Consider the following 72,089-nt stretch of genomic DNA (forward strand, 5'->3'; position numbering starts at 1 on the left):
TCGAACATGCACCCGAAACACAGTTCACGAGACAGTCGTTTGATTATCTTGGTGACTTGAATACAGTAGCATAAAGTCAACAGGTTTTCCACGAGTTTCATCTTCTCCGCCATAGCGACCTCGTCCGCGGACAGTGCCCAGCGAGATTTCTTGATGATGACTCGCTTCGTGACGTTGAATTCGTCTTCAAACTTGCGCTTGGCATCCTTCACGCATTCGTCTCGACTTGGAAACCATTCGTGAGATTGACGAATGACTGCCTCGTTTAGGGTGTGCGGCATTTTCACGACCTGCTTCCAGCAATAGAAAGTAGATTTGTCTTTTCTTCCCACTCTGTTTAAAGATAGAATGACTGAATTTAGAATTTCTGCGACAGCTCTTTGATATTTATTTATTTTATTCTTTAAAAACCAAAAAGTGACAAATACCAGCATTAACAAATTAAAAGGCAATATCTATGTCGAGTGAATACTAAAACTATGATTAACAACTTAAAAGAAATTAGCTATGTTAATTGTAAATCAAAATGGAGTGAACACTAACCTTGTTTCCATGATACAGTAACCGTGTTTTTTCTGACACAACTCGAGTCTCTGAAGGTACAGGATGAAATGCGTGTGATTTAAGCGCAATGACGAGCATGACACTATTCTATTATTTCAAATTCATTGGTTGGTTGGTTAGTTTGTTGATCACGTGTTCATGAAAACCTTTGATGATTGGATCTACATGAAAAAAAACATTTCATTGGTTGTTGAGTGGGTGTTTATGTAGTATATTTATGGGTTGAATACTATTCAAACTCTCTCTGATAACCTTTCTGTTATCTCTTGTTCATAATACATCCGACAAAGAAAGACAAACACGCATGAAAAGAACACATTATTCTTTTATTCTAACTTTTATTCACACTGAGTAACAGACATATTATTTATTTACATTATATCAAATCAATTCACTGACTATGCATTGTTTCATCAATTTATGATACGTAAATGAATACTTTCATGATCTCATCATATGATCGCAATCAATTTGGCCTCCAATCGTTCCTTCCTACTGGAAGTTAAAAAATGTCTGTTCAAGTCATCAACATTCTCATAAGGCAGGTTTTGAATGTCCAGGAAGTCAACTCCAGTAGAATTCTTTTGTGTCCTCGCCTCTTCAAGGATGTTGCCATGGGACACAGCTTCTAAAGCATCGTCAAAGTACATCAATGCACGTTCATCCGGCTCCATCATCAAACACTGATGATTGCGTTGCGATGGGTGATTTATCTCACACCCATAACAATTACTATTGCACAATTCATTCACTTTGACACATAGGCGGTCCAAGTAAAGCTTTTCAAGGACCATTTCAAATTGTTCTCTGTTTGATCGAAGATTATGATTTGGTTCGGGAATACTCACTTCCCGGACGCTAATAGTGAAAGGTCCTGTTAATATATCCGCTGATGTGCTATTCCGTTGACGATGAGTTCTCAGGGTTCTCTCCAAAGATCGACATCCAGCAAGATAAGCAGCAAGGAGAGATCGTCTCGATTGTGCCCCATCTCGGATAAGTTCTCCTCTTCCCCCTCTCACCCTGTAGTGGTAGGAAGTTGCTCGTCCACTCATCCTGTTTATAGAAAAAAACATTTTTTAAATTTTTTTTTAAACTTTATATCCTGGACATTTTTTTTTTCTGTATGAGTTTTGATTTTTTTTATCAAACATATTTTGTTACTCTCAAACATATTTCTAGTGTTTTATTTTATTTGTTTGTTTTTTGTTTGTTTTTTCTTTTGATAAAATCTATTTTCAGTTTTATGTCAAACCAATTTTTTTATGTGTTGATGTCAAACCTATTTTGTTTCTGCCATTTTTTTTCTAGCTTTCATTACTAACTGTTTTTAAATTTTTTATTTCACAACATATTTTTCCGAAAGTATTTTTAAAAACAACAAAAATGAAATGTGTTTACTACCTTTCACGTGTCGAGGAACACTCCAGAGGTTTCATCATTTCGTGGATGTGGTCATTGTTTGCTAGACGATCTCATTTTTCTCATATTTTCTTGGAATGGTGAATGTTAGTTACAAAGTTCTAAGTAGGGTTGAATCCATAGGGTCGAGATTCGATGCCATCTGCCAGCAAGTATCGCTTATCATCTTGAGGAGTTAAACCCAATTTGGTCACTTTGACTGTCAAGAGTGTGTTATGAATGGATCGAATTTGATGAAATGTTGCCATGTTTTGTTGGTGTTTAAAAAGACAATCTTTAAACATCCGGTGACGCAGATGGTTTCGGACAAAAGCTTTCTGCACACCTTTAGCAGTGCGTTTCTCTACCCTTTCACCGGGAGTTTTGTCAAAAATAAAACTATAGTTTTTGGGACGAAGTCCGACAAACTCTCTGATGGTTTTGCCATCCACTTCATCTTTCATCAAACCGATGACTTTGTGTCTTTCCATGGAATGAAGTGGGTGGTCTACAGGATAGTTTGAGGTGTCAAAGAGGTGGGTGTTAGCTGACATAAAGTCTTGAGGATCGCGGACAGGAGTACCCACGGGGGACCAGATTTGATAAAACAAGCTATCCGTGTCTGTCATGAGGACCCTGACATTGTCACTATCGTATTCCTTCAACATGACATTGTAGTGAAAGTCATAAAGAAGTCTTTTTGCGTGTTCCAAAATGGTGAAGCCAACGGCGACGGTTTGGTTCAAAGTCACAGACACCTTTTCCATGCTCACCACGACCAAATTTTCCGAAAAGATGTTTACACTTTTGAAATTGGGTTTTGATGAAAACCGTCGCAGTCTTTCCTCGGTCGCAATTAATTCAATTTGTTTGTAATTTCTTACATTTTGCAACTGTTTCCCATACACGGCATTTGAGAGCAGTTTAAACAAATCTTTCGAAAAGTCATCCGTGGCTTCTTTTCGTTTCTGAGTGTTAAAGTCAATGTAGGGCTTCATCCATTTGGACTGAGTAAATTTCAAAACTTTGTGTACTTTTTTCAGTTTCAAACCCAATTGTAAATATTGCTGCAAAGTAGCAAAGTAAATTATATAATTTTCTTTGTCTTTCAATGTGCCAAAAAGTTTGGTTCCCGTGGCTTTCACCCCTTTGATACCAAGCTCTGCGAGCAATTCTCTATGATAGGGGGACATATCTTCAAAGGGAATGCTTTCTTTGGTGGGAGCGAGGGGCAGAGACTGATGGACAGAATGAAGGTGACGTTGATATTCCAAATCACACTCTACAATGTAACCCACGCTACCTTCGGGGTCGAGTTGCAACCAATCAATAGACTCTATTTCCGTTTCGTCTACCCAGTCAAAATGACCTTGAGGTAAAGGACAACTCATGGCTGCACCATACAAATTGTTAATGTCAAAGTACATCAGGTGAGATTCGGGTTTGGACGGGTCGAAATCGGACATGTGTTTGTTATTGGCTTGAGCGTGGCGATGATTGATACTCGCCACGCCTCCTCTCACTGCGTTTGAGACAAAGTTATACATATCTGGATCAGTCATAAGATCTAAGCTCACCCCTGTCATCAAAAGACAAGCATCCATGGCCATCCCCGGGAGAGTAAAGTACTGACACGGGTCCAATCTGTAGTAGCTCAGACACATGTCACGGGATGCTTCGAACACATCGGTCAAAATCAAAGTGTCTACGGCAACGTACAATTCCATGAACTGTCTCACCGATGTAATTTTGAAAGTCTCCCAAATGTGACGGGCGAAGGCATAGTCTCGTTCAGAAATGGTGTCTTCCGATAAGGAAGAATAAAAGTCGTCACGACTCGGAAATTCTGTTCGATCTAATTTTTCAAAACTATCCACATACTCATAAAAGTAGGGTAACTTTCGAGTCAGCAATGCCACATGTTCGGGAAAGTTCTTTGCCAAATAGACAAATTCTTCTTCTCCTTTGCTTCTCAAATTGTTGGCCAAATTTTGTAAGCTGGTGTTTAAAAATTTGAAACTGTCCAAGAAACGAAGTTGGTCTATTTGAAACATGATGAAGTGTTCCGAATTTTGACCTATGCACGTCAACTTTCGATCGGCAAACAGTTCTGCTGCTTGAAGAATCAAATGATTGTCATACCTCGAAGCATTGTGACAAATGACATTGACAAATTTGGCTTCGTTGTAGTTGACGTTGCAGTAATTGTGACAAAGACCCCTGACTCGACCCGTCAAATGATCATGATCGATGTGTCGCTCATTCTTCTGTACTTTCTCCCCGCAAAGATAGCAATGGGTTTTCGAAACAAAAGCTAACTTTTCCTCATCTGTTAATGTCATGGGCACGGGATGATTTAAGATGTCCATGATTTGATCTTAATCCTCCAAAAGATGCGTCATGAAATGCTCTGAAGCCCATTCCCCGCTATAGGTTCTCAATGGAAACGAGTACATGTCGGGTTCCCGACATACAATTTGATAACTGTAACCGCAGGGAATGTGCTCATGGACGTGGTGGTGACTTCCTCTCCTCCCCGGTGTCTCATTATGTTCTAAAGGTGACAACACGGATTCAAAATCGCAGTAGATCACAAAGGGGACTTTGACTGTTTTGGCATAGTGGCCCAACCCAAATGTTCGAAAAGCTTTGTTTGGTTCAGGCATTTTAATTCGCTGTGCTTTGTGATAACAGTAGGGGGTATGCCTTTGTAGTCTGTCTTCAGTGGTGAAAGACCACAAACATTTTCGACAAATGAATTTGCTGTGACAGTCTCCGGTTTTTCTGATCAAAGCTGGCAAACTTGAGATCAGAACATAATGAGACAGTGGGGGTTCGTCTTCCTCCTCTACTTCTTGAGTTAACAGGAGGAGATCGATGTGACGCTCTTTGGGTACTTCGGACGTTATTGAACTGATTCGTAATGGAAAGATGACATGCTGTTGGTTCTCATCTTCGTCAAAACCATAGACATTGATACTTACATTGTTTGTTTTTTCAAATTTTGAAATATGACTGAGACTCATAGGAAATTCACACCCTTTCAAATCCAACTCGTGTAGTTTGTCCTTGTAGTGACTCACTTGTTCTCTGACTAGTTGAGACTGAACGGGGAACAGATGAGCCAAAACGCAATAGGCAAAACAGAGGTTGCCGTCCACATTTTTAATGTCTAACAGGCAGTGTTTTTTCTCTAACGAAGGGGGGAGGGGAAGATATGAACTTCCGCGAAAGGGTTGAAATTTGACCACGGATAATTTCACGCTCAACACAGTTTCAAAGTTTAAGTTTGAACTATCTCCTTCGTAATTGTCCATTAGTTTCATGATTGTATTTATGACTTCAGTGTACAACGCATCCAAATCATCAGCTTGGGTGGCTGGAGACATTTTGGTTCTAAAGTAAGGCTCACTAAATGTAGTCAGACCATCAGAGTTTGTTTTGCTGAATCTAAATTGGGTACAAAGTCCCCATTTAATACTATGTTTTGTTTCAATTTCTGTTTTCAAGTGATGAATCATGTCAGGTTGAATTTTCACAAAATAATAGTAGGGATCATTTCCCTCTTGGCCCTGAGGAATAAAATCAAATCCCCTGACATTTTCATTTATTGCTTGTCTGGAACATGACTGTTGATTATCTACATTTGTTTTCCTACGTTTAGCTGCCGCCCCTCCACCACTTAGTTGATTTGAATGGGTTTGTCTCCTGTGTTTAGTGAGATCTTTCACAGATGGGAAAGTGGTCGAACATGTATGACAAGTAAAAGTAAAGGTAGAAGTAGAAGTAGATGGTTGTGGATCTTTGTGTTGACTTTTTATGTGTCTGTGTAAGCTATCACTACGGTTGAATGATTTGGAACATATTTGACAATCAAAATGTTTGGAAGCTGGGCCACAATTTCTCTGATGTCTAACAATGTTCTGTTTGTTGCTGTAGGATTTTTGACAAAACTCACATGTATACACAGGTGTTGTAAATGGGGTAGACATTATTTTGTTTTTACATAAAGTCTAGCAAACAATGTTCTTGGAATACTTTTTATCTTTCTGAAATAAATAATTAAAAATAAATAAAAATAGATTGGTATGTCTGTGTAGACTAATGAAGCCAACATGATGATTTCACAATTATAATACATCCTCAGATAATGGGTTTTTTAAAAATTGAAACTATGATATGAAATACCTGTAATAACATAAAACGTATAATTAAAATACATTTTTTAAAAAGATATGGTCTATTAATAAAAAAAAATTAAACTCTTACCTTCACACAGAAAATATATCTCTCCCAAATTGAGACCAAAAAGTTCTGTGGTATAGAGAATAAGCACAATGTTCATTCATGAACCAAGAGAGACCAAATGCAGTATTTTAGGTCACAACACTGTTATTTATAGGGTAAAAAAACCAGGTGTATTCAAATTACAGTAGGGCTGGAGTAATGGTAACTAGAGACGGTCTCAGAAACGCCCTTGTTTTTCAAGTATTTCCTTTCACAACAGTTGTGTTTACACAAGTGTTTCCTTTCAACTGTGCTGGGGAGGGAATCAGTCGTCCATCTCAACAGCAGAGGAAAAAAATATTGAACTTGTTCTGTGTGTCTAAAACGTTCTGCTTTAATGCAATTAAAACCACTGGCTTGTTTATCTATATAACACATGCGGGTTAAGGGTGACTCTTTTAGATTTGATTTTTGGGTTAGGAAGTATGTGAACTGAGCAATGCGGTCCACATGTTGGAATTGGTTTGGTTTAGACTCAAATTCACGATGTTATCACTACGATATAAATGATATAAATGATAACGATTTGAGAAAAAAAGACAGCTTCTGTTTTGGGTATTCTTTTTCCAAAGAGCTTCCATGAGTCGGTTGAGGTGGAACGAGTCATGGATGTGTGTACTGCTGACTCCTCCATGGTAAATGAAAAAAACTATCACCAACTCCTGCATTTATTCATATATTTTTTTTTCATATACATGTGACCTTTCTCAAACACTAACTGGAGACGGCCTTGTTGATATGAGTAGTTCCCTTTTCAAAACAGCCTCGTGTTTACAAGAGTGTTTTTCCTTTCAACTGTCCGGGAACGCCTTGTTGATACAACTGATAAAAAATAATCTGTAGCTTCATTCGAATAACAGTAAATGGTGACGTTTCTAACACGCCCTCGTTGATTTAAGTATTTCCTTTCAAAACAGCCTCGTGTTTACACGAGTGTTTTTCCTTTCAATTGTCCGGGAATGCCTTGTTGATACAACTGATAAAATCTAATCTGTACCTTCACTCACTCGACTAACAGTAACTGGAGACGTTTCAAATACGCGCTTTTTGATTTCAGTGTTTCCTTTCAAAACAATCTCGTGTTTACACAAGTGTTTTTCCATTCAACTGTCCGGAAATGCCTTGTTGATACAACTGATAAAAAATAATCTGAGTAACTGGAGACGTTTCAAATACGCGCTCGTTGATTTAAGTGTTTCCTTTCAAAACAATCTCGTGTTTACACAAGTGTTTTTCCTTTCAACTGTCCGGAAATGGTTTGTTGATACAACTGTTAAACGAGGTTATTGGTCAAGGTTATACGAGGTCATTGATCGCATGACAACAACATCAACACCCCCCACCCCCCCAAGGTCAAGGTTATGTGACGTCATCAGTCACGTGAGGTTACTAGGTGCACTTGTGACGTCATCAAATGTGGATGTGTGGATGGATACTTATCACTTATCTACTACTAGCCCAACCTTCTGTTCTTTTAATTGAAAATTTCTATACTATGAACGCATATAGTGGTAATATACTGTCAATTTTTGGGTACCGATTTTAACGTTACTTATAAATTGGGATAAAATCTGAAAGAACTTGGTTTCAACAGGCCAAATGACACTTTCGGGATTGTTATAGGTCATTCTTCTTTATTATCACCAAATCTGAAAAATGTCGTCAGGACATTTTGGATGACAATCATTCAATGTCCCAGAAAAGGAACCGGTGTGGTTATCAAAATTGATAGCTGTGTTGGAACTTTTTAGATACACATAAACAAAATTATACTAGAATGTATTGTCCTGAGCCACAGCAGATCTCACCACGGACATAACGGGTTCTGGGGGCACGGGTGGCCCAGTCGTCTAAGGCGCCGCGATTCGCTGTGCAGAGTTGCGTCCTTTGGACACGCCAGAAACCTATGATTGTGGGTTCGAATCCCGGTTCGCCCCAATTATGTTTCTAGGTTTGTCAGCACCATACCCGTGCTCGTGGGTTTCACCGAAGTGGTAAACGTCTGAGACCTGCATCACTTCAGGCTTTCCTCCCACATAAAGCTGACACGCCGCGATATAACTGGAATACTGTTAAAATCGGCGTTAAACCCAACTCACTCACTCACTTACTGATGACGTGTTCTGAGTTACAATGGACAATGTTACAGGTAAACATTGCGGAGTTATGCCCCCTTTTGGTATGTGTACGTGTAGCCCCCTCACTCGTGTTTTCACTTGTTAACTTTATTTTCGCCACATAAAAAGAGTACGTTTTCTTAAACATAATCGTGCAATTCTAACATATCTGTCATGATGTTCGGATATAAGAGGGGCGGTCTGGTAGCCTGGTGGTTTAAGTGTTCGCTCGTCACGCCGAAGACCCGGGTTCGATTCCCGACATGGGTACAATGTGTGAAGCGCATTTCTGGTACCCCCCGCCGTGATATTGCTGGAATATTGCTAAACGCGGCGTAAAACCATACTCACTCACTCACTCGGATATAAGACATATAAGATATATATTTTGTTCGCTCACAGTTAACATAAAGCTGTCAAATAAAACATTTCGTCGCACTGTACTTTATCTATGAACGATCAAATGTAGCAGAATGTAAATGTTGTGTATTTCAACCTACGTTTCTTTCAATTTAGGTAAATAATTGAGTTAAGTATGGTAATAGCTCCTTAAACTAGCCAGAGCACTCTCTACTACTTCTTTTCCCCCTCTTGGTGATAAAGCTACAGGTAGTTCCTCTATCCTGGTGAAGCAGGGCATAATCAACAGCTCTGTTCCACTCAACAATACGCAGACGGGACGTACCCGAGATCGACCACGCCCAGGGCAACAACGTGTGACAACAGCCAGGGAAGATTGTGCGATTGTGCGTCGGCGACTTTGCGCTGCTAGTCTACTTGCCCGTCGTCCTCACGGTTCCCGACTCCTGTAAGTTTGATGTGGAGTTACCAGTAACCAAAGTGATTTCCGATGCAATTCCCCAATTTGACTTATACCAAATTATAACATTTGGATCTGGGAAAGGAACTCCCCTGCAAACCACGTATCGTTAAGGTATGACAAAGATCATGCACTGAGCTAATACAATTTATTTTCACTAAAACTATTCAAGGCAAACATAAACAAACAACGACAATACATCCAGTGGTACCCATTATATCAAGAAAATATCATTGTATTTCGGGTATAACATGCATTTCAAACGTATCTCTAATAAGCATTGGTCACTATTGAATAAAGGATACCATTTAAAGTTGTTGTATTTTTTCATTTTGGTAAATGTAAAAAAGTTTGTCATTGTCACCTTTGTGACAAACACATCTAGCTGGCGTCTCTACAGCAACACAACCATAACAGTAGGCCGTGTATGTAATTAAGTAAATTAACTAAACAATGTTTATAGCTTTTGTATATGAAGTGTTGCATACCGCGAGGACATTATCCTAGAAGCACGAGCATTAAATATTAACAACAATCATTATACACTAAACTACATTACCAATACTCAAGATAGCAGTCACACGGCTTATATACGCTGTTGATCTTGATCCCCACACTGTCACTTGTATCAGTGCCATTAGATCGGGAAACGACGGTGGTCAGACGCAAAGAAGTGGTCAGGTGAAATAGGGTTTAACGTCGCGTCCAAGATTATTGCTCTTATATAGCGACGTGCATGCACGTACATGTGTGTGGCTGCTTGTACTAGTCCAAACTGATGTCGATTTATAGTGCTAGCCCATTGAGTGACCATGCCGCAGTTAAACATGAACACCCCACTAAGACACAGTATACTGTATCCTAGCCGACCAGTCCTTGTTTTAGCCCCTTAATGCCGTGCGCCAGGCAGCTAAACAACAATTAGAACCTTTAAACGTCTTTGGGTTTGGCGATTGTATGACGCGGCTGGCGACGCTCTATCACGAGACCACGGAGGCGGTCTCAGCAGCAAAGACTCTGCAATAGGTTAACAGCCATGTCTCAACAAAGTAACGATCATTTTTTATATCAACCCAGGTTAGAAAAATGTAAATCCAATGTGCTCTGAATCGTTTGATAGTGTAAAGTGGTGAGCTCCGTGTGAAAAGTCAGTTTGATCTTCAACTTTTAAGAACAATTTTATTATAATAGGTGTTTCATAGCGTGATTTCTATTTTTTTGTGACTGAACAAATTTACAAGTGAAAAAACAAACAAGCTATATTCCAGCACATGACACAAAATATGTTTATATGATGACAATGAAACAAATATTCAATAAAGGGAGGAATTCGGACTAAATCGTTATATATCTGTTAGTTGACAACTAGTTATAATGATCAGTTCGTCTCACACCCCATGCCAGATCACGCATGTAATATACTTCACTGGACAGTTTGTCTCCGTTATACTTAAACGAAATTAGGGGCGAACTGTTTTTCTGTAAAAATAATGACTGAAATAGCATTCGCTTATTCTAATGTTTTGAGTAGTTTGGCTGGAAGGAGTAAGCGGTAATAGCATATCAAGAGAAAATATGTAAATAGCATAGCATGTTAAAATATAAGAATTTAATAGAACAATAAATGAACCGTGTTAGGTTCAGTTCTACGACGCCAATCTCAAGACATCACATTTTCCTGCCGTTCTATAATAACGTCATATGTACAGAAGCACCCTATTAGTGCTCAGTTGTGTCCATAATTTTTGGAATACACACTAATGGTGGAATTATTTTCGCTTGGTCCAAAACATGCTCTAATATATGCGAAGAAACACAACTTACAAATACTATGTTTACAGAATGGTAGACAGTTCTGTAATATTTTTCAAACTATTTGACGATTTACATATTCGAACATTTAAATATACTTCAGGACTTTTACACTAAGCACCCATCGCGTATGTAAGGATATGTGTAGCACTGAGCTTTTAATTCACAACTAGCTTTTTGTTTTACGAGACTGAAAAACTCAATAGTGTTATTTATATATTCATTATTTAATCAATTTTTAAGACATCTTGAGGACAACTTTTGAGTCTCATTGCGAAGAACACTGATGTGTAATGTACTGAGGATGATTGTGCCTACATATTTATAGACGAGCCCGGTTTTACATTCGCAGGGCATGTATGTATATGTCACAGCGAAAAAAAATGTCACGGCAGTGGAGATAAAGACTTGTACGGCCCAGCCGACTGCTCCGTCTCCATACATGTTCTACTGACGTCTGAAATCATCGTCCCTTCTTGGTCAGCTGCAGAGGTGATGATTCTGTCAAGAGCTTCCAGGTGAAGCAGCTTCGTGTTGGTGTGTGTTTGTGTTTCCCCTGCATAATTCCTCACGTAACTGATGGAGCATGGTTGAATGCCAGTTTGTTCTGACATCATCTTCACAGCTTCCTGTACTCGAGGTGAACTGTACAGGTTGGGGATGTTATCTGTGTCCTTGAACTCCCGGTCATACTCATCCAGGTATGTCAGGACCAGGTGGTAGGACGGGGCTGAAACACGATACATTTAATCAGCACAGGCGGAATTTCACAACCCTCTATAGAATGCTTTAATGACCTACAGAAAACATCCTAGCTCATCCGACTGATCATGTGTGGATACATATTTTCAAAGGAGTGACCTTGACCGCTTACATTCGCCAATCTGAAGTCTCCTTTCTACACCATACATGGAATACGTCATTTCAGAATTATATAACCTGAACAGATAAATGATCAATTGTTTGATAGGTATTTCTTAAAAGTTAATTTGGAAGTAATTTATTGATCTATTATTTAACAAAATTAATTAAACCAAATATACAACATGTTTGAGACATGTGCAAGTGCTCAATTAACCTCCGCGTTAATCTGGATCTCTCTCAATCACATTGCCCTTCCATATCATTTGTTAGAAACATTTAATTAGGAGGCATCATAGGTATGTTGTTTGGTTTTCAGCAGGCGCAGCATGCTGTACAACGAGAAAAAAAGTCAGCTAACTTGAGATAGGTAACACAGTTACAGGAAAATAGGGAAACCCTGTACTGCGACGTACGAATTCACATGGGACCTTTTCATAGGTTTAAACTTACCGCCATCTCCCCCTAATCGTATGACAGCATCTATCTGACGTTTCAGTTCTTCATCCACAGTGATGCCATGATGGAGAACCAGCACAGCACATGACACGTCCTTCCATTCCTCTTGTTGAGATAGGCCGCCTTTCACATCCATAATTTTAGTTATCTTGAAACAAACAAATGTATATATGCTCTTAAAAAATCCTATACATCAAGATTGCAACAAAAACGGGTTGAAAGACGTCCGGGGTAGGTGGAAAGTCAGTAACGATTATGGCCTCCTCGAGCTGCTATCACCTCCAAGTCCGAATAACAGTCCAGGGGATGTTCTGCCATTCCTCCTCCAGCGCCACCATAGTTCCTGAAATGTATGTAGCGGTGGTTGACGTCGACGGACACGAAGATCCAGCACGTCCAACAGATGTTCAAGAGGGGACATGTCTTGCGAGTGGGTAGTTGCAGGATCTCGTCTCGGTAGCGTAGACCATTCAGAGCACCATCCGCTCTCACAAGTGCTGTCCGGTGACTCATCTGTAAACAGAACACGTCTCCATCTTGCTTGAGGCCATGTGACTCTCTGACGCCACCACTGCAGACGTTCAAGGACGTGATGCGCCTAAGGATGTCACGCCGTACAGGTCTCCAGGCTGGAATACCGGCTGCTCTCAGACGATTTCGAACATTCTGATCCGATATTTGACGCAGTCCCGGTACTTGTGAGGCTGTTGACGTCGCCTTGGTGAAACGGTCCCGCAGGTGTCGTGTCCGGCTGTAGCGATCTTGGCCAGGCGTTGTAACGCGAGGTCGTCTTGACCCTGGCCTGTCTCGAACGTTGCCGGTGGTGTTGTAACGTCTCCACAAGTTAGAGATGGTCAATTTGGTCACACCCATCACCTGCGCCACATGCTGTTGTGTTTCACCCGCTTGCAGTCGGCCGTTGCGTTGATGCGTTGTGCTTCTGATAGATGTGGCCTTTTTCTGATTTGTGTCAGCAGCCATTGTCCTTGCCTTGCTGACAGAGGAATTGTCACGACAGTTCAGAAAATTGCATGCTGCACGTTTATGGCATTGCAGCTGCGTTTGGGTGACTTGCTTAGTCGCGACGTCACAACATGACTTTTCGGGCAATATGCATGTTTACTCGATAATTTATTAAAATTTAATGATGACTTCAAAAATTAAATTAAATTTCTACCATACAAAATTGATCGGGACCGGTGTCATCAAATTTATGCATGTACAGTTTCATTTTTTGAAGAGTATATGAATCTCAGAAGATTTTGAAGAATGATTATATTAAAGTGTTTACATGTCTATTCGTCTATGAATGCACAATGTCGTGCTTACCCGGGCATCAAAGCGTACCTTGCCTGATGCAATAGCTTCAATATTCTCCGTTCTGAAATCACTGGATTCAAATATTCCTGGCATGTCAATAATCCAGTGATTTCCGTATTGTGAAGATTGGAGCTGTAAAATAAAGGTTTAAACATGATTATAGTGGAGTCCACTGATCCCTTTCACACATGCAATGTAAATTTCTTATGAAAACTTCGAGCGTGCAACACTCCGTTATGAAATGAACCAGATTATGATATCTTTACAATCAATTGAAAAAACAAAAATATTTATGTTACAGTAACACTTTTGGCATGTTGGCAAGATAAACATCATGAATGTTTATGGATTCGAATTCAATGAATTCGTTTCAGAAACGTAAAATGCAGGTATATGTCATTATTGTTGTAAATACTTTCTAGTGATGTAACAGGTTATTATACTGTTAATAAATACCTAAAAGTTATGTGAAAAAATAACACAATATATATTTCATTGTATGAATATATGTTAATGAAATTAACATGTGGAGATTTAACAGTCAGAAGAATTTGGGATTGTTGAAGATTTGTTCCAGGGAAAGTACATACAGTGCTAGTAAATGAACTGTCGAAATTTCGAACTGAGAAGTAGTTGGAAAGTTCGTCAGGATCCTTCAGTGCTGATCTCAGGCCATTACAAAAGGAGGACTTTCCAGCACGGCCAGGGCCAAATATCAAGATCTTCGCACGTATCAGCTTCCCTTTCTTGTCATACCTGTGTTTAAGCAATTTCTTGCAGAGTCGTTTAACCTCCTGCATAGTGTGTAACTGAAAGGAAAATAAGATGCAAATGTTGAACATATATTAGTTACACAGACAGCTCTTCAGCCATATGCAAGAGTTTGATTACTATATATTCTATTCTGTTATGTTTCGAACAATGATTTGTCTACTGATACCTGCGATGTCCGCCTTCTTTGTTCTGTCCTCTTTGGTCGCCATGAAACGTACTGAAAATGTAGACCCAAGATTTATACGTAGGTTGGCTGGGTTGTCAAGTCAGTAGATGTTAACTAGTGTGTAATCATACATTTTATTCCCTTGTCTCTCGAATACCTTTACCTTCTAAAACCATATGAACTAAAGAGCAGAAAAAAATGTGTGAGAGTGTACCTAACATGTTCAAAATATAAAGGAGTATCTACCTTAGAGGCTCACCATTAACAGGAGTATCTATCTTAGAGGTTCACCATTAACAGGAGTATCTACCTTAGAGGCTCACCATTAACAGGCGTATCTACCTTAGAGGCTCACCATTAACAGGAGTATCTACCTTAGAGGTTCACCATTAAAAGGAGTATCTACCTTAGAGGTTCACCATTAACAGGCGTATCTACCTTAGAGGCTCACCATTAACAGGAGTATCTACCTTAGAGGCTCACCATTAACAGGCGTATCTACCTTAGAGGCTCACCATTAACCGGAGAGTTTCCCCGATAGGTTCGCTATACACAGGAGAGTTTACCTGACAGGTTCACTATATACAGGAAAGTTTACCTGACATGTTCACTATATACAGGAGAGTGTACCGGCCATGTTCACTATATACAAGGGGTGTCTACCTCATAGATTCACGGTGTACAGGAGAGTTTACCAGACAGGTTCACTATATACACAACAATTACATGGACAGCCCTACAACAACCCAGTCCTACATATGTAGCTGTGTTTAATGCTGTGACCTACTACACGCATGTACACGCTATATCTGCATGTAAACTCTCCTCACTATTGGGCAATTGATTTCTGACACATGCTTACATGTAAATATACCAGTGTGCAGCATTACTGGCATGGCCGAGAAATAATTGTTACGATTTGGCTTAGTATTTCGCTGCAATGAAGATGCAACAGCACAGATACATTTGTACAAAAGAAAACAATATAGGTATAATATATCATCAATATAAACATAACTACACTTCACGAAGGTGTGCTTTTTTCTGACAAAGAGATGCAGTTTGTTCCCTCAAAAACGTGTTCAGATGCACATTACAAGATCAACACGACTGAATCCGGATACAACAACATTTGCAAAAGTATTAGTGCTTAATGTTAATATCATCATTATTTAATAGTGTGGTAGTGTTTCATATTCTAGTGTTTTAAACTTTATGCATCTGAGTAACAAGTTATTTAATGATGTTAATGCATGGATTCCCTACACATCAATAATCATGACGTCTTGAACAAAAAATGTAAATTTGAGAATTATAAGCAATGATTCAATACAAGAATACGATCGGAGCGCCAGCAGTGGCTATTACGAGTTATGTCCCTCCTACTGATAAATCAGATTCCGCCTCTCATATCACTTGCATTTTCATTTGCTTCAAACAAAATGGCGGCGCCCAGTCAAAACGATCTCGTCTCTAACCAAGATTTATATCGTAGTATGACATGTCTTACCTTGCAACCTTGTGGGGGCCCGGGGTAGAATGTAACCCCAGCATCCCATTGCTGGTCGTGAAAGGTCGGGGAACCAGTTTGCCGTGGGCTGCTTTCCTGTGTCGGCAGCGAACGGGAGTCTGGTGGTTGAGGGCACTGGCTCAAAGAGTAGCATCCTGTAACTGTATTTGTGATGAGTTGGGTTAGTTCTCAAACAATAATCAGAAAAGTAAGGGAGTTCTTACTTTACTTAGAAAGAGCAAAGTCGAGGTTATCATGAGGCGTACTGAGAAGTACAGCACCATTCGTCTTCAAATTACAGTTTTCCACTCAGATCACAGTTGAAATCCCCTGTTACCTTGACATGTTCACGCCGCTCGGAAAGACCCTGACGTTTTTTGCATGAAATCAGAAAGTGAATGGGACAACCGTCTCCGTGACACTTTTGGATGAACGTACGCACAAGCAATAAAGAATTTGGCAGCAAGAAAGGAAATGTATTCTGTACTGCGAGATGACGTTACATCACGTAGCTGGACAATGCTTTTTTAAACACATACACGGTGATACCATGTGCAGATTCTCCTGCATTGAATTGATATCCTTGGAGGTCTCTTTCAATTTAATCGTTGATGTTGGTTTCTCTGAAACACAAAACCTGAACCACACCAACAAATTTATCTTTCTTCATATCTTCAAAATGAGTATTGAGTGAGTGAGTTAGCGAGTTGGGTTTAACGCCGCTTATAACAGTATTCCAGTTATATCGCGGCGTGTCAAGTTAATGTGGGAGGAAAGCCCGAAGTGATGCAGGTCTCAGACGTTTACCACTTCGATGAAACCCATGAGAATGGGTATGGTGCTGACAAATCTTGAAACATAATCGGGGCGAACCGGAATTCGAACCCACAATCATAGGTTTCTGGCGTGCCCAAGGGAAGCAACTCTGCACAGCGAATCGCGGCGCCTTAAGGCGATGGACCACCCGTGCCCCCAAGTATTGAGTGATCATCTCTTGACAGATAATTGGACATAGCAATCAAACTGGGCGTAACGTTGACTCACGAATCTTCAATGGGAGCTCATAATGTTTTGAGACGCTTGTAGATTTATTTGATCAGATGTGGACATGAGAGAATGTTCCTCCTTCCAAGTTCGCTTGGGTTGAACCCTGTCTGACCATTATAATCAGGATCTAGGTGTTCCACAAGGCAAATGCGCCCTTGAACAATTTGAATACTTCACTTCACTTCAGATAACAGGGAAAGGATGAAAACACCCAAACACTTTCACGCTTAGGTAAGCGTTTTATGTGTGTGTCCGACCTGAACAGATTAAGCAACACTTGTAACAAATGTGTAGCTTGTGAGAGACTGTCACTGTTTTAACACAGAGTCTGCCTGTCCACCTCGTGGGGGGTGGGGGTGGGGGGGTGGGGGGGGGAGTGAGTGTCGTAAGTGTCATGGTGTACGTAGATTAAGAGAGTTATACAATATATACTAGCCACATAAAGAAACTGTGCACGGAGAAAATATAGATATAAGGGCACACCGTCCACATATGAAATATAGGTTTGAACACAGCAATTATTGGAGACATTCAAGCGCTCATGCACGTGCCATGCGATATGACGTCATTGATGGGGGCCTATGGACGTGCAATGTGTTACTGCATGTGCATCCTGTGCAGCTGTACACAGCATGTGCAACTCAAAATTCGCTGTCACTTTGGAAAGCATGATCTGTGGTCATTCAAAAGTTCAAAACTTCTCAGGCGCAGACACAAGCATATCACAAGCAAATCATGCCAAGATTGACAGCTGCACAACGTCATGAAGCCATTGGAATGATCCGAGCGGGAATGAGGCAACAACAGGTGGCAACACATTTCCAATGCCATCGTAACACGATATCAGCATTGGTGAGGTGTTATCAGAACACAAATGACGTTGCCGACCACCCACGTTCAGGACGTCCCCGAGTAACGACGCCAAGACAGGACAGATGGATTCGACTTACACATCTCCGACACAGGTTCCAAACGGCAGTAACGACGTCCCAGACAATTCCTGGACTGCGCCGTATCCATCCCAACACTGTCAGGAATCGTTTACGTCAGTACGGGATTCGACCACGACGCCCTGCCTGACGCACCGTCATCGCGTCAACCGTCTAAGATGGTGTCGAAATCATGTTCGCCAACCTCGAATATGGTGGAGAAATGTTGTCTTTACAGATGAATCGAGGCTCAACATTTCCCATAGTGACGGGCGCCAACGTGACTACCGGCGTTTGGGATAACGTTATGCACGCAACTGTATTGTGGAGAGGAATCGTTTTGGAGGTGGCTCTGTGATGATTTGGGGTGGGATAACAGCACGGCACCGAACCCCTTTGGTTGTTGTTCAGGGCAATCTCACCGGTGTTGGCTACACAGATCAGATTCTGAGGCCTGTGGTCATTCCTTTCCTGCAACGTCATGGCCCGGGATTGACATTTCAACAGGACAACGCTCGTCCTCACACGGCTAGGGTCCCAATAGATTTCCTTCACCATAACAATACCATGTTACTGCTATGGCCTGCAAATTCTCCAGATCTCTCCCCAATAGAGCATGTGTGGGATGAAATGGAGCGCCGTCTGCGTCGTCTTCCACATCCTCCAGATAACGTCCGTGACTTGGGACAGGATTTGAGGAGGATATGGCAAGCCATTCCCCAGGCCTTCCATGCCCATTTGGTGGACTCCATGCGTCGCCGATGCACTGCTGTGATTCACGCACAGGGTGGTCATACCCGTTATTGACTTTGTGACTTTGTCGTTTGACCCCCTACTCCATTTTGATCTTCTGACGTCATCGTAACAAATGTTGTTCAGGTCCCGTTCACATTTTCTAATGGTCCGATCATGCAGCTGCTACAGCGTCTGCATCATTTTGTTCTTGCTGTGTTGTATTTCAATCCAGAATATATTTTCTCCGTGCACAGTTTCTTTATGTGGCTAGTATAGTTGTAAGTTTTGTCATTTTTTCCGCAATATTTATATAATAGTTAACTGTGGTAATAGTCTTCATTGTGTTATATTAAGTTAAATGTAAGGTGCTGTATTCAATCAGTCTCACATGTGAAGCTCGCAGCTATCTATAAAATTACATTACATCCTCAGAGCATAGTCAGTATTATCTATCTGTACGTGTCTCAGCCTCTATCGCAATGACCGCTTGTCAAACGTTTGCTGATACGTCCAACTCATATCAATATTTTCGGACTACTTCATCAATTATTATTATTATTCTCGGCGCACGAACTCAAATTTTCTTATCAAGCTGATAATTGAACATGCATTAAATTCGTGACAAGTCAAGGTATCTATACTATATATACTGGCTAGCCCCGGGGGTACCTCACTGTCGAGAAATCCCCAATAAAGGAGCTGGCCATAGACACTTTGTTTGGTTTCTTTGAAGGTAAGTCATGTTCACTTTACTATTTCTCAAAATTCATAAGGTAAATTGTTTTATAATTCGTATCGTATGTTGAGCAATATTATCAGCTGTAAAGGTGTTTAAACTTATGTTATTGACCGTGTATAACTGCAAATATGTTAAGTGGGTTGTATCTATTTGACGGACTTATCTGTCAAATGTACAGCATATATTGAATATCAAACATGTTCTGAGTAATCATTTAGTTAATCTGTTAGCGATGTGCAAATAACATAGGTTACTCTCTTGTACTTACATAGGTCTGAGCATAATGCATTTGTAACACAGCTTCAGCAAACATGTCTACATTACGAGCAATGCCTAAAATGTACATATATCCATACATTATACCATTCAGTGATGTGAATGGACATTTGTTAATGGGCCCGTTAACTCAGTGTATGTGGATGCTATCAGATACAGTTTGTTTGCTGCGGTAGTTTAGATAAACTATAGATATGGCCTTCAAGTATAACATATACCAGCATAAAACAATAAATGATATATGTTCAGAAGTTACAGCCAACGCATGTTTTTATTTATATTTAAATCTGCGTACATTCGATACCGATATTGGGTTTAACTAGGTTTATATGTAAATAAGACATACTTTATGGCAGTCCCATTTAGCAAGGCGTAATCATAATTAGGAGTGGCTGAAAATAAGTGTCACATAAGATTATGTAAGCTTTGTTCACAGGTATCTTTGTAGACTGACTTTAATATTGTTTTTTGCAATTGATTGTTTTATCACTTAGCCCATGATACATCGGTATATCATGACATTTACACTCTTATGTATAATCATTGTTCAATATCACGCACTATTGTGGTAACTGCGTATGCTTCTTTCATAGAAACTGTAAATGTTCTATATGACTTTGTACTTTATATGTAAAAATAGTTCTTATTTTAAATGTGAATGGACTGTCGAGAAGTACCCAATAAAGGAGCTGGCCATAGACACTGTTTGGTTTCTCTGAAGGTGATGCCCGATCCCGAGCTAATTCTAGATATTGTGACGGTTTGAATACGAAAGTGTCAAACCATCATACAAAGCTGAAGAGAAAGAGATTCGATTTGATTCTGAAGTGAAACGAGCTAAACGTCGATACAACAGTGACAGGATAGCAGAACTTGTGTGAAGGAAATAAGAACGAATTCTGGAAGCAGATCGGGAAAGTTGGTCTGGGACAGAAGAGACTACAGAATATTGCTATGGAGGTGAGGTTACCAGACGGGGCACTGGGATCTGACTTCGGAGCTGCCACATGTCAAGTATGATTCAGCTCCGAGGTCTGACTTGAAGGTTCGATTCTGTCGAAGTTTATTATCTCACTTTATGTTTCTTCTTCTATATGGAGCTCTCTCCCTGTTCATATAAGGAAAATTAGGTGGGATATATATTAATCAAAATACCAAAGTCGTTTTTCTCCGACCTCATCAAAGACAGATAACCAGCTATGACGTCAACAAAAATTGTGTCAATGTTTAGGTAATTCATTACATTTAATGATAAGGCTGTTCTTCATTAGTGATGGTGCAACATTAGCCAAGTTACAGTTACACAATCAGGTGAGTACCATTTCAAAATATCTTATGTTTTGTTTCATACATTCACTTATACAGTTTCAATATCGCTGTATGTGTTGAAATAGTTTGATTCCTTGTGAACAAAACATCACGAAAATATATTGTAAAAGAATGACTAAGTCGTCTTATGATAGTAGTATAACTGTCATGGTAGATTATCAGTTATTAGAAGAATATAGATTGAAGTTGATTTGTATTATTTTCTTAGAAAAGATTTGTTATGAACATGACGTCAGATTATTATCTGGCTGTAAGAAAATGTTTATTCATCAGAAGCCTATGATTGCATAATTTGTTTTGGGTAAACAGTACCTGACTGCCATGCGCGTTTAACGCATGCGCAGACATACTGTATTAAAATAGGAATGAAAAAACAGTTGTTAATGTTATCTATTGGATTCGTTTGAATCAGGTGAGGAATCAATGCATAGAAAACACATTCCCCTTGTCCCACAAATCATATAGATCATGTTGTATGTTTTGATGTATGTATCAACACACAGTAAGTTTGGAATTTAAGATTTAGAAGTCAGCAAGCCCGTCATCAGCAAAACGTCTGTTCGTTGCCGCCAAAGTTGTGAGTCCTAGATCGATGCTATTATATCGAAAATTTTGTCATAGCATGCTAGTTTAGACATGAGATGGAGGAGAAATAGTTCTTTGATAGTTTTTGCATGGAATGCTGTGTCGTTGATGCCTTTGCACAAGGTAATTTTGTCAGAATGGTATTTTAGCGGGCTATCTAAGTTGTTTAGCGGAACGCTGAGTAGGTCTATGCAGGGAGTAACGTCCCTTGGCTGTCTTGCTCACACAATTCAGACAAGGGACTCGCCGGATGATGAACAATCCTCCCGATAACAACCAACAGATTCACCTCAGAAAGTGATGATTCTGAATGCATAATGCCACATCAGTGTGACTGTTGGTGGTTTTATTATGACAGTAATCAAGTCTGAATGAATTTATGCCAAAGCACTGTGACCGACGCTGACTATACAAATCTGAATGACTTTTGTGGTTTACTGCAGAAACATAATTGACTTTGATTTAAACAGTATTTTATTTTCATTAATGTTCAGATTTTACATTAAATAGCATTACAAAATGGAAAAAGGATTAGCAAACAGGCCATAAAGGCCTATATTAATGCTTCTCCTAATAATGTACATCATACATGTAGATTGTAATGAAGTCTATAGAGCAGACATTAATGAGTGACACAACATGAAATAAAATGGAATGCAAGATACCAAATGCATTTTATATTCTTAAGTTGACACATAACTTACGTAAAGCGGTTTGTTTCAATGATGTAATTGTGAACTGATTTTATAATGTATTCATTGTCTGAGGAAGATGAATCTTCATTGCCGTGGAATATAGTATGTATGCTGAGCTGGTTAACAAAAAAGTATTTATCAATTCTAAACTTGGCATAGTGTGGACAAGATAGAGAAAAGCATCTTCTCTATTTAGGCCACATGGACAGATGGGATTATCAATCAGAAATCTGTCAAATAAATGTGATTTTAAATCACCACAACCTAGCCTAAGTCTAGATAAAATCACCTGACATTGCCACTGGCCATAACTAGCAAAAGATGTAAAATGTGCAGTAAGCTTAGTTTCTCTAGAAATTAATGCTTAAACCGAGATAAGGAATCTACATTTCTAATATTAATATCAAGTGCATTCCAAGCCTGTATAACAGATGGCAAAAAAGATCGATTATACTGGGATAAGCGTCCAGTACTGGTCTGGAAGTCAATGTCGTCTGTCGGACAGTGAAAATAAACCTGTTTCCCTATAAAGTTTTTTGTGACTGGTTCATCTTACTGCTCCACATATTGTTTGTAGAGCATCCAAGTGTAAATTTTCTAATAGTCTTACTTGTTCATTATTACAATTATCCCAAATATTATCACAATAATCAAAAATAGGTAAAATAAAAGATTTGTACATGGTTTCGAGCGTTCTTTGATTTAGACGGTATTTCAGGCTACGCAAAACAATTAATTAATGGGCTCACTTTACGTACAATATATTCAATGTGTTTGTGCCATTTTCCATCTTCCTGGAATACAAGTCCTACTTCACTTACTTCAGGTATAAGAATATCATTCATTCGCAGAGGTAATTTAGGACTAGGATTAATTTTAGTGAAAATAACATGGCTTCCGTTTTGGAAGGACTAAATTTCACCTGCCATTTACTTGCCCAGTTTGATAAACATTCTAAATTACTATTCAATATAGCGGCTGTGGATTCAGTATCTTCAATAATTAGAAATAAAGATGTATCATCAGCAAAAAGTTTAATATTACTCGTTATCCCATGAGTCAGATCATTAATATAAATAAGGAATAACAGAGGTCCTAAAACTGAGCCCTGTGGCACTCCGGCTAGAACAGGTTTATAATTTGACATAAAGAGATTATTTACTACAGACTGTTGTCTATTACAAAGATAACTTCCAAACCAGTCCAGAAGATTATCCCCTATCCCTGTTGACTTTAATTTAACTAATAAGCCTTCATGCCAGACACGATCAAACGCCTTACTTATATCGCAAAATATGGCGCGAACTTCCTTTCCATCATCCAAGGCTTTGGAGATCACGTGATATAATTCAGTTAGCTGATAAACAGTTGAATCTCCAGGTTTGAATCCCGATTATGAAGTGGTTATGATATCATTATACAAGTAAAAATTGTAGACATGCTTAAATACGCATTTTTCAAATACCTTAGAAAGAGAAGTTGTCAGGGCTAATGGTCTATAATTATTACAGTCATGAACACTACCTTTTTTATGGATTGGAACAATAAGAGATGTTTTCCATTGACAAGGAAAGGAGGAAAGTCGTAGCAATAAATTGAACAGTAAAGTAATGGGAGCACATAGAGGTATAGCTAGTTTTTTTATTAGCATATTACCAATATTATCTGGACCTTTAGCTTTGGTAGTATTTAGACTTAATAAAATATCATGGACTTCTTTTTCAGACAAGAGCAAGTCGTTAAGTTTATTTACCGGCTCATGTAAGTTATTAGTTTTCTTCTCAGGTTTTTCAACTTGGGCTTGTTGAATAAAGAAGTCATTAAAAGCCTCAGCAATATCACTGGGATGATCAACAACGTCTCCATTAATCATAATAGGAGGGGATTGTGTATTTAAATTTATTTTATGCTCTTTGAATTTTTTAATTAAGCGCCACCATGATTTAGTACCACATTCTGAATGAATAGTATCATCTAATTACAAATCATAAGCGCGCTTAGCTTTCCTTACTTCAGTAATAACTTTGTTCCATGCTAATCTGAAGCAGTCCCAATCAATCTGTAAATTTCTTCTTTTAGCAGTTGATTTCTATTCCTCATCAGCTTTCGCAAGTGGCCATTCATCCAAGAATAATCCCCTGGTCGTACAACCACTTCTTTTTGGGGTATGTACAGATCTATCAACTGTAATATTTTTGAAGTAAATAGTGAAATAGACACGTCAATATCAGTGTGGTCAATAATACTTCCCCAATCAGTGGCAGCAATACAATCACTTAGGCCACTGTAGTAAGCATGGTTATAATCATATATAAATCGCTTAAAAGATTCCTTACGTGCCTTTCCAAACCTGAGGGAAACGAATACTGGACTATGATCAGTGCATACTGGAGGAAGAACACCTGATTCATTTACAATGCTATAAACAGTGGTAAAGATGAGATCAAGCAAAGTACTAGTAGTATCAGTTACTCGTGTAGGTTCAGCAACAAGTTGTATTAGGTTGTAAAATAATTGTAAATATTCAATTTTGTCTAGTATATTAGCATTAAAGTCACCTACTACAATCATTTTAGAGTATCAATTAAGTCCCAGTAGTAGTTCCCGAGATCCCTTCTATAGAATGTACCAATCAACATTGACATAATTGACTTTAGATACTCTTCCTCCATGACATTCTTCTGAGATTTTACTAAGTTGTTTAGGTCTTGCAAACACCACTTTATGCTAGTTCCTCTTCTTACTTGATCAAATTTCAATTTGTGATATGTACCAATGAAATGTCATATAATCAATAAGTAAGATATTTTTTCCAAAAACATTATTTGTTTTGCTTCATTAGCATAAAGAAATATAATACTGATCAGCCATAACATAGTTGCTGAACAAATATAAAATGCACTAATACCCTGAATGTTTTCCTACTATAAATACAGCTCACTTAACAAAAGTTGTAGTTTCACCTTAGTAGACAAATGACATTGATATTTTTTCTGTACTTTATTTAGGTGTTTTCTATGGATGCCATTAGTCGTATGCACCAATTTGGGACAATTGTATTCTGTTTCATATTCCCATGAAACTACACTGTCCAGATATAACAAGTACTGATGCTGTTCCAAACTAATCTTATAATCTCATCAGGGCCAAATGCCAAAGCACAAAGCCAATGACTTTCCATTTTTTCTGAGTGAGAATGCTGTTTTGCCACTTTTAGCAATATTGCAACGATATCATGGTGGGTGACACCAGCAATAAGATTCACATATTTGTACCCATGTTTTGAATCGAACTTGTGAACAATGCATGCCCACAGATATCAGTTTTAGGAGGATATTTACAACTAAAATAACACAGAATATTACAACAGCTATCTGATATGCACAGGCTAACATTAATAACTAGAAACAAGACATGAAGAAAATTCTAGATACCTTCAGCAACCTTCAAATTTCTTGGTATTTTCAAGATAATTTTTTTAGGTGTTTCACACTTAAGTGAACAAAATGGGAAGGTTTCCGGAAGGTTTCCAGAAGACGGAAACCTACACTTTTTTGCTGTGATGAACGCTGATGTTGTTCAGGATATTACTTACTTGACTTATCGGATGACAGGATTTCCACCACCTTTTTATGTTTCCAGTGTCTTGCCAAGTCGGCGGCTGTCATGCCTTCGTTGTCTTTGGCGTTTATGTCCATCTTCTTCAGTGAGAGGATAAACTCCACCTTCTGCCTATCTCCTCTCATGCTGGCCAAGTGAAGAATATTTCGACCTTCACCGTCCACCAGTGTCGGATTGGCTCCTCCTTTCTTCACAAGGAACTTCATGACAGTGAAATGACTATTCTCTATTGAAGCTCTTAATGGTGTAACCCCGTTCGATCCGGCGCCGTTCACATCCAGCCAATCCATGGCGGCCCTGACTGTTTGCAGGTCTCCGAAACGGCAGGCATTTATGAATTGGTCACGACTTGTGTCTCTTCGAGCCTCTATAACAGAAAAATGCTCTTTGAACACATGCATGTGGAATTTACATTCTAATATAGTCAATGTCCTAAAGCCATTATAGTTTTGTCTCCCTGCTAATAGGCTTGCACATCTCTGATGACGTTTTCCTTTCATGTTGTTTTCTATTCATTACGAACATGCTTCTCCTTCTGCTCTCACTTTGAAAATGAGTAAATCTCAAACAAATAATAGTAGAACAAATTGTAGGATACACAACTTGATTCAGTGATATTGTGTTCTGTTCTTTTCAAATACACCAGAGGCCAAGTGAAAATCGACAGTAAACGACCTGTGAAATTCAGAGCGAATGTCTCGTTTTCAACGATATTTCATGAATTGAGGATAGATGGGCAGACAGACAGACATGTGTAATTGGTGTATGATGATATACATCAACTAAGCCAGCGAGCCTGACCACCCGATCCCGTTAGTCGCCTCTTACGACAAGCATAGTAGCCTTTTACAGCAAGCATGGGTTGCTGAAGACCTAGTCTACACTGGGCAGCCTAGTGGTTAAAGCTGGTGTCCTCCTCCGTTATATTGCTGGAATGTTGCTAAAAGTGGCGTCAAATCATACTCACTCACTAACCACAATTTTATGATAATAAGTACATATGATGTTACTCTGTGGACTCCCATTTATGTTGTCACAACGTTATGGGCTGACGTCTATGGTTAGAAGATGATAAACATAACGTGTAATGCGAAAAATTGTATGTGATGCATTATCCTCATACGAAGAAGATAGGTGGAAACTGGGAGAGAATCTGGTCTGATACAGGTCAGTTCACTCTTAACTTATACAACATGTTTTATGTAAACTAGCACAAATGTATCCTCATAAGATCATAATCGGGGCGAATCCGGGATTCGAACTCATTGCCATCGGATAACATTTGTAAGGGTAAGGCAACAGTGACCCTAGGATATTATTTGGTGGGAATCCAAAGAGAATAACTGTAACTATTATTTTGAGAGAGCGTGTGATCAGCCTGCATTTGATTATATATGTAATGCATATACTTTGTAATTGTTTTTATGATTAAGATAATTAGTAAGTAATAGTTTTAACTAGATGATATATGAACATGAAGATGGTCACGCAAAGAACGTTTCGGTTTGCATTCAGGTGTAAAACATATTGAGCAATAATTATAATGTTACAAATCATGTAACTTCATACATACGCATCGAAGATGGCGGCACTTCCGTTTCCGGTGGCGCGCGCATCCAAGATGGCGACATTTCCGTTTCCGGGAGGCGTGCGCACCTCCAAGAGGACGCCACATCAGGTTCCGGGGAGGAGGCGGCCATAAGAAGCGCTCGTAAAATATCAAAATATCAAAATTAAAAGAAGCGCACGTTAAATCCTTAATGTCCATTTCTTTCTTTTTTTAAAGGGTAGTCAGGTGACTTTTGGAGGGTAGTCAAAGCAATGGATGCACGCGTTCTTTCGGGAGAGATGGGTGGCCCTGAAAAGGGCCGTTTCAGAGAAGAAGTAGATTACTTCCTCTCCCACAAAGGGACTGTGCTACAAAGGCACGGATGGTCTGACATCTGTCCTTCAGGACAATGTTACAGTAGATGCACTGAAATGTGCCATCACGTGCCCTTGTGCCATGCACATAGACTAGCAGGCACCCTTTGCACTTGTTGCATTGCCATGGAGGAATTTGTTCCAAATCCCAGCGGCACCCTTTGTACAGTGGCAAAGGGTGCGCAACTGGAACCAGCTCCAAATCATCATTTTCATCATTAGTCTGCATGCTGATGATGATCTCATGGAATGCAGTCTGAGTGGCTTCACAAAAAGAACTCACACACTCACTGCATTCTATGAAATCAACCATGTATACAACTGTGTCTCTATACAACTGTATGAAGTGCCAGACCGACAGTCACAGTTACCTACCCTGAAGTGACATGTACCGAGTGCCACACTCAAGGTCACCCCCACTAATTCTGTCCGAAGATAAGCAGTCAAGATAAGCAGAAGACTCCCAAGGGCCCATGTTACAACTGCCAAGTCTTGGGTCATTTCGCTGCAGATTGCCCAGATCCCAGTCGAAAGAAAACTTCAGCAGCGCCGTCAATGTCGACACATGTGACACAAGTGCTTCATCTCATAGAAGCTATGCATATCCACGCCCGTGCTCTAAAAGAATGCATCGCACAACTCCATGCATCACACCACGTCTAGGGAAAAGAAAACGGGACAGAAGCCCCTCAAGAAAGCACCCTTCAAAGCACCAACGACGTCACCAGTCTGAGGAGGAGGAAGAGGTGGAGGATGAAGAAGATAGATCATCTGAACAAAGTGACTAACGCATGGGACATGCTACATGTACTTCATTGTTTTTTCCAGTTTCCAATCGTTTCCAGTTTCCAATCGTTTCCAGTGTTCCAGTTTTCCTACAGTTTCCTGCCGTTTCCAGTTTGTTTTCCAACGGCCCTTTTCAGGGCCTCCAATCTCTCAAACCAAAACAAAGAACCCACCTCCTCCTCCTCCTTCCTCCTACCAAATCCCTCCCTCCCTCCCTCCGCCACCTCCTCCCTCCACTACCACCACTTCTTTTTTTTTTTAAAAAAAGAAAAAAATGAACACGAAGGGTTTTACCTGCGCTTTTTTTAATTTTGATATTTTAACATTCTACGAGCGCTTCGTATGGCCGCCTCCTCCCCCGGAACCGGATATGGCGTCATCTAGGGCCCATCGGACATTCGAAACCTACCCCTTTACTCCAAATGGAATGAACTTAACTTGATCATATGTATGTGAGGCAAAAAACAATGTACTTTTATGTTAATTTAATTTGATGAAACTTAATTTACTGTGGAAATTTGACAGAAAAGAGTGACAAATTCGCTTTGAAAACAGGTATTCTGGTTCCCGTATCAATGTAGGACGTGTGATATGAGGAGACAAAGCCAAGCTTAAACAGTTTGATATCCTCTTCAATAAAAAAACAGTCGACAAAAACATATGATATTATATGACTGGACATTGTGATTGTCTCTGACGATTAGGTGTGCATTGTCTTATTACTGTGTGAATTATAAAACTGTTTATCACCTGGGTTTGGGGGGTCCTCTTGAGGCTGTAGTTCAACCGGAATAGAAAACAATTATTAAAAGACGAAACAGCTGTCCACGGTTTTGAGTGAAATGTATAGGTTGAATGTTAGTTGGTCAATCTGAATAATGGAAACACAGATGATGGCGTTTAAGAAATTGTTATGCTGCTGAATTGCAAAATATATGTGTGCCATTGTCTGCTATGAAAAAGTGACACGTTTCAAGCTCTCTGTTGTCTCATCAAGTTAAAATACATTCATAGTTGTTTCTACCCTTTTTTGACCTCTCCATTAAAATGTAACTGTATATGTCGCTGTTTCAAAATGTCTGCTGACTGACAACTGTTGATTTATTTCAGTGAATCTATACCTTCCTTCACAATTAATTATGTCAAAACCAACATATGCTGTTGTAATGCCTTTGTGACCCGAGTTACCGTACAGAATGTGACCAATGTCAAAGCATGTTTATAAATGCCAGAAACGTTATCATAATAGCAACCAACATGAGACATTTAACTGTTGTCAACGGGATCGATGGATACAACCTTACCTACGTTTACATATGCTGTCTTGTGTGTTGTTTTTAAACAACACTAGAAGATATATTTTATAACACTAGATATTGGTGACGCCATCTGCCATGCGATTTCCAAAATCTAAATTGGTCTAGACGGGTGTGACATGTCACTAAGTTTCAGTGCAGTCAGCAAAAGTTGATGATAGGCTGCTATCATTCTGCATGTAATGCAAACACCCCTCAAATTTACAATTGTTACTGCAACAATACAATTTGCATTTAGTGGCATGAATGATAATCTGCCGTGGCAGGGTTAGTTTTGTTTTGAAAGTCAAAGGCAGCATGGTTTGTGCCTGGTGCAAGATTTTGAGTTCTTTTCTTGGTGCGATGTACGTGAAAGTGTTTCCCAGGGGTTTTACAATACGAGAATAAAGCTTCAGGATGAACACTATGGATCTTGGATGGATAAGGCTAACTTAAAAAACCCTGGATGTGACAGTCGTTATAATAATTTAAAAGAAAGGACATCAGGTACCAATAGATGGAACAGATGCATTACTTGGGATATTTGTGAGATAAAGACTTAATTAGTGTTGTACGAGATAATTTACCTTCTCCCCTGGCTCACTATAAAGGTCAACCAATGCCTTGGTTATGGCTGTGTATCTCTCGGTATCCATGTGGAGGTATCCAGGTAAGGCCTTCCGTCTGGCTACAGTTTCTAAGCGCTCTAGCTTCTCCTTAAACAGCTTCTCATCCTTCCACGTGGACGCAGGTACAACTCCATATACGACATCAAGTGACACACCTGTCTTCTCCTTGATGAAACCCATGATGCTTCTCGTCAGTTGGGCATTGTACTCCACTGCATGCTCCTGTTTGCCTCCGTCCTCTACAAATGTCAGGATGTGCAGTGGTTGTGTGGCTCTAATGATAGCCACATCACAGATGGACATGTTAGGTAGTTTGCGACATTCAAACTTGCCAATATGAGCCATTTGATGTGCAATGTAGGCCCAACCATCATGTTGGTATAGAACGTTCTGGATTTCTCTTGAAATCACACCTACATCGTCACCGGGGTTCTGCAATAACACATCTACTTCGTCACTGGTGTTCTGCAAACTGAGCTCCAAATTCGCCTTTGCAGAGTGGGGAAATATTGTGTGACCTGAAACAATAAAACTATCATTAACATTTTACTGAGTGGATGGGTTGTTGAAAGTAAAAGATGATCAATATTAATATACAATGAGCTACACGTCTATAGTAGTCAATCGACACATGATCTTCTAAAAATCCAAGAAAAGGTCTTTCAAAACAAAAAAGAACAGTATGAACCTGTATATATGTTATTTGTAGACCATGAATACCTCAGACATTTGTGTGCAAATTAACAGTAATCTAAACACACACACAACAAGGAATGCCTTAGATAATAAATCTTGTGTGAAACATTGACTACACTAGTTCAGGTTTGGAATTCAAAGACAATAAACTAAATGGAAATCAGAATGCTGGAATTTCAATTATTAGTATTCAGTGGGAGAGAAATGATTGAACTTTTTGGACACAATTTGATTCTACAAATGTACAACCAGACACCCGATCACGACCATGTTCAGTTAAACCTAATGATACGAAAACCTAATGAATGTTTAAAACCAATGGAGTCATAGATCTGGACATTGGCAGAACATAAAACACACAGTTACAAATGGTTTCACCCGTCAATACACTTCAACATACGTCACATTAGACGATGATTGTAAAGGATTTTACCTTCTCCTACTAAAATGTCATGATTGTTATATGTTCATGTGTATTCAAATTAGGTCATGTCAAGTCTCGGGACTTGTTACATTCAGTAGGGATATATACTCCATAATAATTATTCCCCTTAGCTCGTAAGGTATTCTCTAATCAACTTACCAGGATCTGTTGCCCTCTTGAGGTCTGTCTGATTAAGTATTAAGTTTGTTTCGACTTGTTGGTCGCTGATTTCTTCTGTAATCACCTTCAATCTGTTAACAGGATGCTCCAAATGCTTCTTAGCAGATTGGGGAAATATTCTGTGACCTGAAAGAATAAAACTATCATAAACATGGTCACATGGTATGCTTATGTATCATAAAGATAGACCGTTCAAATCAAAAAAACAATCATGGGATATTTAATAGAAACATGAATTCCTCACCGTTTGTGTGGAGATTAACTGTAAGCTACGTGCAGAGGAAATCACTAGACAATCACCCTTGGATTTGTTATGATAATCCTTAATTCCTCCCAGCTCATTAATTATTTTCTAATAAATAAACCGACAAAACCTTTTCCATATCCAATAGAAATCCCTGCATAAAGCAGAGTCGATTGTATAATTCCGACTATATCATGAGCATGCGTTTATGAATAACTATCAAATAGTAATGATACCAGGTGTTCGCGAAAAGGCGAGCGTATCCTGGCCCACTGGTGGAACCTGTCACAAACACATGCAAAGGCAAGTCTATTGTTCACCTGAAATAAACATGAGAAACAAATGGTACAAGTCAAAATAGGGAATAGCATCAGTTTTGTCACTGATGCGTCAAATTTGGAAATGTCCTCCTCATGTCTAGCATAAACGTTTTTTAAAGCTTTACCGAGGCCTTGAATGTTGTAACCCTTATCAAACAACTTCTGAGCAAGAGTCGCATGACACTCTTTGAGATATTTGAAGAAAGAGCATGCTCGATTGTATTTTAAAAGTTATGAAGGCTGAAGCTGCTGGAATATTTCTTGACATGAATGGAAAGTTGACTGTTGGATAGTTGAAGTCATCCTACTTGTCTCCTATAATCCTAGTTCAGGTGGGTAAATCAGGGAATTGGCTATTTGATTGTTATTGAACGATGTTAGATCATCGATATACCTGAAGCTTATGTTAAACGTCTTGGCTAAATTACCTTGTTTTGAATGGCCAGTCAAAACAGAAATTCCGATTCATGTGCACAAAGAAACAGATCCGCAAGAAGGGGAGCACAGTTGGTGTCCCTGGGGATGCCTACTTCTTGGCTAAATGTCATACCAACAAATTCTATATAGATCCTACCAATGAGATGTTAAAAACTGATATAGTCGGAATCGTACAATCAATGTTTTTGGCAGATATTTCTTATGAATATGGAAAGGGTATTGCTGCTTTTATTTATGAACTCATATTTATTTATGACTGACCAGGTAAGATATTCTCTGAACAACTTACCAGGATCTGTTGCCCTCTTGAGGGCTGTCTGATCAAGTATTAATCTGCTTTCTTCGATGTCAATTGCCATGGAGGGGAAATCTGATATGGAACAAAACATAAGTTATTGCCAGAGATTTATTATGACCATGGAAAGGGTATTGCTACTTTTATTATGAACTCATATTCATTTATAACTGACAATGATCTGTATCCTTGTTAGGTTCTGTCTGATCCAGTATTAATCTGCTTTCGTCTTTGTCAATTGCCACGGAGGGGGAATCTGATATAGACAAAACATACGTTTGTGAATACAATGATAAACAGGTTGAATATATGTCATGAACATTCATAAACAGTAAATTCAATGACAGAGTTGATGCAAAGAATCTTAACAACGTCCCAAGTGATACACCAATGAAGTTCATGAATAATACCTGCATGAAGGGTCTCCTGGTCATCAGAACTTGACGTGGACTCATTTCCGTGGGCAAACAGGCTCTTTATGATTTCTTCATCAGACTGGTATGGACTTGATCCAAGAGAACTGCTGTCATCAGTTGACTCATCGTAAACCATCTGGGCTTCCTGAATATAATCTGAACGATGAATGTCACCAAAAGGAGTCTTGGATTCACCTGGCTCTTCGGACATGTCATCGTATATTATCGGGACTTCCTTCTTATCCCCCATGCTTCAAATGATTTCAAAATAAAGTAAGCATCTAAAACTTGTACAGGTTTACATTAATCTTTGTAACCATTCATTTTTGTCCATTCTGCGAATTTGACCGTTTTCAATCACGTGTGTTCTCGGTCCACGACTATCATAGAAAACAACACCTTCAACACACTTCACAGCCACCTCCAGAACAACTTTGTGACGTTCAGTTTGATGATTGTGAAATCTAATAGCAATCAGGTCAGGAGGGACAGCAGTGAACGTGTTCTCACTTCGATTCAATACTACACAGTCTTGTAGCATTGACTTGAGTTTTTTTTCTAATTTTTCCTTGGCCACTTTTAACTCAAATCCATGTACATCAGGAATAATTGTTTCATAGGGGTCAGTTTTCCCTGATTTCTTCTCACCTATTCCAAGATAGTAGGATCCGCCATCAGGAATCTTTGACATAGCAGTTAAGTTATCCTTTAATTTAAATTGATTCCACAGTTTCTCCACAAATGTGTCGGCATTTTGTTGTATCTTGTCAGTGTCCGGGTATTTAAAGCCTTTTAACTGAATGTGAATATTTTCATGTAACTGTTGACGGTCATTTGGTATTCCCTTAAGCACAGGCACAGAAGGTGTGCGCAACTGTGATCGCACTGTGAGTAGTTGTTGTGTTGTGGGGTTCACATTCTCGTAATCCTTCCCTAGCTTTGTATTGAAATCTGCAGTAGCTACACCTGTGACTGCTTCAATGCGTATGTGAATAAAATCAGCACTGTCTGCACAGTCCTCCAAGATATCCTGTAACCACTGACGTCTGTACGTGTTGGCGTAGACTTCTCCGGCTTCCAGCAGATCAGTCACTATACTGCCTACAACCTTGTCAAAGTAGTCCAGACATCTGTCCCAAGGTTCTGTTCCATTTACATGAACCAACAAAACACCACCACCACTGTTGCGTAATGCTGATAGTCTTTTAAGAAGTTTTTTGCGTGTCTCCTTCCTTTCTTCTGACTTCTTTAAATATATTGCCCGCTCTGTGTGGATTGAAAGTAGTTCGTGTTCAGCACTTTGTTTCCTGTAAAAAGTGTTAACCTTCTTGCATGCATCGCAACTGTGCATGTTTCTCAACACTCATGTAGAATTCACAACATCCGTGCATGTCCAGTAATAATCTGGTACAGACAATAGTCTGTAATGTTCACAACAGGTGTGTTTGGATCACAACAGTCATGCAAAGATCAATGCAGTCTTGTGTAAATGGTAGATCTCGTGATACAGATCCCGCTCTGTGTACATTAACAGTATCTCGGTGTTTTGTTGCCGGTATTTTGTTTTAACATTATTACACCAAGGGCAACCTTGCATGTTTCTCAATAATCTTGTAACATCCCAAACAGCGTTGCATGTCTGTTAACACGTTGGTGTACCCCACAATAGTTTCGTTGTGTTGGATTGTCACATTTCTCACGCTCAAAGCAGTGCAGTCTTGTGTCACTCAGGTTTTAACTGATTTGTCTGGCTTGATTCACTCGTCTTACACAATATTCTTGAATTATAACTATATGGACCAATGCCCTGAAACCAGAAACGTACACTGAGACAAACGCCGTGATGATGGTTCAGGTAAGTATTGACCCATTTGGGTTTGTTATTGAACTTGTCCTTCCCTGTATGAACCCGGATGCAAATTGATTCTATTGCTATTTTATAAGTCAAAGATATATTTTCAATAATTGAAACCTATAGTTGTTTGAGTCCCTATCAACACATGATAAACCTGGAAAAACGTGTAAGATGCACACGCGCACGCACGCACACGCACGCACGCACGCACGCACGCACGCACGCAAGCACGCACGCACGCACGCACTCACGCACACACACACTGTGATTTTATATATAAAAAGATATTTTGTCCCCTAAAATCTTACATGAAAATCAGAATGATGGTATTAAATAAGCATATATCTGGTTGTGTCGCTGTAGTTGAAAAATCTAATCTCAAAACAAAATCTGTTGTTCACATATTTATTTAATTGCTATGGCAACGTCCGTTTCAAAACATTTTTTTTCTGTACTAAGATAATCAGTTTCAGTGGAAGAGGCACATTTATACTTCCTGCTCCAGGCCTGCACGTGTACGGCCTGTAGATAAGGGACCTAGATTTCACAATGGAAATATTGAAACCAGTAACTAAAGTTATCCCATAATGTCATGGCAGCCCTACAACAACCAGGGCCTACACATGTAGCTGTGGGGAGCACTGGCACCTACTGACTCAACAACACAACAATTACATGGGCAGTCCTACAACAACCCAGTCCTACACATGTAGCTGTGGGGAGCACTGACACCTACTGACTCAACAACACAACAATTACATGGGCAGTCCTACAACAACCCAGTCCTACACATGTAGCTGTGGAAAGCACTGACACCTACTGACTCACCAACACATACTGTTTCAGAAATACAACACATATATAAGCAACTCAACAACAACTCTGTCTTATATATGTGGCGGCAAGTGACACTGACACCTACTGACTCACCAACACAACATTTGAATTCACATAGGAATCTAATCAACAACAGTTGGCTTTAACTATCACATGTATGCCTGCACGTCTTAAGCAGGCTTGTAGTGATTTACAAAAAAGTAAATATTTAGATGTTTTCATTGAGCAATAGTTTTGTTGGTTCATGCTGATTGATCTGTTTCACGCAAAGATTTCGGTTGTATTCACTGTTTTGACATAGAGACACAAAGACACAATCCAGCGCATTGTGGCAAATGTTTGAAGATGGTGACATCGATTCATGTGGCAACGTTCGAATGATAGAATTACTGACAACAAACCAATCCTTTAAACTGTAGGCAATACTGACACCTGATTCACCAACACGGCAATTGCATGGACTGCTCAACAAACCAGCACAATAGGGTCAGGGATAGGAATAGGGATGGGAATGGGATGGGGATGGGGATGGGGATAGGGATGGTGATGGGGATGGGGAAAGAGATAGGGATGGGAATAGGGATGGGAATAGGGATGGGGATGGGGATAGGGATAGGGATGGGGATGGGGATAGGGATGGGGATGGGGATAGGGATAGGGAGGGGGGTGGGGATAGGGATAGGGATGGGGATGGGAATAGGGATGGGGATGGGGATAGGGATAGGGAGGGGAATGGGGATAGGGATAGGGATGGGGATGGGAATAGGGATGGGGATGGGGATAGGGATAGGGATGGGAATGGGGATAGGGATAGGGATGGGGATGGGGATAGGGATAGGGATGGGGATGGGAATAGGGATGGGGATGGGGATAGGGATAGGGATGGGGATGGGGATAGGGATAGGGAGGGGGGTGGGGATAGGGATAGTGATGGGAATAGGAATGGGAATAGGGATGGGGATGGGGATGGGGATAGGGATAGGGATGGGGATAGGAACTGGGATGGGGACGGGAATGGGGATAGTGATAGGAATGGGGATGTCGATTGGGATTGAGATGGGGATATGGATGGGGATGGGAATAGGGATGGGGATAGGGATGGGATGGGGATGGGGATGGGAATAGTCATGGGAATAGGGATAGGCATAATGATAGGGATGGGGATGGGGATGGGGATGGGGATGCGGATAGGAATGGGAATGGGGATTGGGATGGGGATGGGGATGGGGATGGGAATAGGGATGGGGATAGAGACTGGGGTTGGGAAAGAGATTGGGATGGGGATGGGGATCGGGATGGAGATGGGGGTTGGGAAAGAGATTGGGATGGGGAGGAGATGGGATGGGGATGGGGATAGAGATGGGGGTGGAGAAAGAGATGGGGATGGGGAGGGGATCTGGATGGGGATGGGGATGGGATGTGGATGTCGATGGGGATGTGGATGGGGATGGGGATCGGATGGGGATGTGGATGGGGATGTGGATGGGGATGGGGATGGGAATGGGGATAAGGATAGGGATGGGATGGGGATGGAAATGATGATATGGATAGGAATGGGGATGGGGATGGGGGTAGGGATTAAAATGGGATTAGGAATAGGTGATGAGGATAGGGATGGGGACGGGGATAGGGATGATTATGGTGATAGGTATGGGGATAGGGATGGGAATGGGGATGGATATGGGGAAAGGGATAGAAATGGACATTGGGATGGGGATAGGGATAGGCATAGGGATAGGAACGGGGATGGGGACGGGAATGGGGATGGGGATATGAATGGTGATGGGAATGGGGATAGAGATGGGGATGGGGATGGGGAGAGGAATAGGGATGTCGATTGGGATGGAGATGGGGATATGGATGGGGATGGGGATAGGAATGAGGATAGGGATGGGCATGAAGTTGAGGATGGAGATGGGCATATGGATAGGGATGGGGATGTGATTGGGATTAGTATGGGGATAGGGATGGGGATAGGGATAGGGATAGGAAAATTGATGGGGATGGGGATAGGGACTGGAATGGAGATAGGGATGGGGATGGAGATGGTGATGGAGATGGGGATATTGATAGGGATGGAGATGGGGATAGACATGGAGATGGGGATAGGGATGGAGATCGGGGATAGGGATCGGGATCGGGATCAGGATGGGGATGTGATGGGGAAAGGGATAGGAATAGGAATGAGGATGGGGATGGGGATGGAGATGGGGATAGGGATAGGGAAAGGGATGGGGATGGGGTTGATCAGGATAGAGATGGGGATTTGGATGGGGATAGGGATGGGGATGGAGATGTGGATGGATACGGGGATATAGATAGGGATGGGGATTGGGATGGAGATGGGATGGGGATAGAGATGGGGATGGGGATAGAGATGGGGATGGGGATAATGATGGGGATGGGGATGGGGATGGAATGGAGATGTGGATGGAGATGGGGATATGGATAGGAATGGGGATGGGGTAGGGATTAGATTGGGAATAGGGATAGGTGACGGGGATAGGGATGAGGACGGGGATAGGGATGGGGATGGTGATAGGTATGGGGATAGGGATGGAAATGGGGATGGAGATGGGAAAAGGGATAGAAATGGACATTGGTATAGGGATAGGAACGGGGATGGAGACGGGAATGGGTATAGTGATAGGGATAGGAATGGTGATGGGGATGGGGATAGAGATAGTGATTTGGATAGGGATAAGGATAGGGATAGGAACGGGGATTGGAACGGGAATGGGGACAGTGATAGGAATGGTAATGGGGATGGGGATAGAGATGAGGATGGGAATAGGAATGGGGATGTCGATTGGGATGGAGATGGGGATATGGATGGGGATGGGGATAGGAATGGGGATAGGGATGGAGGAAGAAATGAGGATGGAGATGGGGATATGGATAGGGACGGTGATTGGGATTGGAATGGGGATAGGGATGGGGAAAGGGATGGGAATAGGGATAGGGATAGGGATGGGAATATTGATGGGGATATGAATGGTCATTGTGATGGGGATGGGGATAGGGATGGGGATGGGGATAGGGATGGGGATGGGGATAGGAATCGGGATGGGGATGGGAATAGGGATAGATATGGAGATGGTGATAGGTATGGGGATTGGGATGGAGATGGGGATGGGGACAGGGATAGGAACTGGGATGGGGACGGGAATGGGGATAGTGATAGGAATGGGGATGTCGATTGGGATTGAGATGGGGATATGGATGGGGATGGGGATAGGAATGGGGATAGGGATGGGGGTGGATATGAGGATGGAGATGGGGATGGAGATGGGGATATGGATTGGAAGGGGGATAGGGATGGTGATGGGGATAGGAATGGGGATAGGGATGTGGGTGGAGCTGAGGATGGAGATGGAGATGGAGATGGGGATATGGATTGGAATGGGGATAGGGATGGTGATGGTGATTGGGATTGGAATGGGGGTAGGGATGGGGAAAGGGATGAGGATAGGGATTGGAATGGAGATAGGGATGGAGATGGAGATGGTGATGGAGATGGGGATATTGATAGGTATGGAGATAGGGATAGAAATGGAGATGGGGATAGGGATGGAGATCGGGGTAGGGATAGGAATGGAGATGGGGATAGGGATCGGGATCGGGATCGGGATTGGGATAGTGATAGCGATGGGGATAGGGGTAGGGATGGGGAAAGGGATGGTAATGGGGATAGGAATGGTGATGGGGATAGGGATGGAGATAAGGATATGGATAGGGATGGGGATGGAGATGGGGATAGGGATATGGATAGGGATAAGGATGGGGGTGGAGATGGGGATAGGAATGGAGATAGGAATAGGGAGGGAGATTGGGATGGGGATAGGGATGGAGATGGAGATGGGGATGGGATAGGGATGGGGACGGGTATGGGGATGGGGATGGGACAGGGATTGGGATGGGGATAGGGATTGGGATAGGGATGGGGACGGGGATAGGGAGGGGGATGGTGATAGAGATGGGGATAGGGATTGGAATGGTAATGGGGATAGGGATAGATATGGGGATAGGGATTGGGATTGGGATGGGGATGGGGATTGGGATACAGATGGGGATAGTGATACAGATGGGGAAAGGGATGAGGATGGGGATAGGAATGGTGATTGGGATAGGGATAGGGATAGGGATAGAGATGGGGATAGGGATGGGGATGGGGATAGCGATGGTGATGGGGATAGGGATATGAATGGTGATTGTGATGGGGATGGGGATAGAGATGGGGATGGGGATAGGGATTAGGATGGGGATGGAGATGGGATAGGAGGGGACGGGGATTGAGATGGGGATGGGGATGGAGATGGGGATAGGGATAAGGAAAGGGATAGGGATGGGGATTGGGATAGCGATGGTGATGGGGATAGGGATTGTGATGGGGATAGAGATGGAGATGGTTAAAGGGATGGGGATTGGGATGGAGATGGGATAGGAGGGGACGGGGATTGAGATGGGGATGGGGATGGAGATGGGTATAGGGATAGGGATAGGGATAGGGAAAGGGATAGGGATAGGGATGGGGATTGGGATATAGATGTGATGGGGATAGGGATTGGGATGGGGATGGGGATTCGGATGGGGATGGGGATGGTGATGGGGATAGGGATGGGGATGGGGATGGTGATAGGGATTGGATAGAGATGGGAATAGTGATTGGTATGGGAACGGGATAGGGATATGAATGGTGATTGTGATGGGGATGGGGATAGGGATGGAGATGGTTATAGGGATGGGGATTGGGATGGAGATGGGATAGGAGGGGACGGGTATTGAAATGGCGATGGGGATGGAGATGGGGATAGGGATAGGGATAGGGATAGGGATAGCGATGGGGATGGGGTCGGCGACGGTGACGGGGATGGGTATAGGGATGTGGCTGGGGCTTGGGATTGGGATGGAGATGGGGAAAGAGATGGGGATTGGGATATGGGTGGGGATTGGAATGGAGATGGGGATAGGGAGGGGGGCGGTGAAGTGGATGGGCATGGGGATAATGATTGGGATGGGGATGGGGATAGTGATTGGGATGGGGATGGGGATAGGGATGGGGATTGCAATGGATATGGGGGTAGGGGTTGGGATGGGGATGCAGATGGGATAGGGACGGGGACGGGGGCTAGGACGCTTGGGCTAGGAATATGGATAGGGACAAGGAGAGAGATAGGGACACGGATATGGTTAGGTATAAAAATATAGGTAGAGACAGGGATAGGGATAGGGATATAGTTACGTTTAGGGATACGAATATGGATAGGGATAGGGATAAGAATAATGATAGGATTAGGAAAAGGGATAGGGATAGGAATGGGGACAGGCACAAGACAGGGACAGGGACAGGGATAGGAAAAGGAAAAGGAAAAGGAATAGGCATTGGGATAGGGATCGGGTTAGGGTTACGGATAGGGATAGGGACAAGGATAGTGACAGGGACAAGAATACGAATAGGGATAGGGATAGGGTTAAGAATAGGGATAGGAATATAGACTTGAACTGATATAGTCAATACAGGGGTCGCTTCACGCTAGATATTATAACCCCCTTTGGCCCTCCTACATCTCTATCAACAAGATGAACACCCACAACCTAATAGTGAGGGATACGTGAGCCAACAATTGGGCAAAATATGGCTCTAGTATTGTATTGGTAAATAATGAATGGGGCTTCTGTGCAAGGTGTTTGACAGGTGACTCGAGAACTCTGTACTTCTATTGAACATATTTGACTTCTATGTTAGGTAAGTTTGTACTGACAGGTTACTCAATTACTTTATTATTATTGAACGTACGTGCCTCTCTGTCAGATGCATTCGTGAAGATAATGTCTATTCCCTTTGCATAACAATGAAAGAAACATAGTTCATTCATAAACTTACCTCCTAAATTCCCTTGCTTTATCGATACTTCACGACCAAGAACACTGTCAGTGTAGTCTGTCCTCCAACGCCCTGCGCCGTACACTGAGCCAGGCACACCTTACTTACTTACTTATATTGGAGATTTAACGTGCGCTTTCCGACTGCAAGCGTATGTCGCACACGGACAGGCACACCTCTTCGTCCCCGTTTATAAACACTGAGGAAACATAGGGAATCCAATCAACGTGAACTGATTACGGCCTCCAATCCCTACAATCAAACGTTCTAGATATTGGTTGGAAATCCACCTCGTGATATATTGTCTACTCGTCTAGTGCACGCTGACAGGATGTGCACAGGTGCGTCCAATGACAACATCCCGTGATTGGACATTTGAATAAATACTGCCTCATTATGGATCTTGGTTTGTCAGCACAACATCCATGCCCTTTGGTCTCAGATTGTCTCGCGTGTTGAGTCACAATTAACATGCAAAGTCAGTTGAGGAGCTCATATATATATTTATAGATTTCAGAGTGCGTGGTATGCCGTGTGTGACGTTAGGCAATATACAAACATTGACATGTTTTATGCAAGTTCTGTGAGTGTCGGGTGTGATTTAAACATATTTTATTCAGATTGAAATGGATTGGGAACAAGTTATCCAACTTAGGACTCCCTCTCCATGGTATTTACAAAGCTTGTACAGTAAATCATATACAAGAAAAACAGAAAAGAAGATGAGTGTAAAGATAACAAGAAATGTACAAAAGAGAGAGACTAGTATATGTACATTAAAGTGTTACCCAAATCTCTTTGTATGACTTATAAACATTTGCACTGCTTTAAAGATGTGTTGATTTTCGATAATGGACAAACATTCATTTCCGTTTAACATCAAATTTAAATCTAATTTAGCATTTTTGTTCACGGCGTTCTGTAAAATGTCCCGAATTATTATTAACATAGTTTTTCTTTGGTGGACGTACGATGGACACTTTAATAAATAATGATATGCGTTTTCACATGGATCACCACATTGACATGTTGGATCACATTTTACCTCTATTCTGTATAAATCATAATTTAACTGGCATTTCATGTATCTTAATCTAGTATGATAAATATTCAACTTTCTAACACCATAGGAAAAATATGGAGGTGCAATGACTTGCTCTTTTCGTATGTATGTCTTGAATTGGGATCTAGATGTACAATTTCTACCTGCTGCAGGAATAGTGTTCCATAACCTTACAGTTGATGGAATAAAAGAACACGTTGAGTGTTTTAATCTATTATATGGAATCTCAATATTGTCTGAATTTCTTAAATTATATGATATATTTGAACCTACAGTGGTTGGTACAATGTCTTTAAGGTAAGTTGGGGCAGTATTACTTTGTATTTTGTAGAACAAACATAGCTTGCGTTTCTTTCTTCGTTCTATTAACGTTTCCCATCCTGTTTCATAATACAGATGTGTGTGCGAAGTATACTTTGGGAGCCCAGTAACTACTCTGGCAGCTTCTAGTTGGAGATTTTCTAACTGAGTTGATAATTCTATATTACACCCATCCCACACTTCACACGCATATTCGAAATGGGGTCTTATGAAGATTGTATATACTTTATTTAATGTATTTCTGTTCAATATGAATTTTAATTTTCTCATTGAATTTATCATTTTTGATGTTGACTTAATTATGTTCTCTACGTGGCAGGACCATTTTCCGTTTGATGCAAACGTTATACCCAAATGTTTATGATTTTGAACATTCTTAACTTTACATTCATCAAAGTACAAGGTAATGAGGTCTGATTTATCTTTTAAGGAAAATATAACCGCTTCTGTTTTATCTGGGTTGTATTTGATTAACCAGCGTTTTGCCCAGTTACACAGCTTGCTCAGATTTAAATTTAGAGTTGATTCAACAAGTTGATTGTCTGGTGAAGAAAAGCCGAGTGCTGTATCGTCAGCAAAGAGTCTTGTTATGCAATCTAATTCATCAGCAATGTCGTTAACAAACACAATGAATAAAAAGGGACCTAACACCGACCCCTGTGGAACGCCAGCCTTCAAAATCCTTGGCTTGGATAGGGCCCCGCTTACAAACACTGATTGAGTACGATTGCTTATGTAACTGGACAGCCATTCAAGTAAATTCCCTTTTATACCATACATTTCTAATTTGTACATAAGCCCTCTATGCCAGACACGATCAAATGCTTTTGACACATCGCAAAAAACCATGCAATATTTTTCTCTATTATCTAAAGATATACAAATTTGATTATACAATTCAATTAATTGATGGACAGTGGAATGGCCTTTCTGAAAGCCCGACTGGTATTTAAATAACAATTTATTGTCATGAAAGTAGTTATAAAGATGCTTAAATACAACTCTTTCAAATACTTTGCCAATACAACTAATGAGCGATATTGGTCTGTAATTTGTCACAACTGAATGATCTCCTTTCTTATACAATGGCATGACATGCGCTCTTTTCCATTCTGTTGGATATGCTTTTAAAGCCAATGAATGATTGAATAACATACATAAAACAATACTAATGCGGTTTACTGTTTTCTTTAATAGGTTGTTACTTATTCTGTCTGGACCAGATGCCTTGTTAATTTGAAGACATTTTATAACGTCAGATATTTCATTTTCTGAGACAGTTAATTTGTCAAAAATACTCTTAGTGCGTTGATTGAAATATGGTAATTCTTCCCGTTCTTCTGTTAGGGTAGATATGGATTGGAAATATTCATTTAATCTCTCTGATTTTTCTAAATCGGAAAATATAGTGGGACAGTCATCGGTATCTTGTTTCCTTAACGGGGGGATGCTCGTAGATGTTCCATTGTTTTTGACGACATATCTTACTAATTTCCAATATGATTGTTTATTTACTATATATAGTTCCGAAAGAAATTCATCGATGTTAGAATAGAACTTTTCTTTCGCATAACTTTTCATGTTGTTGACTTTATTGCGTTGTTTTTTGTATGCTATAATATCTGTCTCCTTATTACTCCTTTTTGATTTCTTTCGTAACCTATTACGTATCCTACACTCCTTTCTTAAATGTGAATCAAACCATGGTTTGTCATTTGGTCGAATAGTGACAATTTTAGATGGAATACATTGTGTTACAAAATCATTCAATCTTTCATACAACACTTCACACATATCATCAACATTTGTACATTCATTAAATAATACAGACCAATTGGTAGTGTTTATGAGATCATTCAATTTAACAAAGTCACCTTTGTTATAACATAAAACCTTGCGTTTATAAGCTATCTTGGTGCATATTTGTGTGTCCATTTCCATATAAGTACCTCTGTGATCAGATATTGTACTATCGAAGTCGATCACACCACTGACCTTTACATCAACATCTTCACTAACAATGATTGGATCTAAAAGTGTGCTAGATTTAGAAGTGACTCTGGTGGGCTCATCAATTACATTCCTTAAATTTTTTCTGTGTAAAATTTCGTTTATGTAATTTTTCCTGTTAGATAATAAATTTTCATTTAAATCACCGACAATCACCATTTTACTAGATATATCCAATGCATCCTCGATAGAAGTATCTAACCGACTCCAAAACTGTATAGAATTGTGTTCTGGTCTGTAAACAGCACAGAGTAATAAGGCCCTTGAGGAAGAAATATTTTTATCCATATACTTTCATCAGTAATATTTTCTAGTTCGTGCATTCTCTTGTATGTTAAACACTTAGTGATGTATATCATAACCCCTCCCCCAAAAGCATTTCTATCTTTCCGTAATGGATTATGAAATGATTGCCACTGTAAAGTTTCATTACCTACAGATTCATCCAGATGTGTTTCAGTGAAACAAACTACATCATATTCAGACAAATATTCTGCAAGATACCTTTGCTTATTACGGACACTCCTGGTGTTTAAATGGAAGATCGACAATGAGTGGTCAAGATTAGTTACATCACCGGTCAGTGGGCCAGGATTAAGTTCAACGTCCCCTGCAAGCTGTATTAACAATAGGAGTACGAGAATTACATTTACATTGCCGAGATAAGCCTGCAGAACACAAAGGCACAATCGAGTGTTACAAGCTTTAACTTCTAGTGATAAAATATAATGCATTATGTCCAGCTCGTTCAAAAGAAACTTTGTGATGGAAGATTTGCAGATAAACAATTGACACAACCGGTTAGAAGACTTTACAACACAGTTGAACACCCCGATCGCAACGCGATACTGAGATATATCGTTACCCATATGTCAGTTTTAGTCTGGGAACAATCGTACTTTTCTTCTGGGTTAACGATCGGGGAATGTTAGGACGCTGTGACAATATGCTGAGTGAGGAATCTGCGTGTACATAGCATGGCAATACAAGAACGGATTGTATATATATTTGATTTTTCATTTTCTGGGAATATAAGAGGAGAGTGAGATTCAGGGATATGGATAAAACAGGAAGTGAATGGAAAGCTAAGGATAAGGTAAGACAATATACAGATAGTATGTACAACATGACTAACATTGTCAGCCCAGGCGAAGTAATGTATGTGTTGTGTTATCATAAATATACATATACAGTATATACTGTGTTTAATACTCACTAATACATTCCTTGGAGTAATAAAGAAATCCTTACACATACATCCTTTGAAATGGCACATATAAATCCACATACACTTTCGTCCCTTGCGATATCACAAGTTTATTCTTGACACCTAATGTTTTTACACAAAGCAGTTTTTGCATCTTTAGTTCTTTTGGCGGTATCTGTCCAAATTAGCATCACGCTGTATGTGGCGGATCTTCCCTTCTGGTTGGTCTCTGGTGTAGATTCTCCCATCAAACGTCCATGTGCCATCAAACCTTCCTTGTTTCTTTAATTCTCTGGCAGATTTGTACAGCAAGCTCCTGCGTTGAGTTAGGTCCTCATTGATGTACACCGAATTCATCTGTCCTCGAAGTTTTCTTCTGTTCATTATCACCTGGTTCCTGTCCCAGTAGCTCACAAATTTAACGATGATAGCCCTGTTTCGTCCTGGCATCTTCTTTCCCACCCGGTGGCACCTGTCTATGTCCTGGGCCGACATCTTGGGATGTACAATCTTCAGGATGTCTTGAATTGTTTCCTCGGGTACCTCGTCCACAGTTTCCTTTAAACCGGTGATCCTCACTGAGTTTCGACGACTGTATTGTTCCAGCTCATCTGTTTTTTTCTTCTAGTTCCTGTCTCAGGTCCTCTATCTCTTTCTGTAGGGGAGCTACAATATCTTTTACAAGCCCACTTATCACTGCTGTCGCTACGGACGTAAACGACTCTCGGAACTTGTCCTGAAGTTCTGGCATCATAAGAGCGTTGATAAGTTTCGTCGTGATGACGTCGTTTGACGCTTCGTTAATGAAGTTGAATAGCGAGGACGGGTAGGAGACGTTGAGGGACCTTTCTTGGGGTGGATCGTTTTCACTTGCCCCAGCTTGGGGTGTGTCCGCCATGTTGGTTTTGTCGGTTGTATTTGGTGTGCTGCTCATTCCCAACGTAAACACATCAGTCATGTTTAGTGTAGATTGGACCATCTGCTTCGGGGTCTTAGGTGGTATTGAGTCCGTTGGTGATCCTGATGGTTTCCGTTTTTCACTCACACTTCTGTATTGTCTGTGTTTTTGTTGACTTGCGTTTCCTCTCTCTCGGCCCTCTCGAGTCGACATCATGGCTCAATTCTGTGATTGGGTCGAGAAATCTGCTCACAAGGTATCTCTGAAGTGTACTCTGATAGTATTTGTACAATTAGAATGTGTAATTTACTTCAGATCGTCTTTGTGTCTTCATAATTTGCAACACAACAAGGAGCGATATCACATACGACCTCCGCCTGCCGCCATCTTGTATTCCCTTATCTTATGTCGGGTGTTTACTGGTGGGGCAAGACATTCTTCCCTTTTGGCAAACTTCTGGTGTTATCACTGAATTTCAGTGATCTATTCATATAAATTTCACCACTAATACCTCCTCCCATTACAATATGCATATGACGCCGGTACTCATTTGAAGACATAACAATTGAATTGTTTCACCATATATCAGACCTTATTGTATCACCTACGTAGAAGCCTACAACCCAGCTGATTGAGGTGGTTGGCTGTCCCATATTTTACCACTCTGCCATCTTCCTCTTGATCTAGATGTTTTTCTTAGCACATGAATTTATCTACAAGTATTCTTGAACAAGTTCATGAACTTACTTTATGAGCCTTTAATGAACAGTTCATGATTTGAAATTTCACAGAGCCAGAACCCCACAATGCCATGCCAGGATTATTTCTGCTCACGAACATAACCTGCATACACATGTTTCATGCGCTAACATGGACGATGTCACAGTCCAAGTGGAATGGTCACACCTAGACTGGCGTGTCTAGACCTGCTTCTGGAGCGGTAGCACGATCATGAAGACCCTCTTGATCAGCCATCAACTATGTCCAAGTTCCATCTGGGAGAGGAGAAGAACTTCCGACTTGGCACCATGGGGGCTACATGTGAGCATTGGCCTCTGTACTTCATCACCATGGCCGCTTTATAGGAACTCGCCCAGTTCTTAATCGACTTCCCAAAATGAGGTTTATCAATTGTACTGTGAGCTGTAATGGAAGCACAAGCCTAAGAATGTGCTATAGGCTTCGGACACGACAGACAATTCAGACGGAAAGTCATGCATCTGATATTTCCTCACTCACTCACGCCTAAGATTGAAGCACAATGCTTTTCAGGTCCCCGCCAGACTTTATTGCCAAGAATTAGTCATCAGGCACAGACATTACACTATCGCCTGTGGATTATCCAGACAGACCATTGTGTCCTATCAGAGCTCTGAAATATTGCATCACATCTAACCAAACTCACAGTAAACAACGCTTTATCTCTTGAAAGCCTTCATCAGAAAGGGATATAACAAAGGCTTCAGTGTCAGGATGGCTTAGAGGAGATCTATTTAATCCAACTTATTTAAACATTTCAATAATTGTACCAAGTACATATTTACACCTAAAAAGGTCGTATGTGATTTCCTTGTTATCTAACACAATACCCCATGTCATGTAGATTAATGCAGTGTAAACAAAGGTGCGGCGAAAAGCCGGGATTTCGATATGCACACTAAAACGAAATTGTGGCATTAAATATGCCCTTGGATATGTGCCGTATTTTGGTCAAAACAGGTGCGTGTTCAGTACTTGAAATAATTTCATGATGAAATTATTTCTCACAAGTATCCACCTTGATAACAAATGGCATGACCCAGTGGAGGATTTTGCATACAAGCATCGGACCACTTCCTTGTCTGACGTCACGTTTTATTGAATTCAAAGAAACTGGTTTCAATAAAAGCGGAAAACATGTCACCAAATATGGCTGGCAGTTATGTTAAATTTATTGAGTATGTGAAACTTTGGAAACACATTTTAATGGCATAACTCTTTAAGGAATCTTTCAAAGTTGCCCGAAAACACTTAAGACACTGCTTTTTACTGTCTACAAACTGAACAATTAGGGGAATGATGTTGGATGATAGATGAAATCTCCCCCTCGTGTCTTTTGATATCATTAGTTTTTCCACTCTTATCAACTTGTGTTGATATGTTTGATATCAGGTGAGATTCTCTGTGTAGCAACGACCGCCTGCGTGGTCTTGTGGTAGAGCGTCCGCCCGGAGAGCGGAAGGTCCGGTGTTCGATCCCCGGCCGTGTCATACCAAAAGACGTTAAAAAACTGTACTTGTTACCTTGTATGGCGCTCGGCAATATGGGGCTAAAACAAGGACTGGTCGGCTCGGAGTCAGTTTGCTGTGTCTGAGTGGGGTATTCACGTTAAACTGTGGCATGATCGCAGTGGGCTGGCACTATAAATCGGCATCAGTCCCGACTAGTACAAGCCGTCACACACACAAACGTGAATGCACGTCGCTATGTAAGTGCAATAATCTTGGGCGCGACGTAGAAAAAAACAATTTCACCTCACCTCACCTCTATGTAGCAGCACTCTGTTTCCATATGCTCTAGTGAACCGATGATGTACATGCTCTTTAATATTGTATGAAGTCCGACAAGTAGTACCAGGGGTTACTGCATGGACAGGTGCGAGATGCATGTGCAATACGTCAGAGAGTGTTTGTGTATGAGGCAATTTCAAATTCGTTTCCCTGTTTTGTTATAGCATAACTCATATAGTCTTATTTCCAAGGTCTATCAAAGTTCATTTAACATTTCGAAAGACATGATGTTGTCAATCTTTATAAAATTGTTTGTACTTTAAAAGTCATATTTTTTCAAATGTAATGTCCCAAGTTGACGATTAATAGCATTTTACAAGTTAAGAAAATCACAAATTTTCGACACAAAATCCCAGAAATCGTTTCCTTTAAGTATTTCACAGTCTTCAGATGAAAATTAAAAAACATGATCTAACCTTGTTTTACTTTTTATTTCAGCAATATTTTATTACTCCCCTCCATCTCCACCCTCAAAATATAATTATTGTCCCTCAAACCTGACCTGTCCTGACCTCTACCCATGTGACAAAACGCTGTCATTGTCTTGTCACTCAACTAACTGTTTCTTATAGTTGTCTCTTTGTCTAGCCAATGACAGGGATGGTCAGCATATCTTTATTTATTTAGAGACACTGTCTCTCATCAATTGAGTATAAATACCATATTTTCTCGCGTATAATGACACAAAGTTGTGTGGAGCGGGGTGCGCATAATCCTTGTCATAATGAGCAAAGACTGTGAGTTAATGACATCAGGAATACCATGTCAACAAATCTGAAGTACATAATTTTAATATCATGTCATGGTTATAAAGAAGTGCTCATTGTATAATCTATGTAATCTATTTTGTTAAGATATTTAATTCAATGTTTAATACATTAATTTCGGTGAAATCATGCGGGAAATGATCGGCACATAACTCATCGTTATCTAAAGCAACCACGGTCAGATTAGCGCTATTGATGCCTTGAAACAAACCAGAGGTGACGGAGAAGGGATACACATATCATAAATGCCATATTTCTCCAAAAACATCCAGCGGTGGAATGAGAGCAGAACCAAGTGCAAATAAATTATATATGTTCATCAAGACATCTGAAAGCTGGTTAACTATTATCAGGATTATGCAAAACGATTTTGATGTGCTTCTCTTCTCCTCTTCTCCCTTGTCGAACATTGGCTCATTGGTCTAAACTGGTCATCGAAAACAAGATTCACCTTAATTGTTTATGTAGCAGGGAAAGAAGAATACAACAATTGTCGTGTCATTTCACTTAATTGTCAGAAAGCTGGGGCAGGTACTGTCCACACCAATAACATAAGCACACGCCATGTCCTTTGCGACAGTGTAATAGGATCTGCAGTTGGAAAAATTCAGAATGGTTAACCATTTCTTTCACCAAAACGTTCTCCAAAGAAATCCTAGGATATATTATTTTGAATATTCAGAAGATGTATGTGGTGAATGCATGACACAAAATAAAGTGTAAATGTAACTGTAATATAGTTGTTTAGGACTTCATGATACTGTGTATTGTGAAGTGGACCAATAAAGAGAGACGGTTACCCTACACTTGTCTTCCAAATTTATACGTTCAGGTTTGTTATCGTTGGAGGTTTTGAAAACCGTATTATATTTTTGCAAGCAATTATGACCAAAGTTAAAGGTAACTGAAACTGTACATTTATGTTGTTCTCAATAGCACACAGCAATTTGATTTTGAGCGAAATATGATTTTCGGTGGCTATTTTTGGCATTCTGATAAGAAGCATGTGTTTTTGTCCTCCAAATTGAAAGACGTACAGTTTTTGTGTCACTCTGAGAGTATCAACAGGACATTCTCTTATCATTGCAATCACCGGCAAGGGAAATACCAAATTATCCTGAATATTTGTTTGCTGAAATATGGTAAGACTTTCCTCTTTCCTCATTGACACATGGTCGACAAAGAGCAGCAACAACTTCCCCGAAGCAACAATTGACATTATGTTACGTTTGAATAAGATTTTGTGATAAGATTAGTATTCACAAACAATAATCAATGTACAATGTTTTCCTTCTTTTTTCTTCCTCGTGTACAATCTAAATTGATATTAAAGGTCACTTTCAGTTACTGTTTGTGTTGAAAGGAGTAAAGTACGCCAAAAAGATTGTTGAATATTTTATTATTTCAGATCGATTAAGGTTGTTTTATCAAATTTCAAAATCCAAAATGGGATAGAATTTTAAACAAATAAGACGGGAAGAGTCTCAATCGAAGAACAAAGTGAATGAATTAAGACGTAAATGGATAGTAAACCTAAAATCATTGTTTTTTAAAGGCTACTTGTTTGGAATTTGCTTTACAATGATTTTTTAAACTGATGGATTTTCAGTGAGTGGTGTTCTTGAAAAAGTTGAAAAACATGCTTCTGTTTTGACCTAGCACTTGTTCCATAAATGCATGTTTTGGGATGATTTGAATGTCTGTTTGTGCTTTAGCCATGTATGACGTTGAAAAGAATTGTATTTCCCACACACGTTGTTATTCAGACTGTGGCGTCATAATCGTCATTTTGTTGTTAACATATTTATTTCATTGCTATGACAACGTCCGTTACAAAACAAAACTAATTGTCCTTAGATATTCTGTTTCAGAGGCAAATGAAATTATATATATCCTGCTAAACGTCTGTACCTGTATTTGACATAGCTGCAAGTGTACGACCTGTAGATTAGCGACCTAGATTTCACAATGCAAATATTTCCTTGTGCAGTGAGTTATTGAAACCAGTAACTACAGTTATCCGATAATGTCGCGGTCTGTAGTTTCAAATCAAATGTCGACCCTGCAATGGGACTCAACAAGGAAACATAATCTAACAAGCTAAGTTACATTTCACTATTACATAAATGGCTATTAGTGTCCATATTATTATTTTCGTTTCATATCAATTGTTATGTTGTTTTCATCCCTTCATCAACGTATTGTCGCAAATAATTCTTCCATTCTTCAGGACATCGACAACAGAAGAACGGGGTTTATGTGTAATGGGTTGATGTGAGGTGGGTAAAATCACATTTCGAAATTGAGTATTGTCTGTCCTGAAAAAACGTTGAACAGTTGATTCTCTCCACATAGAAAAGCCCCACTTCCTCGTGGCCCGTAGGCTATTTAGCTGTTTATATCACTATCAACAACCCAGCCCTACACATGTAGCTGTGGGGAGCACTGACACCTACTGACTCACCAACACAACAATTGCATGGGAAGCCCTACAACAACCACGTCCTACACATGTAGCTGTGGGGAGCACTGACGTGTTAAGCTCGTTAATGAAATGGGTCGGTAATTTAGCTTGCTCAGGGGCAGAATGAAGCTCATGAAGAGAAAATACTTCATTATAATCTTACCCATTATCTGCATCAAAATTATTAGTATTCTTTTCCTGTTGTTTATGGTATTTTTTTGAATTGAGGAACATAGTTAGATGAAGAAGAATGTTTAGCTAAAGTTTCACAAAGTTTAATAGCAATATCTGATTCATCAGTTAACAATTCATTCCCATTTTGATTGGTTAGTGGGTTTGTTGTTTAACGCCGCACTCAACAATATTCCAGCTAAATGACGGCGGTCTGTAAATAATCGAGTCTGGACCAGACAATCCAGAGATTAATATCATGAGCATCGATCCACGCAGTTGGAATCGATGACATACATCAACCAAGTCAGCGAGCCTTGACCACTCGATCCCGTTAGTCGCCTTTTACAAGAAGCATAGTCGCCTTTTACAGCAAGTATGGGTTGCTGATGACCTATTCTACCCCGGCGTCTTCACCGGCCTTCTATTTTGATGATGGTGGATATCAGATTTAGATACCTTACCTTTGATATTTTAATCAAAACAAGCATTCTTTTCCTGCTGTTTATGGTATTTTTTTGGACGCAGGATATGACTTATTATTTGTCACTTTTTGTGGCACATGACAACAGTCTTTTGTCAATTAAACACGTCTTCGTGCAATATTGTCTTTCGCACTTTTAACAGATGCACTCAATTTGATGCATGAGCTTTTTGATGCAAGTGGTGATCCTTACCAAACGTTTAGTAGTATAATTGATTTCATTCACGAGATAGCAACATCTTTTGGATACGTACATGTAGTAGATCCAGAAATTAACATCTTAAATATATATGTATAAAATTATTGTCAAAGTGTTGAAGATAAAATGTCAAGGTCACTCCTTTTGGAATAAGTATTAACACATGATCAGTAGTATGTTTTGTTGTTTGTGATGGTCATTACAGTATACTATAGAGTCTGTTCTTGTGTAATTCCGCCTGTACCGATTAAATGTATCGTGTTTCATCCCTGTCCTACCACCTGGTGCTGACTCACCTGGATGAGTGTGACCCGCAGTTCAAGGACCCAGATAATCTCCCCAACCTGTACAATTCACCTCGAGTACAGGAAGCAGTGAAGAACATGTCAGAACAAACTGGCATTCCACCATACTCCATCAGTTACGTCAAGAATTATGTGACGGAAACAGAAACAGACACCAAGACCAAGCTGCTTCACTTGAAAGCTCTTGACAGAATCCTCACCTCTGCAGCTGAACAAGTGGAGAAGTTGATAGATTCAAAACTTCAGGCGAGCATGTATGATGATGCCCCTGACGCCTAGGAGAGGAAGCTGCATCTGCCGGCCGAGATATGTTGTCCGCCGTGGTTTATATGTCGGCCCAGCGAATGTCAAACCATGCTCTGTTGTGTAAATAGAGGCGCTCGCGCATTATATTCATTAGTGTTCTTCACCATGGACATCATGGTGTCTTGAAATATTAAATAAAAACGAATACGTGCATGGCAGAAGAAAAAGGAAACAACATATTGATATTTTCAATCTTTAAACATCAAAAGACAGTTGTGAATACAAAACTCCGGCCAAACACATATAATTACGAAAGGATGTGATGTTTGTGACAAAACATTCTAAACTCTGGAGTACATCAAATGTAAATAGATAAACAGTTTGTTACGTTACAGAACTACTATGCGTTATAAAATAAATCACCAGTTTGACCATTCAGGCATTTTAAGACACAATAAACAACACTTCGACAACCAGTAGATAGACTAATCTGATGAGAGCAGTATTTGTAGGTTGTGACGTCTTGTGGTGATTTGTAGTTCTGCTTCAGTCAGTGTTCTCGTGCATGCGTATAAAATAGATGTGCACCATTTAGATTATTTACGCTCTCTGCAACATATTCTTATGATATGCATTTACACCTTATTCATTATGGCCAAACTTCTTAAGACATCGGACCGAACGAAAGCAGTTTCAGAAGAATGGAGATACCCTGTCCGATGTCACATGCGTTTTCGGCTCCTCTTTATTACACCTCGACCTACAACTTTCGGAGTATGAATGAAGTATATGGATTCTTTTCTAATCAGGGTTCAAGTTTCCATGCAAAGTTTGCTTTAATATTTTGATTTTCTGAAACATCATAACAATTTTTCGTTCTTTTTAACTTAGAACGTCATTTCTGTACCAATTTGAGAACTGTAGTGAAAGTTTGGTTTCGATAAGGGAATTTTCTACGAAAATGTTTTGTACTTTGAAACACGTTGGAGTCGAAGTCGGGGTTACTAGTGAGCCTTTCCCCTTGATCCTAATGGTAGCCACGAATGCTGTATAATGTGTTCATGTATTAATGTTTAATGTATTAATGTTTAATGTGACACTATTCATAAAAGATGAGTGTACTCCAAAAGTCTTCTTTCTTCATGTCACATGCTTTCTTGTTATAATCATATTATGTATTGCTGTAGTTTGTCGTGTGGGCTTGGTGTATACTTGTTCTTTCAATAAATACCATTAGAAAAATGTGTGATACGTGTTGTACATCAACACACGCGGGAAATTATTTGCAGGCGTTTCCTTCCGAGTTGCAAATATTTGAAAAAAAATGGAACAGGGGAATTAGGGAATTCCATTGAGATCATTTTGGTCATTGATGGAACAATGATTTAAAATTCTTAGACATGACCATAAGTAAACATTGTGAAAGCTTTACTTAAGCCATCGTTGTTTTAGACGATGCTGCAGTGGAAGCCAGTCTTTATACTCCAGCAAATACATCACGAATAGCTACATTTGTCTACCTAAAAGAAATGTCCAGCTGATTCGGCTCAGGACAGAACATTGGAGAGACATTACCAGATTTGCCCATAAGCCACCACCTGGCATGGGACTCTAGGCAATATTTAGATTTGCATAAGTTGATTTATGTAATTACATCAACAAAATGGCTTAATATGATATCTCTAACGTGAAAGCTTCCCATGCACTGGGCATTTCTGTGACCAGCTGATTGATAGAATCTCTTCATTTATTGCTTCAGAATGTATTAATTATGTAACAGCAGCGACCTTGAAAGTTACTGTAATTGGTATATAATTCGACCTCACTGATTCCCTAGCAACGGACCCGTGAAGATTCCGGGGTAGAATAGGTCTTCAGTACCCCATGCTTGCCGCAAAAGGCCACTATGCTTGTCGTAAAAGGCGACTAACGGGATCGTGTGGTCAGGCTCGCTGACTTGGTTGATGCATGTCATCAATTCCAATTGCCTGGATCGATGTTCATGATTTCAATCACTGGATTGTCTGGTCCAGATTAGATTATTTACAAACCGCCGTCATATAGCTGGAATATTGCTGAGTGTGGTGTTAAACAACCAACCGACAAACCAACCCTAGCAACGACAAACACATGCAATATTTAGTATCATGATCGAGTATTATTCACAGACCCACAATAAATCACAAAAGTAATGATTCCATGAAGTATCAATAATTCATTTCAGTTGAAATGGCATCTGCTAAATGAACCATCTCACACGTTTCATATTTGGAAACAAGCTCAAAGATGGAGAGTGACAAAACCTATCTTTATGTCGAGCAATATTCCAGCAGCTCCAGCAATGTGTAAATATATCCTATACCTTTGAGTTTACCCACACCCAGATATTTGAGCCGTTGGCTATCTCCCTCCACGGTTATAAAATGACAAAAAATATATTTGCTAATGGTGAACGTGATGATGTCATCAGTTAGTTCTAATGCATTCAGTTGGTAGGATGTTTGCGTTCAGTTACTCCAAAGTCTTTACACTCCACAGCAAAAAAAGTGTAGGTTTCCGGAAGGTTTCCGGAAGGTATCCGGATGCAAATTTTCTTCATGACTTGCTTCTGGTAAATAATGTTAGCCTGTGCATTACAGGTACCTGTTGTAATATTCTGTGTTATTTTAATGGTAAATATCCTCCTGAAACATTTTTGGATAAGAAAATTGTTCAATTTCATATTTTGTCCTTTTCGGATGTTAATGGTATTTAATGAACAAACATCAGTTCTTGTATAATGATATCCTTAAATTTCATGTCCAGACTTCCAGTTTGTACTGAGAAAAAGAAAAAGTCATTGACAATGTGCTCACTTGGGCCTTTGGTCCTAGTGAGATGATAATAAGACTATTTGTAACGGTACATGTACTTGTTATATCCAAAATACTAACTTCATTGACATTTGCCTCACCCTAGTTTTATGGTACTACAGTAAGCTCTTCCTCAGTTACTGTGAATTATTTTATTAAAAGGGATTGACAGTTAATTTGACACTGGAGTTGTAACCACTGCACATATATGTGTATTCAAATAATATAACAACGATGTGCTTAATACTTCACAAATATCTCCAGAAATAGGCATTTTAGTTATAATTGCAGAAATACTTTATGAATGACCCCTTCACTGTTGCCTTGATCTTACACTTCAACCCCTCATGAGTTATCACTTTTGAGTGTGAATTTGACCTTCAATATCAGTGATAAATATTTCAAAAACATTTCAAAGAGCTATCCAGCACATAAACTAAATATGCAGTCCTTTGGTAGAATTCAACATATCATTGACCAAAATATGGAAGTAATGTAACCAGTATATGTATAAGAGTTACTAAGACTTCTGTAGAAAAGGCAATTTAAGGGAAAATGTAGTATATATAGATCACACACGACCTTTTTCCAACTTCGACCCCTGCCCAAAGGAAGAGTTAGAAGGTATCCGGATGCAAATTTTCTTCATGACTTGCTTCTGGTAAATAATGTTAGCCTGTGCATTACAGGTACCTGTTGTAATATTCTGTGTTATTTTAATGGTAAATATCCTCCTGAAACATTTTTGGATAAGAAAATTGTTCAATTTCATATTTTGTCCTTTTCGGATGTTAATGGTATTTAATGAACAAACATTAGTTCTTGTATAATGATATCCTTAAATTTCATGTCCAGACTTCCAGTTTGTACTGAGAAAAAGAAAAAGTCATTGACAATGTGCTCACTTGGGCCTTTGGTCCTAGTGAGATGATAATAAGACTATTTGTAACGGTACATGTACTTGTTATATCCAAAATACTAACTTCATTGACATTTGCCTCACCCTAGTTTTATGGTACTACAGTAAGCTCTTCCTCAGTTACTGTGAATTATTTTATTAAAAGGGATTGACAGTTAATTTGACACTGGAGTTGTAACCACTGCACATATATGTGTATTCAAATAATATAACAACGATGTGCTTAATACTTCACAAATATCTCCAGAAATAGGCATTTTAGTTATAATTGCAGAAATACTTTATGAATGACCCCTTCACTGTTGCCTTGATCTTACACTTCAACCCCTCATGAGTTATCACTTTTGAGTGTGAATTTGACCTTCAATATCAGTGATAAATATTTCAAAAACATTTCAAAGAGCTATCCAGCACATAAACTAAATATGCAGTCCTTTGGTAGAATTCAACATATCATTGACCAAAATATGGAAGTAATGTAACCAGTATATGTATAAGAGTTACTAAGACTTCTGTAGAAAAGGCAATTTAAGGGAAAATGTAGTATATATAGATCACACACGACCTTTTTCCAACTTCGACCCCTGCCCAAAGGAAGAGTTAGACCACAAACAAACTTTTTGTATGGTTGTGACTTTAACCTTTGACATAACAGATCAATGTGTCATCAGACGTTTTCAGAGCAAAGGAAACATGTGTTATTTATCTTGAGATGCCCAAGCAATGCATGGTTTCATAAGATAAGTGTGGCTATTAAACTGAGGCAAAATCATGAAACATCCCCATTTACACAGCTGGCAAATGAAACATAAGCAACAATCAAATTATCAATTTGTTTTATTCATATGCCTATAGTATATCGCACATTGAACAGTGTTCACATGATGGTTCCTGATGCAGTATGCAATTTCATCCTATTCTTCAATACGCATAACAGAGTGTGATAACTGTTCGCTTGACAGTACCTACGGATTATGTTCACCAGTTCAGATAACTTACTTTCCCTCAATCCTCCTTTTCTTTCTATATTGCCATGGATGAACAGGAACCAGGATGAGGGGATACCAGTTAGACTCTATCTCTGCTGCATTGTGTTAGTAGAATTGTGAACTTTCCTTTTGGTGTTTGGGTCCACATTTAAAGACAATAAGTCCCATTTATCATTCCTTTCAAGTGTTTACAAGAATTTCCTGAATGTCCTGGAAGAATTCCACTCCAGCTTGACATTGGTTGGTCTTCTCACATTAGCCAGACCAGCCTTTGTGTGTCCCAGTACCATTTGGCATACAATTTCTCGGTCGGCCTCCATTGAAATAACAGGACCCTCATCATCGCTGTCTGCAAATCACCTCTGATATCTGAAGGGGTGCAGCCTCTGTTTAGGACTCCCTTGTCTGGTCCTTCCAGACTGTCAACCTGGAGTACTCATCCAGGGATCTCAAGCAGGACTTCAGTTTCTGCAGCATTATGTAAAAAGATTTTAGCAATCAAAAAGAATTGTTGCCACATGTAGTTATAGATAGAAGGCAGCAAAATCACTTAAGTTGTCATATGTGAGTCTTGTAATATGCTAAACATTTAAGATAATCACATCTCAAATCTCAACCAGACAAACCAGTGACTAATGTTATGAACTCGGTCCAGACAAACCGATGATAACTATTATGGACAATATCCCACATCACTGTTGTATGATTACATGTGATCAATGAGCCTACTCAATCACAACCTTATCTATTAATTAGGCTTGGAATGCTGGGAATCTTTTTAAGAGATGCCATTTAGTGATTGTTTCAACTCATCAACATAGACAAATATATATTCACAATCCTTGTCATATAGCCAAACTATTGCTGGATGCAGTGTTAAATAAATGATTTGGCTTTAACACTGTTTTGAACAGTATTCCAGATATATCACCGCATGTTAGTTAGATGTGGGAAGAAAGTCCTAAGTGATGCAGGTCTTTGATGAATCCCACAAGTATGTGTATAATGCTGACAAACCTAGCAACATAATCGGGGAGAACCAGGATTTGAACCCATGACTATAGGTTTCTGCTAAGCCCAAGAGATGCAACTCTGCACAGAAAATTGTAGTGCCTTAGATAATAGGACATCCGTGCCTACAGCGATAAGGAACAAACTGAAGACATATTTGCAAAATAACCATATGAACCAAACAGAATAATTTCAAAATATTTACCATTCACTGTTGCTCTTCTATGGTCTTTCTTTGCATTGATGCTGCACGGATGACTGTCTCTTTTATTCATCCGGACATTCTACAAACATAAGTTGCATTCACATCACAGAAATGTCCAAACTGTGCATGTTGTACATTTGATTCAAATGAAAAGACCCCGGTTGTGATTCCGACTTAGAACTACACTAATCATAATAATTCATGTCAAACATTCAGAGATGACATTTATCCCCATATTTAACAAATGTTAAAACAATATTTTGACAACAAAGTCAGGGTCATTCAACACATACATTACATAGGAAATAACTTGTTCGACAATGCAGAGAGATCCTCACCGAGGTGAATATCATTCCATGAATTATTGCCACATTTTCTTGAAATGCAGATTAATGCAATGCAGTATTTACTTTTATTTCTAGGCTATTTGTTTGGCTTTTCCATGGCACTGTTTTGACAGAGATCTAACCTTGATATGACACTTTGTTCAGAAATGATATAAATAAGAGAATACTTTATTATTCCCGAGAAAATTTGGGTTACATTGTAAAAGCACAGAGAAACAAGTATAAGATTCATGATTTAAGTTAAATACACTCGACCCGTGAAGATTCCAGGGTAGACTAGGTCTTCAGCAACCCATGCTTGCCGTAAAAGGCCATTATGCTTGTCGTAAAAGGTGACTAACCGGATCGGGTGGTCAGACTCTCTGACTTGGTTGATGCATGTCATTGATCTAAATTCTGTGGCTCGATGCTCATGATATGAATCACTGGGTTGTCTGGTCCAGACTCGATTATTTACAGACCGCCGTCATATAGCTGAGTGCGGCGTTAAACAACAAACCAACCTAAATACACTCATACATACACACACAAACACAACATCCAAACACCAGGGTTAGAAATTGGCACTAGTCATTTTGACATTTTAAAGGTTTTGCTATATGCTATCATTTTAGGACTAGTGGACTGAAAGTGTTAGTTTCTACCGCTGCAAACACTAATCAACTAATGAATTGAGTGGTCAGACTAGGTTGTCATCATACTCTGAGGGCATGGATCTGTGCTGAAAATAACAATCACTAGATTGCCTGGTCCATGTTCAATTATTTACAGGCTGCCATCACAGAGCTGGACTATTGTGAGTGTGATGTTTCACATTACATTGAAATATACCATGATGAATACATGTAGTTTGTATTTATCACAAACAAAAATACTCACTCAATACTTGGTATCCTCCCTGAGGATGTCTGTGAACCTGCCCACAAACCCTGAACATGCTGAAACAGAAAACAACTAACTTGTCTTTATCCTTTCAATGTTTCAGTGTGAATTTGTTAAAGATTGATAAGCTGTCATTATTCATTGTAATCCATATCTCACTTTCAGGTGGTTCAGGTGGCAACACATGATGCGAATTGAATGCCACGTTTTGTTTGACATGCACTTTGCCAGATTTATACCCTTGGTAACTAACCCTCATCATCAAATCCCAGCGTTATGTTGAGAATAAGGACACGACCCTTAAAAGTCCTGCACCTGTAGCTCTTATGCAAGCCCAAATAGAAATATCATGTCACAACAAACACTTGATCATAATAATAACAAAGGGTTTCCGAAAACAACAAAACTAAAAGGCCCTTGACGTTTACAGTAGTAACATGGAGAACAGGAAAATATCTAAATCAATCCATTCCATAAGATCTCTGTATAGAAATCATGGAACATTGTGTCTCGAAGCCCTGCTACGTACCTGGCATCTGCAAGCTGCTCTTCCTTCCTTCGGCTGTCAATCGAGTTTTCGAAATACTTGACGTCCTCGTTGTGGATGGCTCAGGTGGATTTCGACCGGGATTTCCGAGTTAGAGGTGATTGAGAACAATGTATCGATACACGAGGTAAACATATCGCAATCAAGCATCACGGTGTACATCGATTACACGAGGTTTGAGTGTTTGTTTACATTTGTGTTCCAAAATGGCGCCCTCGGCCATACAGGGATTTATGGGTAGACTTGATTGTCCCGGAATAACACGAGTTGGTCACGAATGACGAGCGGTCATTTCTGCAGCAGTTACGGAAAGAGACGAGGTTGGCCGATTACAGTTCATACAGGCCATATTGGGAGCCGCGGGGATTTCGACAGTGTGTATTAGGAAGTATACCTATGTGGTGTATGGAATATGCGTTTGCCTACCATGCCAGGCAGTGTGACAAGGGATATCCCAGCGGATGTAATATTCCTACAGCAGAAATGTTTCACAACCTCGATTGCAGGGAGCTGAAGATGTGACATATTCAGACAGAGACCATAATACATAGACTGTTATATGGTCTCTGATTCAGGTAAGGAATATGTTAATAATATTGATCACGTATTAAAGTTATTTATCTTCTGTAAGCCACTTATTCTGTTTTATATATGTTAGTAAATGTGTGATTTAATTTTTGTAGGATAAGCAATCTACCTAACTTAAGTTAATCCTTGCTAATGTATATGATGTAGAAATATGTTTGCTTGCTTATATTCCTTTATCTAGATACTCTATAGTGACTCATTTTTTTAGTTCATACCGTACCTACTAAACTTACTTTTGCAACTTACTTTTGCAGGTGTGAATAATCGAGAACAAATTAAATGACAGGAGTTTTGCAACAGTGAACATTGTGAGGTGGAAGATAAGACATTTGAAAGGTATGGATATTTTCACTTGAACTTGTTGAAGAATACCGTGATGACAACTTTATCATGTTGGGAATTTTGGCGGTGGGGTAGCCTAGTGGTTGAAGTGCTGAAGACCAAGGTTCGATTCTTGTCATGGGTACAATGTGTGAAGTCTATGTCAGGTGTCCCTTGCTGTGGTATTGCTAAAAACAGCGTAAAACCATACCCACTCATTTGGGGATTCCGGGTTGGAATTGGTCCCCATCAACCTATGCTAGTTGTAAGAGAGGGTTATACTATAAAGGGAAATAGTACCTCGCCTGCTATTGCCTGGTGAAAACAGCACCTTGTTATTTTTTTTACCTTGGGTCTGAATATGCCCGAATACATGAAATTAAACTTGCATGGTCACTTGTAAACACAAATAACTGAGAAATGTTCAAAAAGGTTTACATTAAAATCTAGCATCTACTTGCCGACTCTGATTTGGAGATGCAACTAAACTTATTGTGAAAATATAATATGCTTTGATTTCTTTGAAGTAAAATAAATGAAATTAAACTTGCAAACACAAATAATTGTTCAATGTTAGTCACCTAAAAATAGTTTACATTAGAAATTAGCCTCTGCTCAAATTTACTCATGATTCTGATTGGGAGGTGCAACTAAACTTATCATTGAAAGATCACATGCTTTGAAGTTTTAAGTAGCTTTACTCAGATTAGCTCAATGCCAAGCTGAACCTGAGTCTGGCGAAAATGTCAAGAAACTGGACAACAGGTATACTATATATGTCATATTTATTTTAGTAAGTAGGAAATAAATAGTAATTTTATAGAAATTTCATTTATATATATTTCGGCCAGGAATCAACATGTCTCTCGAGATAACAGACAACAACTAGTAGCCCTTTTTGCCAAATCAAGGTGCTGCTTTCGTTGAGGAAATCAGTGACATTTTGCTGAGGTGCCGTTTTAACCTCACCCATAAGAGATAACCTAATAGATCAGGTGATCAGGCTCAGTGACCTGGTTCATGGCATCTGACAGTGACCATCTAACAGTGTGGATTGATATTCACAATATCAATCACTGGATTGTCTAGAATTTTGGGCCTACCTTTAGAATACAGTACCTAACTTTTCAAACAGGTCACAGTACCCTGTGATGTAATTCGTAGTATTCAGTTGCCTGACACACTGGCAAAACAATGCCTTGTGATGTCAGGGGTCATTGGATGTGCATATATATGCTCTTTTCAGTGGTCTATCGTCTCCACACGCTATGTAGTTGCATGAGTTTAAATTATTTGTTTACTAAATATTGTTTTAAACATTTATATGTGAACTGGATGGGTAAACAAGCAAAAACTTATTTGAATACCGCTCCAGAATTAGAACACAATATGATATGACAAAAGTACAGTCAAGGAATACAATTATATACATGTTCTTATTATAGAAACTACGTTGTCGGCGCTGTCAGGTCGCATTTTCAGTAGTAATAGTGTACTGCAATATACGGCAAGGAATAGTATTATAAATTTAAGATGCTATGTACAATCACAAAACCTAGTGGATAGCTGAATGTAGTCTTCTACTGATTTAAGAATTTCTAAGGTTTTTTTTGACGTCCTTTCAGGATTACCTAATAGAATTGAATTTAGATCTTATCCCTTAACATAATAGTACATATTCTGTCTTAAATCATTGTTATTTGGACATATGAGAAAGAAGTGAAGTGCATCTTCAGTGTGATGGCCACAGCTACATGCAGGATTATCTTATAAATATTGCCTGCGGATGCACATTTTATAACAAGTGCTTGTTTATTTTCTATATACTTTTATTTCATTTTTTACTTATTACAGTGGTTAAAATGATTATAAATATAAATTGAAACTAATAATGTGCAATAAGCGGGTTATAGCTGAAACGACACCTTAGCAAAACAGCACTGACTGGCGAAATACTCGCCGAAAGCAAAAACGGCGATTATTACTTGACGAAAATGACACCTTATTTTTTTTTTACCTTGGTAAAATAAATGAAATTAAACTAGGATTGATAACTTGCAAAGACCAATAATTGTGAAATGTTAAAACAATAGAACAAATAAAATAGAAATTAGCCTCTACTCCAACTTATCCTATACCCGACTCAATTTATTGTGATAACATGCTTTGAAGTAAAATATATGGAATTAAACACACATCGTCTCATACAAACACAAATGCATGTAGTTGTTAAACGTTGAAACAAGTTTACCTTCGAAATTAGTCCCCTACTCCAATTTACTCACCGACTCTGATTGGCAGACACAGCTCACTTGTTGTGAATGTATTTTTCAGTTTAAAGTTTAAAGTACTCAATGTCAAGCTGAAACTGTATTTAAGAATCCTAACATGGTGCAATTTTTCACAATGGCCTTTCGATGTGTCATTTAAACATGTTGAAAGGTTTTACAAGGGATATTTGTAACCCAATACTTTCCGTAACGGGCGACAATGCTCGTCTAAAGAGTTGACTAACGCCATCAGGTGGCGATCAGGCTCGGTGACTTGGTTGATGCATGTCATTGATCCCAATTGTGTGGGTCGATGCTCATGATGTCAATCACTGGACTGTCTGGTCCAGACTCGATTATTTACATATAGCCGGAATATTGCTTGAGTGCGGCATAAAACAACAAACCAAATCATAAGTGTGGGATGAATGATTTGAAATTAGCAAGTTTAATGTGACCTTCAATCACTACAACCTGATCTGAGTCTTGAAAAGATATGACTTTGATTCAGTGAAAATTTGCATCATGATAGTTTCAACTGTAGATACAGTTAATCTGTTTGTTGTACAGTTTCTGTATATCAATATATATGTTGTTGAAATAAGCTTTGCCTCTTCACCAACCCTATTCCTCTTTTGAAATAAATAGTGTCTAATAATTCAAACACCATCACCATCCTAGTGAACACAACAAAGAAATGCACATCAACAACGTCATCATTATTATTTCTGATCTCTGATAAATTAGAAAAAAAACTGTTATCCAGCAAGATACATTTCCTTGGTCCCAAGAAGCATGTTACATAGTAAACTGACTCGATAAGTTGAATAGCAGTTGTAAAGACACAACTGACTAAGCCGTCACTACTCAATTAAGTAATTAACAGACAATTGCAAGTACTAATACTCACCCGACACTAATTGTCCTGTTAATCCCTAGTCCACAATGAGTTGACATTGAGTTCATTTTGCTAATTAGCTGTTTTTAGAGTAGCAAGGTAATAAACATCAAAGGTGGGGCAGGCTTTGATCATGTGTTCTGTAGAAGAGATGATGTCACTTGTTTTATGTTTATTTAGGATTAGCTACATCCCTTGATGCTACCAAGGCAGCCCTTGAGATTATCAGACAGTTTGGCTGGACACAAACTGATGTCTCCCTTGTGGCACACTATGTGTCAGACACAGACTTTGACCACTCTGTGCAGATGCATATCAGTGCATAAAGAACATTGGGTAGATTATTCAACAATGCCACACAAGTCAAAGTTGGGTTTCACTGTATTTAGAAACAGATAATTATGATTAATTTAAACTTTGCCAGGCCAATATTTTGGCAGATTTGCATGTTATTGTTAATCTTCATTTAGTTAATTTTCAAAAAAGATAGGATGAATGATAAAATATGATAATGAGTCATGAATATTTGAATTCAGATCAGAACAAACAGGGAGGGTCACCCCAAAATGTGAGAGTCTCTAGGGGAGACTTTTGACAAAATGGACAATAAAATATAAAATGTGCTTTGCATTTTCTTTCAGGTAGGGTTGTGTCAAAAATGAATGAGAACATACCGGTAATACATGACCGGCCCCTTTAATGTAATATACATAGTTTTTTGTTGATGGTTCAGGTTGTACTTTTCAGTTGAATTTCTTATCACTGTCTATGATGGACTACCAATTAACGGTAGATATTTAATATCCATAATAACTTAGATAAATGCTTCTACAGTCTCATCCTAATTTGTCAAAATTTGAATTTCAATATAGCTTCCATTAATGAATTTGGTGAGAATATCTATTGTCTGAATTCCTAATATACTTTCTTTTGTATTTGGTGTGCAAGGGTAGCCTAGTGGGTGAAACAGTCTCTGAAACCCGGGTTCAATTCACCACATGGGTACAATGTGTGAAGCCCATAGCTGGAATATTGCTAACAAGCTGCATGAAACTATACCAACTCACTCGCTCATTATGTTGTATTTTGAGATCACTTACATGACATGTGTTTTGATAATTATGAATAGTTGCATTTATGTATTTATGTATAAGAACCATTGTAACTTAGTTTTGCATAGTCTTGTTTACCCTTCCTTACATTTTGATGTAATGCAAACATTCAACCAAAATTCAGGTGAACCTTGTGGTATTGTTTTAGAAGACCGGATACATTTTTGTATTTTCTGAACACTTTTCTGTTTGCAATGGCTTATTTACATGTTCAAAGATTGGTTAAATATCAGTTGCAAGATAAATTGTCAGTACCTCACTGTTTGAGAAAACAACTTTAAACATTTGTAAATATGTGTGTGTTTCATAACTTTTGACTAACAAGTTTCTAAAGATGTTATGAAATGTTTCAGGTACCTGGATTTCACAATCTGACACCAGCTACATTAAGAAGATCTTGCTCACACAATTCAGACAAGGGACTCGCCGGAAGATGAACAGTACTCCTGATAACAACCAACAGATTCACCTCAGAAAGTGATGATTCTGAATGAATAATGCCACATCAGTGTGACTGTAGGTGGTTTTATTATGACACTAATGAAGTCTGAATGAATTTATGCCAAAGCACTGTGACTATGTCCAGGTTGTGTACACCGATGCTGACCATACAAATCTGAATGACTTTTGTGGTTTACTGCAGAAACATAATTGACTTTAGATATTCTTCTTCAATAAAATTCTTCTGAGATTTGACTAATTTATTTATTTAGAAAATGGCATTGAAGCGTCTGTTCTGTAAGGCCTTGCAAACACCACTGGTTACTTTATGCTAGTTCCTCTTCTTGCTTGATCAAATTTCAATTTGTGATATGTACCAATGAAATGCCATATAATCAATAAATAAGATTTTTTTCCAAAAACGTGATTTGTTTTGCTTCATTAGCATAAAGATATATAATACTGATCAGCCATAACATAGGTGCTGAACAAATATGAAATGTACTAATGCCCTGAATGTTTTCCTACTATAAATACTTAACAAAAGTTGTAGTTCCACCTTAGTAGACAAATGACATTGATATTTTTTCTGTACTTTATTTAGGTGTTTTCTATGGATGCCATTAGTCTTATGCACCAATTTGGGACAATTGTATTCTGTTTTATATTCCCATGAAACTACACTGTCCCGATTTTATTTACAAACCGCCGTCATATAGCTGGAATATTGCTGAGTGTGGTGTTAAACAACCAACCGACAAACCAACCCTAGCAACGACAAACACATGCAATATTTAGTATCATGATCGAGTATTATTCACAGACCCACAATAAATCACAAAAGTAATGATTCCATGAAGTATCAATAATTCATTTCAGTTGAAATGGCATCTGCTAAATGAACCATCTCACACGTTTCATATTTGGAAACAAGCTCAAAGATGGAGAGTGACAAAACCTATCTTTATGTCGAGCAATATTCCAGCAGCTCCAGCAATGTGTAAATATATCCTATACCTTTGAGTTTACCCACACCCAGATATTTGAGCCGTTGGCTATCTCCCTCCACGGTTATAAAATGACAAAAAATATATTTGCTAATGGTGAACGTGATGATGTCATCAGTTAGTTCTAATGCATTCAGTTGGTAGGATGTTTGCGTTCAGTTACTCCAAAGTCTTTACACTCCACAGCAAAAAAAGTGTAGGTTTCCGGAAGGTTTCCGGAAGGTATCCGGATGCAAATTTTCTTCATGACTTGCTTCTGGTAAATAATGTTAGCCTGTGCATTACAGGTACCTGTTGTAATATTCTGTGTTATTTTAATGGTAAATATCCTCCTGAAACATTTTTGGATAAGAAAATTGTTCAATTTCATATTTTGTCCTTTTCGGATGTTAATGGTATTTAATGAACAAACATCAGTTCTTGTATAATGATATCCTTAAATTTCATGTCCAGACTTCCAGTTTGTACTGAGAAAAAGAAAAAGTCATTGACAATGTGCTCACTTGGGCCTTTGGTCCTAGTGAGATGATAATAAGACTATTTGTAACGGTACATGTACTTGTTATATCCAAAATACTAACTTCATTGACATTTGCCTCACCCTAGTTTTATGGTACTACAGTAAGCTCTTCCTCAGTTACTGTGAATTATTTTATTAAAAGGGATTGACAGTTAATTTGACACTGGAGTTGTAACCACTGCACATATATGTGTATTCAAATAATATAACAACGATGTGCTTAATACTTCACAAATATCTCCAGAAATAGGCATTTTAGTTATAATTGCAGAAATACTTTATGAATGACCCCTTCACTGTTGCCTTGATCTTACACTTCAACCCCTCATGAGTTATCACTTTTGAGTGTGAATTTGACCTTCAATATCAGTGATAAATATTTCAAAAACATTTCAAAGAGCTATCCAGCACATAAACTAAATATGCAGTCCTTTGGTAGAATTCAACATATCATTGACCAAAATATGGAAGTAATGTAACCAGTATATGTATAAGAGTTACTAAGACTTCTGTAGAAAAGGCAATTTAAGGGAAAATGTAGTATATATAGATCACACACGACCTTTTTCCAACTTCGACCCCTGCCCAAAGGAAGAGTTAGAAGGTATCCGGATGCAAATTTTCTTCATGACTTGCTTCTGGTAAATAATGTTAGCCTGTGCATTACAGGTACCTGTTGTAATATTCTGTGTTATTTTAATGGTAAATATCCTCCTGAAACATTTTTGGATAAGAAAATTGTTCAATTTCATATTTTGTCCTTTTCGGATGTTAATGGTATTTAATGAACAAACATCAGTTCTTGTATAATGATATCCTTAAATTTCATGTCCAGACTTCCAGTTTGTACTGAGAAAAAGAAAAAGTCATTGACAATGTGCTCACTTGGGCCTTTGGTCCTAGTGAGATGATAATAAGACTATTTGTAACGGTACATGTACTTGTTATATCCAAAATACTAACTTCATTGACATTTGCCTCACCCTAGTTTTATGGTACTACAGTAAGCTCTTCCTCAGTTACTGTGAATTATTTTATTAAAAGGGATTGACAGTTAATTTGACACTGGAGTTGTAACCACTGCACATATATGTGTATTCAAATAATATAACAACGATGTGCTTAATACTTCACAAATATCTCCAGAAATAGGCATTTTAGTTATAATTGCAGAAATACTTTATGAATGACCCCTTCACTGTTGCCTTGATCTTACACTTCAACCCCTCATGAGTTATCACTTTTGAGTGTGAATTTGACCTTCAATATCAGTGATAAATATTTCAAAAACATTTCAAAGAGCTATCCAGCACATAAACTAAATATGCAGTCCTTTGGTAGAATTCAACATATCATTGACCAAAATATGGAAGTAATGTAACCAGTATATGTATAAGAGTTACTAAGACTTCTGTAGAAAAGGCAATTTAAGGGAAAATGTAGTATATATAGATCACACACGACCTTTTTCCAACTTCGACCCCTGCCCAAAGGAAGAGTTAGACCACAAACAAACTTTTTGTATGGTTGTGACTTTAACCTTTGACATAACAGATCAATGTGTCATCAGACGTTTTCAGAGCAAAGGAAACATGTGTTATTTATCTTGAGATGCCCAAGCAATGCATGGTTTCATAAGATAAGTGTGGCTATTAAACTGAGGCAAAATCATGAAACATCCCCATTTACACAGCTGGCAAATGAAACATAAGCAACAATCAAATTATCAATTTGTTTTATTCATATGCCTATAGTATATCGCACATTGAACAGTGTTCACATGATGGTTCCTGATGCAGTATGCAATTTCATCCTATTCTTCAATACGCATAACAGAGTGTGATAACTGTTCGCTTGACAGTACCTACGGATTATGTTCACCAGTTCAGATAACTTACTTTCCCTCAATCCTCCTTTTCTTTCTATATTGCCATGGATGAACAGGAACCAGGATGAGGGGATACCAGTTAGACTCTATCTCTGCTGCATTGTGTTAGTAGAATTGTGAACTTTCCTTTTGGTGTTTGGGTCCACATTTAAAGACAATAAGTCCCATTTATCATTCCTTTCAAGTGTTTACAAGAATTTCCTGAATGTCCTGGAAGAATTCCACTCCAGCTTGACATTGGTTGGTCTTCTCACATTAGCCAGACCAGCCTTTGTGTGTCCCAGTACCATTTGGCATACAATTTCTCGGTCGGCCTCCATTGAAATAACAGGACCCTCA

The 72,089-nt window shown here is 39.3% G+C and overlaps 6 protein-coding genes and 1 long non-coding RNA gene across 8 annotated transcripts; 5 read left to right on the forward strand and 2 right to left on the reverse strand.

The window, feature by feature from the left end:
* Positions 1-9,369: 9,369 nt before the first annotated feature.
* On the reverse strand, positions 9,370-42,377 carry LOC139458102 (uncharacterized). 2 transcript variants are annotated; one of them, XM_071239415.1, is made up of 14 exons: positions 42,270-42,377; positions 33,688-35,500; positions 33,453-33,533; positions 33,272-33,352; positions 31,960-32,106; positions 30,639-31,198; positions 29,507-29,531; positions 26,022-26,414; positions 16,092-16,252; positions 14,582-14,632; positions 14,232-14,450; positions 13,669-13,773; positions 12,316-12,469; positions 9,370-11,731 (listed from the first exon to the last, which is right to left on the reverse strand). In XM_071239415.1, the coding sequence occupies exons 2-14, from the start codon at positions 33,941-33,943 to the stop codon at positions 11,388-11,390; spliced, it is 2,577 nt and encodes an 858-aa protein (XP_071095516.1). In that variant the 5' UTR covers positions 33,944-35,500; positions 42,270-42,377; the 3' UTR covers positions 9,370-11,387. The 2 variants fall into 2 exon arrangements, with proteins under 2 accessions (XP_071095516.1, XP_071095517.1); XM_071239416.1 differs by lacking the exon at positions 33,453-33,533.
* Positions 36,902-37,510, forward strand: LOC139458059 (uncharacterized). Its single transcript, XM_071239370.1, has one exon. It carries the CDS (start codon positions 36,902-36,904, stop codon positions 37,508-37,510), a length of 609 nt encoding a protein of 202 aa, XP_071095471.1.
* On the forward strand, positions 37,534-38,703 carry LOC139458061 (uncharacterized). Its single transcript, XM_071239371.1, has one exon. It carries the CDS (start codon positions 37,534-37,536, stop codon positions 38,701-38,703), a length of 1,170 nt encoding a protein of 389 aa, XP_071095472.1.
* On the forward strand, positions 38,894-39,379 carry LOC139458062 (putative per-hexamer repeat protein 5). The gene has a single exon (XM_071239372.1). It carries the CDS (start codon positions 38,894-38,896, stop codon positions 39,377-39,379), a length of 486 nt encoding a protein of 161 aa, XP_071095473.1.
* On the forward strand, positions 39,410-41,153 carry LOC139458063 (putative per-hexamer repeat protein 5). The gene is made up of 2 exons (XM_071239373.1): positions 39,410-39,967; positions 41,079-41,153. Exons 1-2 carry the CDS (start codon positions 39,410-39,412, stop codon positions 41,151-41,153), a joined length of 633 nt encoding a protein of 210 aa, XP_071095474.1.
* Positions 41,172-41,498, forward strand: LOC139458064 (uncharacterized). The gene has a single exon (XM_071239375.1). The coding sequence runs from the start codon at positions 41,172-41,174 to the stop codon at positions 41,496-41,498; it is 327 nt and encodes a 108-aa protein (XP_071095476.1).
* An 18,556-nt stretch (positions 42,378-60,933) lies between the features above and the next one.
* Positions 60,934-62,870, reverse strand: LOC139457446 (uncharacterized). The gene is made up of 3 exons (XR_011652586.1): positions 62,688-62,870; positions 62,156-62,214; positions 60,934-61,008 (listed from the first exon to the last, which is right to left on the reverse strand). It is a non-coding gene; the product is annotated as an uncharacterized lncRNA (long non-coding RNA).
* Positions 62,871-72,089: the final 9,219 nt, after the last annotated feature.

This window comes from Haliotis cracherodii, unplaced genomic scaffold, assembly GCF_022045235.1.
Source record: "Haliotis cracherodii isolate W230 unplaced genomic scaffold, xgHalCrac1.p SCAF_12, whole genome shotgun sequence".
NCBI lineage: Eukaryota > Metazoa > Mollusca > Gastropoda > Lepetellida > Haliotidae > Haliotis > Haliotis cracherodii.

What these genes read in the sequence shown, in the direction of transcription:
- LOC139458102 (XM_071239415.1), bottom strand. Translation starts at nt 33,943, where the DNA reads ATGGGGGATAAGAAGGAAGTCCCGATAATATACGATGACATGTCCGAA. An exon ending in GGCCCCCACAAGGTTGCAAG is followed by an intron (nt 14,633 to 16,091) that starts GTAAGACATGTC and finishes CTACATTTTCAG; the next exon opens with TACGTTTCATGGCGACCAAA. An exon ending in ACAGTTCATTTACTAGCACT is followed by an intron (nt 13,774 to 14,231) that starts GTATGTACTTTC and finishes TTTATTTTACAG; the next exon opens with CTCCAATCTTCACAATACGG.
- LOC139458059 (XM_071239370.1), top strand. Translation starts at nt 36,902, where the DNA reads ATGGGGATGGGGATGGGGATAGGGATGGTGATGGGGATGGGGAAAGAG.
- LOC139458061 (XM_071239371.1), top strand. Translation starts at nt 37,534, where the DNA reads ATGATAGGGATGGGGATGGGGATGGGGATGGGGATGCGGATAGGAATG.
- LOC139458062 (XM_071239372.1), top strand. Translation starts at nt 38,894, where the DNA reads ATGAGGACGGGGATAGGGATGGGGATGGTGATAGGTATGGGGATAGGG.
- LOC139458063 (XM_071239373.1), top strand. Translation starts at nt 39,410, where the DNA reads ATGGGGATGGGGATAGGGATGGGGATGGGGATAGGAATCGGGATGGGG. An exon ending in GGATAGGGATGGAGATCGGG is followed by an intron (nt 39,968 to 41,078) that starts GTAGGGATAGGA and finishes ATAGGGATATGA; the next exon opens with ATGGTGATTGTGATGGGGAT.
- LOC139458064 (XM_071239375.1), top strand. Translation starts at nt 41,172, where the DNA reads ATGGCGATGGGGATGGAGATGGGGATAGGGATAGGGATAGGGATAGGG.